This window comes from Tubulanus polymorphus, chromosome 9, assembly GCF_964204645.1.
Source record: "Tubulanus polymorphus chromosome 9, tnTubPoly1.2, whole genome shotgun sequence".
In the NCBI taxonomy this organism is placed as follows: Eukaryota; Metazoa; Nemertea; class Palaeonemertea; order Tubulaniformes; family Tubulanidae; genus Tubulanus; species Tubulanus polymorphus.
In genome coordinates, this window is record NC_134033.1 from 3,678,561 (window position 1) to 3,750,649 (window position 72,089).

At 41.4% G+C, this 72,089-nt stretch overlaps 4 protein-coding genes and 1 long non-coding RNA gene across 5 annotated transcripts in view; 1 reads left to right on the forward strand and 4 right to left on the reverse strand.

Moving 5' to 3' along the window:
* Positions 1-6,928: 6,928 nt before the first annotated feature.
* Positions 6,929-13,806, reverse strand: LOC141910924 (S-formylglutathione hydrolase-like). The gene is made up of 9 exons (XM_074801821.1): positions 13,502-13,806; positions 13,203-13,305; positions 12,230-12,318; positions 11,456-11,679; positions 10,470-10,534; positions 10,133-10,286; positions 8,957-9,022; positions 8,774-8,875; positions 6,929-7,687 (listed from the first exon to the last, which is right to left on the reverse strand). The coding sequence occupies exons 1-9, from the start codon at positions 13,554-13,556 to the stop codon at positions 7,607-7,609; spliced, it is 939 nt and encodes a 312-aa protein (XP_074657922.1). The 5' UTR covers positions 13,557-13,806; the 3' UTR covers positions 6,929-7,606.
* Positions 13,807-15,340: 1,534 nt separating this feature from the next.
* On the reverse strand, positions 15,341-27,225 carry LOC141910916 (uncharacterized). Its single transcript, XM_074801808.1, has 19 exons — positions 27,112-27,225; positions 26,221-26,295; positions 26,007-26,120; positions 25,837-25,921; positions 25,627-25,672; positions 25,309-25,442; positions 25,128-25,223; positions 24,105-24,335; positions 23,338-23,503; positions 22,542-22,760; positions 22,293-22,435; positions 21,641-21,723; positions 20,828-21,184; positions 20,231-20,442; positions 19,160-19,370; positions 18,588-18,796; positions 17,740-17,877; positions 16,957-17,104; positions 15,341-16,399 (listed from the first exon to the last, which is right to left on the reverse strand). The coding sequence occupies exons 2-19, from the start codon at positions 26,280-26,282 to the stop codon at positions 16,333-16,335; spliced, it is 2,721 nt and encodes a 906-aa protein (XP_074657909.1). The 5' UTR covers positions 26,283-26,295; positions 27,112-27,225; the 3' UTR covers positions 15,341-16,332.
* Positions 27,226-30,653: 3,428 nt separating this feature from the next.
* LOC141910915 (uncharacterized) lies at positions 30,654-34,703 on the reverse strand. Its single transcript, XM_074801806.1, has 2 exons — positions 34,567-34,703; positions 30,654-34,259 (listed from the first exon to the last, which is right to left on the reverse strand). Exons 1-2 carry the CDS (start codon positions 34,637-34,639, stop codon positions 31,288-31,290), a joined length of 3,045 nt encoding a protein of 1,014 aa, XP_074657907.1. The 5' UTR covers positions 34,640-34,703; the 3' UTR covers positions 30,654-31,287.
* Positions 34,704-55,800: 21,097 nt separating this feature from the next.
* LOC141910934 (uncharacterized) lies at positions 55,801-56,937 on the forward strand. The gene is made up of 3 exons (XR_012619943.1): positions 55,801-55,851; positions 56,222-56,324; positions 56,861-56,937. It is a non-coding gene; the product is annotated as an uncharacterized LOC141910934 (long non-coding RNA).
* Positions 56,938-64,209: 7,272 nt separating this feature from the next.
* The window catches only part of LOC141910917 (uncharacterized), a 9,823-nt gene continuing 1,943 nt past the window's right edge, over positions 64,210-72,089 (reverse strand). The window contains exons 4-11 of the mRNA XM_074801809.1: positions 71,805-71,913; positions 70,911-71,006; positions 69,388-69,426; positions 68,913-69,040; positions 68,303-68,409; positions 67,342-67,504; positions 66,387-66,496; positions 64,210-65,802 (exon numbers count right to left, since the gene is read on the reverse strand). Of these exons, the coding sequence (XP_074657910.1) occupies positions 64,298-65,802; positions 66,387-66,496; positions 67,342-67,504; positions 68,303-68,409; positions 68,913-69,040; positions 69,388-69,426; positions 70,911-71,006; positions 71,805-71,913 (2,257 nt within the window). The 3' untranslated portion in view covers positions 64,210-64,297. The remainder of the gene's footprint in view (positions 65,803-66,386; positions 66,497-67,341; positions 67,505-68,302; positions 68,410-68,912; positions 69,041-69,387; positions 69,427-70,910; positions 71,007-71,804; positions 71,914-72,089) is intronic.

Genomic DNA, 72,089 nt, shown 5'->3' on the forward strand with positions numbered 1-72,089 from the left:
ATAGTTTCTCACAGATTCTGTATATACATAATCCACTGATTTGAGTTACCCCTCAAATGTGATCTATATAAATAGCGATACATCATAGACGACATATTATTTTCATCATTCACTAGTTTTGCCCAAAAGTTAAGCATACGTATCTTAATAGTAACCTCCAGGGGAAAACGACCCAGTTCCCCATATACAAATATACTGGGGGTCGACCTTCTCAACTTTAAAAGATATTTACAAAAAGAGAGATGCACCTTTTCCAATATCCCTAGATTTTCGTGCCCCCATACTTCAGAACAAAATGATAAAACAGATATGACCATTGGGTCAAATAATTTTAGGGCAACGTCTATATCTAATGAATGCTCCTGTACTTTCTTAAGAACAAAGAAAGAGGCTTTCGTAGCTTGCTCAGACAAACTCTTGCGACATTTGGCAAATGTCCCGTTATAGGCAAACAGGATGCCCAGGTACTTAAATCTATCGACAATTTCGATGATTTTATCACCAATGTGGAACTCCGGCGTCCTTCTGGTTTTCCTTTTTTGGAAAATGACCGCTTTAGTTTTTCACAATTAATTACTTATTTCCATTGTTTACAATATACAATTAGCTGGTCTATCATACATTGAAGCCCTTCCGGACTGTCAGCCACCATAACCATATCGTCTGCGTACATAAAAAAAAATAATCTAAACCATAGCTCAACTTGGCCATCATCGGCAAAAAAAACTTAGTGAAGGGCAATTATTATCCTGTAAATGCTGTTGCAGGTCGTTTACATATATGGAAAAGAGTACCGGGGACAAATTTTCGCCTTTTGTGAAATACAGTAGGTTCAGTGCGGTTACAAAATTATCGGGCGGCAATTGTCCGCCGGTTTAAAAGTAATCCTCTTTACCATGAAATACGGATGGTAAGATCATCGAAGCGCGAAATTGGTGACAAAAGCCACGATTCCGAGGGACGCAGTTTCTTCTCATGAGCAATTTTCTCGTTCCCGATGCGTTCGTTGGATGGCTCGCTATATAGCTTAAAAACTGATAAAGATGATTGAAAATTGTAGAAAGCATACAAAACTACATATAATGATCCTGCAAATTTCAAAAATCCGATCGAATCATGAGCTATTGAATGAGATGAACAATGATTGAAGTATATCTATCGAGAATATGCTATCAATGCTTATTATATCGTCATTAGCGTGCATCGTTGCAGTAAGCCGATAACTTATAATATATATATATATATATATATATATATATATATATATATATATATATATATATATATATATATATATATATATATATATATATATATATATATATATATATATATATATATATATATATATATATATATATATATATATATATATATATATATATATATATATATATATATATATATATATATATATATATATATATATATTATAAGTTTCTCGTTTTGGCTGAATTTATTGTGGGATTTCTCTCGTTGCAGTAAATATTCAAATAAGTGACGTCATATATAAAAGGTAATTATCAGCTGGTTCGATCGATATTTTCAGTTCGTGTCTTTCTGCATTTTATACTGTAGAGATATGAACGAAATAGAATAATAGATCCGAAAAAATCCAACGATGCGTACCCCAGCGGGTACCCCAGAAACACGACGCCTGGTAATTGTAAAAAAGGCTGGCTCAAGTCCATTGACACTGATGGCTGGCTCAATTAAGTCCTGTGAAACTGAAAGTTCAAAAATGCAAAACTCATTCATTTCAATTCATATCATCGTCATTTATTGCGTGAAATTTACATTAAATCAATATTGTTCCAAACCGGTCTCATTTTGTAACCCAAATAAAGAATATTCTGAAACTGTGGACCTAACTTTTTTTATTTTAGATGACGAATTTTCACAAATAACATCATTATCATTTATTGAGCGGAATGTCCATATTGTTGAATGCTGCTAAAACTGTCAAAATCCATCAAATCAGGGACAGATGAAATATGATACAACACGCATCACAAATAGTTTTTAAAAAGGAGAAAAATGACCCAACCATACAGGACAAAAGTACACTAACAAAATGGCGGCTAGCAACTGTAAAATGGTTTAGCATGGAAAGGGTTAATTCGGGTAAATCGGTCACATTTTGTAACTAATATTTGAAGCCACGCGGCTCCTTATCAAATCATATGTTGATGTTTTTTTTTGTTTTTCTTCGCTGTCGGGTTCAATAATACCAGACTTCTGCTGCAAGATTATCCAGCACAGCACCCTGACTTGAACGAACACGGAACATTGTATGGTCTGCCATCCCCTCGGCGATATCCTTACGCTGACTGTATGATACGCGCGCGTCGTTAACGTACAAATCCCCGTTAACGCATCTCAACGAAACCCATTTCTTTTTTACCCATGAATACTTATCGATTTTATATATCAGTAATTGTTTAGCTGGGAATTTGACACACTGGATAAAAGCAAATTGGCGTTGGAATATTAAGTACTTCTTCAAATAAATCATTATCGCGCCGCTGTCAAGGCATGAAAGTGAAATCGAGTAGTTTTTCAAATAAATTTCATCCGTTACGTCACCGAAATGAAAAGAAAGATCGCGATTCGACGCTACAGTTTGGCTGCCATCGACCCCTTCGACCAGTTCGAGTTTCATGTTGTTTCGTCTGGCATCACGCGCTGTTATATTGGCTCCCTCTCCGAACACGATTCCGCGTTCAGCGTCAACTTTCTCGAAATCGAAGAAACAACGAAGTTTGCACAATTTTGGTTTCACGGTTGCAACAGCTGAAATAAAGGAAAACGTAGATAGTATCGTTCTGAAGACATGCTATGTAAATGTGGTTGGGCGGGCGAGACGTTTGCTTCCCAGGCTTGTGGGTTCGAATCCTGCTGCATAGTTCGGTAGATTGTTATTTGTCATGTGTGTAATTCTTTTTGTTCAATAGCAGGGGCGGATCTATCCTGCCGCTGCTACCGCTTGAGCGTTACTCGCGTTTGTAGAATTGCCCTTCTATTTTTTGAGTTCTGGTAGAAGTCATTAAAAAGGACTCATAAAAAGTCCGAGCTCATAAAAATAAAAAATAAATTCTCGCACGCTCGAATTTATTTTTATTTTCTAATCACTCTCCCCTTCAACCTTTGATCTAGAACAACATATATACAATTACTCTAATAATTCCATATATTAAAAGTGTGAGTAAAATGTTAGCATAATAGTTTAGATAAATATAGATTTCGAATAATAAAAAATTTTAAACATAAAAAGTGTGAGTAAAGTGTGAGTGAAGTGTGAGTAGTGCAAACATAAAAAGTGTGAGAAAAAAGTAACGAGTAATTAACGAGTTGTTAGAATTAAAATCAATTTGACTAGAATTGGATAAGAATTATAATAAACCAACTAACTTAGTATCACTCTTAAATCACTCTAGTTAAATGTAAAGAATTAAAATATCATACATGTATATGAATAACTTAAGTTTTTTTAATTTGAATTATATAATTTTTCATATTATTCACTTGAGAACGAAAACGTGCAGTTTTAATCAAATCTTTATTAGGAATGAAATTTTTAATTGTATAATATTTTTCTAATTCATTTAAATCAATATCTTTGAATTGTAGTATCTGTTCATTCATTTATTAGTCATTTTTTATTAAAATTGATATTTTCATCAACTCGTTAATTAGTTAATTACTCGTTAGTCTTTATATTTAAAAATTTGATTAATTTACTCGTTATTTACTCGTTAGTTTTTTGTATTAATATATATAATTATTTCTCTATATTTGGGCTTATTAATTTATATTATTTCACTCACACTTTTATGTTAAAAATTGATTTTAATTCTAACAACTCGTTAATTACTCGTTACTTTTTTCTCACACTTTTTATGTTTGCACTTTACTCACACTTTTTATGTTTAAAACTGATTTTTTATTCGAAATCTTTATTTATCTAAACTATTATGCTAACATTTTACTCACACTTTTAATATATGGAATTATTAGAGTAATTGTATATATGTTGTTCTAGATCAAAGGTTGAAGGGGAGAGTGAGTAGAAAATAAAAATAAATTCGAGCGTGCGAGAATTAATCTTTTATTTTTTATGAGCCCGACCGTTTGACCTTTGATCTAGAATGACATATATACAATTACTAATTTGAATAATCGAAACTGGTTAACTTATTAATTTATTATCATTATCTTATTTAACAGGTCGAAATGCAATATATGTTTTGCTGTTGCATAGAAGTATAGATTTGATGCCCCAAATGCTTAGATTTCATGTCAGATTCCTAGATATTCAAAATTATCTACGATAACGATAAGGTGCCCTTCGCCACAGCTGAGCAGTACTCATAAACCTAGGTGCGTCCCTGCAGTCTATATTGCTATATTGCTATATATTCTATATTGCTATATTGCTAGTCTATATTGCTAGTCTATATTGCTAGTCTATATTGCTAGTCTATATTGCTATATTGCTATATTTTCTAGTGGAAATGGGTTTGCATTATGGGCAAAGGACTTACCTGTTGTCATAGCCGTGGAACTACTGCTGCTGCTGCTGGTGCTGCTGCTGGTGCTGCTTCTGCTGCTGGTGGTGGCGGTGGTTGGTCCATCATTACTCTTCTGAAACGAACACGAATAATGAGGAATGATCAAGGAAATCATTGCGCGCATTCGCCTCAGAAACATGAGCGCAATACTGTGGTTCTCAAGGAACCAAATTGAAATTTGCAATGATACAATTAAAACCCGCAATTCTAAAAATTAAACACACAATTTTTTTAATCGAATCAAAAATGCATTTTTCTGTTTTTGATTTTTTGGAATTGATAAATACATTTTAATCGCTTTTAATCTTTTGATTCCTATATAACGGACTCCTATTATTCAGGTTTAATTCATTTCAAGTTTGCAAAATAGTAATTTAATGAACCTACCTTGTAGTACTTGGTTTTGCCGTTCGCGGTGCTGCACGCGTTGTCAGCGTTGACGTCATACAGGTAACAATGCCCTCCGTCGAACGACATCGCCGAACATTTCTGATCGTTCATACAATCAGCTCCGCACTCGACGACGCTGCGAACGTTTCTGTTTGCGATCACGCGGTTTATTTTCGCCCAGTTTTCTGGGTTTTTCTCGCCGCGTTTGTCGCCTCCCGAACATTCTGGCAGTCGAGTGAATTGTTGAAAGCGGAACTCGGCGAAAACCTCATCGGCGACGACGAGACAGAAAACACCGACCAGTAAAATGTTGATCGCGTTCATGATCGTGTAATGTTGAATGTGGCGGATGACACCAAATACTGATAGCAACAAAAAATCTAGGCCCACCCCTTGATTAATGTACCGATTTCGTCAGATACGCATTGAAATCTTATTGGCTCTTTTGATTAAAATCAGTTCCATATTTCAACACTACCCGAATGTATCTCTAGAGTAGATGAAACATGCTACATGTCTAAATCTGATTGGTCCAACAACGCCTCTTCATAGCTCGTGTTGTTCAAATTTCTAAAATCCGATTGCCTGAATTTATCCCCTGTGAACTAAATCGTTTAGTATTATCAAAACTTGAAATGAAAACATTTTTACTAAAATAGAAAACGTGACAAAGAAAATACCGGACCTAAACAATGAAAACTATAAAAATAAGCCTCTTTCTTAAATGATTAAACACGCGTTTCGTACTATCAACAACTTCAAACGAAAGCGGCACCCGCAAAGAATATTCATCGATTCTTTTCTAAACAGGATTTCCTTGCTGTTCAACTCGGTGAAACTTGCAAAACGGAACAGACGGATTCTGAATTGAAAGATAGAGCTTTCAGTATGAATCGAGTTGATCGGGTTCGACGTCTGTGAAGAAGGTGGTTTTTCTCGTCCTCACAATATTTCCCCCGCAGTCAAAACATTAGTCTGAATCGAACCATGGACTCTAAAACGTTTTAATACCCAGTCCATGAATGAGCAATGCGAATGTAGAGAACTGATTACGAATTAACTTTTGTTTCGTTACAATGATTCCAGTGTTTGAAGCTGGTAAGTATTGCCCTGTAGCCAAAACCAATCATCTAACGATGGGATACTCATTGAGATAATTGGTCGTAGCCAAAACATTACCAAATCAACAAACATTGTATGCATGTATTAATAGAGGATTCGATGGATTGATTTTTTTTCTGTATAGACAAGCATCGTGCGATGACCCCGTGCTAAACACCTCTCAGGCCCGTAGCTTGCTATGTCTTTGAGTTTGATTTTAAATCAAGTAGAACTTTTTTGTTGAAAGCGGAACTTTTTTAAAACGCTCACGCAAATTTCGGGTCGTGTAGGAAATTTTAGAAAATTAGATGCAATTTCACCGCGACTTTAAGCATATTTAGAGTGAAAATGTTGCTTCTTTTTCATAAAATCTAGCCACTTAATCAACCAAGTTTGGAAGCATGTGAATATTTCGAACAAACATTTATGAAAAAATGTTACCAATGAGCGAATCTTTTGATTTTGAAGCTCAATTATTTTAGGGTCGGCATCTGGTTGGAACTTCGTCAGTGGTTCGTTCTTTTCACGCGCTAAGTTTTTTTTGTCGTCTGCTAGTTTGTTTGTTTGTTTGTTTGGCTTTACGTCGCTTGGATCTTGGATTCCCAAGACTAGTCCTAATGGATTATTCATTTAACTTCACGACGGGACGGGCTTTGAAGTGTTTCCCGCACACAGCAGTACTCCGAGAACCCACTTGTCACTCGGTACTGGATAGTGCAGCACGCCTTATCCCACTGAGCTACTGAGGCCGTATTTCTACTAAGCCCGTGTGATTCCGACTGGTCGAGTCGGCGGGTCAATCCAAATCTGATGCGAAATTAAAATAGAATCAATAAAACCGTACATATTTCTTACAGAAAATCAGATTATTAATAATTTAATACGGTGATGTTTTCACTAGTAGCACATATCAATTTATGGAGACTTACAATAAAAAATTCATTTAACATGATTCGATTTTATTCGAGACGCAATTGAGACGGTAAGATTCGCGTTAACCCTTTCCGTGCGTCTGCACCGCAGTACGGTGCATACATCGGTGACTAAGCTACTACATCGCACTGCGGCATATTGGTTTACTAATTAGTGTTCCTTCTATTGAAAGATGGCAGCACCTGTCAAACACAGTTAAATACTAGTAACTAATAATACACCGCACAACGGTGTAGACGTACTGTAGCAGGATGCCTGTTAGACAACACACTGGGGCCGAATTCTTTTTGATTTTGAATTATCTCCACCCTTTTAGGGTATTGTTTAGTCTGACATTTTTGGTTGGGCCAAATTCGACCTGTCGACCAGGAACGCACCAATTTCGGCGCCAGTCTGAACCAACGTTTAGCCCGGGTCTGCAACAGGCCAAATTTGACCTGGCCAAAAACATTCGTTTGATCGCGACTTTCGTAACCGTCGTTATACCAAACTACCAGATGTTATTTTGCAACGCGTGAGTTCATTCGAAAAGTCTATTCAGTTGCGCTCAGCGGTGAATCCTCGAATCAAATATTTGACGGGGGTTCGGGTCGGCCTTCTTCGAGACGGTTTTAAGCGTTCAGCACTCTCGCGTGATGACTTACGTGTTCTTCCATAAACGTTGCGATAAAAAAGTAACTGTGATCGTAGCCCTGAAAATGGAATCATTTTTTAAGACTGGTGATCTCTTACTGCGGTGAACTTTACACTCTCTTTACATTCTACCTCGCGCTAGTGTCAAATACCGAGTAGGAGTTTGTGAAATACAGTAGACTCTGTCTCTTACTGCGGTAAAGTTGAGACTGGTAAAATTCTACCCCGAGTCGGTGTCAAATACTGAGTAAGAGTTTGTGAAATACAGTAGACTCTGTCTCTTACTGCGGTAAAGTTGAGACTGGTAAAATTCTACCCCGAGTTGGTGTCAAATTCTGAGTAAGAGTTTGTGAAATAGAGTAGACTCTGTCTCTTACTGCGGTAAAGTTGAGACCGGTCAAATTCTACCCAAGTTGGTGTCAAATTCTGAGTAAGAGTTTGTGAAATACAGTAGACTCTGTCTCTTACTGCGGTAAAGTTGAGACTGGTAAAATTCTACCCCGAGTTGTTGTCAAATTCTGAGTAAGAGTTTGTGAAATACAGTAGACTCTGTCTCTTACTGCGGTAAAGTTGAGACTGGTAAAATTCTACCCCGAGTTGGTGTTAAATACTGAGTAAGAGTTTCTGAAATACAGGGCTCGGTTTCACAAAAAAGTTTAACTTTTAACATTTTTAGTGCAATTGCCATTGGTTACTTCATGTTTTCAGTGAGGACAACAATTCGAACTTACCTGATTTCAGCTTTAAAACTTTTTCATGAAACCGACCCAGCAGAATATGTTCCTAACTCAGTTTTAACCCTTTCAGTGCTGACTAATAAATTAATACCCTATTAGTGCTGGAGATAATTTGAAAATTTTAAAAAATTCCACACTTGCGTGTTGAATAACGGGAATACCACTATAGTGCGTCTACACCGCGGCGCGGTGTATCATTAGTTACTGGTATTTCACTATGTTTGACAGGTGCTGCCATCTTTTAATAGAGATAAAATCTAATTACTAATTACATCAATACACCGCAGTGCGGTGGACTAGCAAAATACATCACCGATTCGTACACCGCACTGCGGAGTAGACGCACTGAAAGGGTTAAGTTGTATCAGGTTGAGTCGAGGGAATAAAACGCTTTTTTTATGAACTCACCTCTTCCATCTTAAGAATAACGGGGGCTTTCGCCTCTGCACAGGCGGCTACGAAATTATTGGGCAACAATTGTCCGCCGGTCAAAAAGTTGTCCTCTTTACCCTGAAATTACGGATGGTAAAAGATTATCGAAGCGCGACGTCGGCGACGAACGCCGCGATTGCGACGGGCGCCGTTTTTTACCTGTGACACGAGCACGTCAAACGGCAGTCCGCCGTATTTCTTCACGAGACACGAGGCGTCATACTCCTGAAAATAGAAAACATCACGACGAAATCTGAATCATTCGATCATCATAACTTCCAATTCCTGCAAAGTATATCATTATGAATGGTGTATAAACTTAAAGAGATTTTAAGCCCTAGTAAGAACCAAAATGAGTTTAGACGGGTCTCTAGTTGTTAGATTGGTTATAGAACCAAGATGAGCGTAGACTGGTCTTAAGTTGTTAGATTGTCTATAGAACCAAAATGAGCTTAGACTGGTCTTAAGTTGTTAGATTGTCTACAGAACCAAAATGAGTTTAGACGGGTCTCTAGTTGTTAGATTGGTTATAGAACCAAGATGAGCGTAGACTGGTCTTAAGTTGTTAGATTGTCTATAGAACCAAAATGAGCTTAGACTGGTCTTAAGTTGTTAGATTGTCTATAGAACCAAAATGAGCTTAGACTGGTCTTAAGTTGTTAGATTGTCTATAGAACCAAAATGAGCTTAGACTGGTCTTAAGTTGTTAGATTGGTTATAGAACCAAAATGAGCTTAGACTGGTCTTAAGTTGTTAGATTGTCTATAGAACCAAAATGAGCTTAGACTGGTCTTAAGTTGTTAGATTGTCTATAGAACCAAAATGAGCTTAGACTGGTCTTAAGTAGCTTAGATTGGTTATAGAACCAAAATGAGCTTAGACTGATCTTAAGTTGTTAGATTGTCTATAGAACCTAACTCAGCTGGGACCAGTCTTAAGTCGTAGTTAATTGGTTATAGAACCGAAGTGAGCTTGCTAAGACTGCTTTTAGGGCATATGCCATCAAAATTTCACATGACCAGATTCAGAAAAGCTTCCAATAGGATAAAAGACCCGATGAAATGTCTAGTGAAATGACTGCGAACTTTTGTCAGAGATCATGTCAGAAACGCGCACCAGCTTACATGCAGGTAATAACAGTGAACACATGCCGAAATTGCCGATTTAAAAGCGGTAATGACTGAACTATAATTCAAACCAGTTGCATATTCGATATTTGTGAATACATCAAATTTGAAAATACATTTTACACAGGATTCTATTTTTATGGCATATGCCCTTTAAAGGAATCAAGGAGTCGTAGGGACACTACGTATTATCTAGAACTTTCCTTACCTTCCACGCTTCCTTGTTATCTCCGAGGTAGCCGGCGAACGCCTTCAGGCCCCACGGGCACTCGGTCGGGTTACAGATCGGCGCGAATGCCGACACCGAATTGTATTTGCCCGGATTTTTCAGCGCGCAAATCAACGCGCCGTGACCGCCCATGCTAGAAAATAGAATTTCACTAGGATTTAGAAATTCGATTTTTCGGCGTAAACTAGGCCTATAACTTTAATCGACGGTCAACTTTTTTCTTCAAATGATAATATCGTAACTATTACCAGTATTTCATATACAAACTATAAAGATTTCAGTGATACAAATGAATTCATAGTCAGAAGTCTCTCACCTGTGGCCGAATATCGACTGTTTGCCGATTGCAACGGGAAAATTTTCATTGATCAAAGCCGGTAACTAGAAAATAAGAACAAGATGATGATGTTGAATAAAGGAATCCATCAATTTTATACATTCGAGTTTTCAAAATTTGACGCAGGGGTCAATCTGCAGCCGCAGAACCAGCCCCCTCCGACCGCGAAATGTGTGGGCGATCATTTTTTGAAAGTGTGCTGATAAAATGTCTGGGGCCAGTTGCTCAAAGGTTGGTTAGAGCTAACCAGTGGATAGTTGATATGGTGACAATTGAAATTTCATTGTTACTATGGTATTTAACGGCCGGTTATCTTTAACCAAACTTTGAGCAACTGTCCCCAGGTGTTTGTAGTTCATTTTCAATTAAAAATGTCTCGGGTGAAGTTTTGAACACATGTGAAGTGTGGACGATCAGTTTTTGAAAGTGTGCTGATAAAATGTCTGGTGTTTGAAGTTCATTTTCAATTAAAAATGTCTCGGGTGAAGTTTTGAACACATGTGAAGTGTGGACGATCAGTTTTTGAAAATGTGCTGATAAAATGTCTGATGTCCAGTGTATTTAGTTCATTTTCGTTTAAAAATGTCTAAAGTGCTGCGCTGAACACAAGCGAAGTGCGGATGATCAACTTTCTTAAGTCTGCTGATACCCGAGGAGGTACAAGGGCCCAGCAGGCGCGGTGATCCAGAATTTTTTCCAGGAGGGGGTTCGTAAAAATGTTAATGTTAAACTACCGACTAAAATCTCTAATGAAGGGCCTATATGGCATATTGTTTTCGACCAAACATGTGATACTCGATTAAGTGGTACTCTCTACCCGCTTTGTCTTGAGTAGGCCTACATTGCTTCAAGAAAACGATTAAAATTTTTTTTAGCTGAGCAGAGGGGGGTCACGATCCCTAAAACCCCCTCTGGATCCGCGCCTGTTGTAAGGCCCGCGCTGCCGGCTCGTCTCTGCGACTCACCTCTTCAGTAACGTACGAATACATGCGATAGTTCGTTTTCCACTTTTCCGCCGTCGCGTCGACGTAAAATCCGGCTCCGCTGCCGAAATCGTAGCTATCGTCCTCGCCCTCGATGTTACAGCCGCGCGGACTCGTATCGGGCGCCACTAAAATCAGGCCGTGTTCGGCCGCGTATTTTTGCGCGCCGGCCTTCGATACGAAGTTTTGTTCCGTACAAGTCAACCCTAAAATTTCAAAGATAGTAATTTTTCTACTTCTATGTCTGGAAATGCATCAGTTGGACTAATAAACACCTGAGTCATCTAAGGAGTCAATTCATACCCGCTTATCAGAGAAACTGTGGAGTCTTTGAGTCATTATGCCAAACATAATAACTCTGGAGTCTTTTTCAACCCATGAACGAACCCACTTCCACAAACAGAATTATTCACTTCGAGACTTTTTTCGGGATGTTGGACCCAAAACCAGAATCATTCCTATTGTTAAATCGTTTTTCTAGTTTAATTTACAAGGATTTAGGGGTGGACAGGGTGGACTGGTCAACCTCCTTCGTAATTCGACTTGGTCCTCCTCAGTCTTGAAAAGTATTACAAATAGACGAAATGTAAATCCAAATCAGCCATATCATAAATTTTCTGTCGGAGGTCGACCACAATGTTCAATTGCAAACTTTGCCCTTTTCAAATTAAGTGCCCAATCCAATTTTCAGGTCCACCCCCTTCAAAGAATCCGCCCTCGATTTGATTCACAAAGTCATATATTCAAGATAATTACCTGATAGCCAGTAAAGAACAGGGCATTTCTCCGAATCGGCTTTCGGAGGCAGATAAATACCGAAATTCATCTTACATTTCAACTCCTTACTGAAAATAAATAGTATTTAACAAGGCTTTAGATTCAGCAGGAATAATCTATCAAACCTGACTGGAATGGTAAGATTTGTTTTGATAAGCCTTTATTAGACAACATAATATAATATCAAGCTACTAAATTGGAGTAGACCCTTCCTCACTTGCCGGGGTTTGACTGCTGCCCGCTGAAGCTCACGCCACCTAATGTCTATTTATTAATGGATGAGACCTGTTTTTCTTGTTTTTCTCATCAATTAATAAATAGACATTAGTTACAAACCCTTTATTGGTCTATCACATTGCCTAAGGTGGACAGGTTCCCACTCAGTGGCCACCAGTCTATGTATTAAGCCAATCAGATGCATTTTATATTTTACGGGCAGGTTTGCTCTACCAATTCAATGCATCTGATTGGCTTAATACATAGACTTGTAGCCACTGAGCGGGAGCCTGTCCAACTAAAATAATTTGGGTAATGTAATGGACCATTGAAGGGTTTGTGACCAGGGCCCAATTTCACAAAAAAGTCTAATTCAACATTTTTGGTGTAATTGCCTATGACAATGTTCATGTTTTCAATGAGGACAACAATCTAATCTAAACCATTTTTAGGCTTACACTTTTTCGTGAAACTGGGCCCACCAGTTAAATTTCAGTTAATTCAGACCTTAATCCTTTCTGCGAAACTGGGCCCTGGGTTTATCTGTTTACGTTGGGAGGCAATCAAACCCCGGCAAGTGAGGGTTGAGTACACCGAGTAGGACAGTTTCAAACACTTTGTCACGAAAGGTTTGAAAAAATATCCGATAGTAAGATTAAATTCATCGAGGGGTGGTGTTGACCCTCGCGAGCCTCCTCACAGTCCTCGGAGGCGTCGTCCGAGTCTGTCATTTTACCTTTCATGGCTGAACACTTTCTGAAAGCCGCCGAACATTTTATTGCAGGAAACCTGAGTGACGACTGCCATGTTTATAAATCGTTTCTGACGAGTGGCGCAAACTAGAAACGAAAGAAAACAACGAACTATTTATTTGGGAGGAATAAAGACAGACTACTTGTCGCCGGTAGTTTCTCTGTCATAAGCTCGATAAACCGAATGTCAGTCGCTAAATCTTTTCTAGAATTTAAGATTCGATACTTATTGTTATTCGAATAATCTATTTATGAAGTTTTACTAATCGATTTCTGTTCTTACCTATTTTAAACGAAGTTTTCAACGAGAAAGTGGCTTTCTTCAACCCGGAAATCATACAGCCAGTAGATGGCAGCACCGTACGGAGTTGGGTTAGTAGAAGCGGGTTTGAACCCGTTTCGACATAAAAAATATACCGCCTAAAAGCTTATACCTTATTCTACCCCTAAAAAAACCACATACCCCTACCCTTGCAGCTTTTACTCTTCCCAAAGTTTGTATCGAGATATCATTAGCCCAAACCTCTACCACAGGGCCAGGACTCGGGACTCGCGGATCCAGCACGATCGCCGATCTAATCCAATGACATCCACTTTTGGGGGATCTATTAAGATCTTTATCGCTTTTTATTGCTACTAAAACAACAGAATTGCTGTAAGGTGACGGTTATCGGGAGATAAAGCTAGTCAGCCATAATATAAAGCCATAATACATCAAGTCATTTTAAATTGTTCGGGTGTGACAAGTTGGCCAAGTCAGCCAGCCAATCACTTATGATCGCTGTTCTATTCAAACCACAAATTTCTTTGACCACCACTGACCAATTCAAACTTGAATATGAGAACGATACCACTAGAAAGGATTCACCATTGTAAATTCATAAATCGACCGCAATGACCAATTCAGATGCGTTGTATTGGTAGGTAATTGGAGGAACCAGCTCGTAGAGCGCGGCGTAATCGCGAGGATGATCACCAGGATGATCGCCGGGATGAACGCCATATTCGAAATCCTGTCAGCACAGTGTGAAGATCAAGAGATGAATGACTGGCCTAGTGATTCTACTCACGGTCGGCCGGTGGCGTATTTCAATATTGACCAATAAATGCAGCCGCGCTGTTGTCTTTGTTGAAAGGGTTTACATTGATGTTTGTAGATCGTTCCGGGCGCTATTGAATATTGATCTATAGAAATATCATTGAACGAACATTTCGAATTGTCGAAGTTACCGCATGATAAAACACTGACGCGACGTCACCTTTATGCAACCGGCATATGGAATAAACTTGATCGAAAACTAATAGCAAACAATTTGAATCCCCACTGCTTCCATGCTGCGATGATGCTGCCATGGAAATAAACTGGCCGTTTTCAGACCCTTCGTTGCAACGAAGTTTACCATTTACCGACGGTTATACTTCGTAATCAAATGCAAAAAACATCAACCAACTTAATTATATTAAATGAACGTAAATTTCCTCAAATGGTGAACGCAGTTTTTCTAGGAAAGCTTTACCATTAATTGAATAATGTCTACAGTTTCGGTGTTTTTATGTTCTCATGTTTTGCAATGGCATTTTAATAATTTTAGGTCGATAACTGCAGAAGATTAAATTCGCCTCAGGGCGGTTGATATCTGCAGAAGCTAGGATTTTTCCAGGAGGGGGCCTTCATAAAGAATTAAACCGCCGACAAAAATCTCTTATCGGGGGCCTATACGGCATAATGTTTGGCCAAACATAAGATGATTTGGTCCCGAGTATGTGGTACTGTCCGCCCGCTTTGTCTTGAGTACAAGTCATCCAGATGAAAAATCAATTAAACAATTTTTTTGGTAGCTGAGCAGGAGGGGAAACGACCCCTGAAACCCCCTCTGGATCCGCGCCTCGACTTCCTTGTGAATAAAACCAATATCAATGACCAATCCCAGTATCCCTGTTTTATTTCTGTCATACAGGGTTACTGGGGTTGGTCATTGATACTGGCTTCATTCATCCACTATCAATTGTGACAAGTCCCTACAAAATGGCAGAGTAGAGTAAGACATCTATGAGCTCAAAAACAATCGCCAAAAAAAGAACAAGGGGTCTCGTGATGAAAACAATTTATTTTCCGACTAAATTAACTTGTAATATACTTCAAGAAAAGCACAAATCATACTATTGACTCTAAAATAGATATAATACATAATAATATTGAATATTAATTGTAGAAAATACAAAAATTATTGTTAAAATTTCTGGATGGATTTTTATCAAGGAAATGAAAAATCAGACGAGTTGTTGCCGAGGACGGATTTTGATTTTTTGTTTGTGTGGAACAAAAAACGTAAACAAAACATTGAAAACTGTTCAATTAGAGATCTTTGACACATCGAAAATACATCGAATAAATGTTTAAACCGAAACAAGAAAATCGATTTAAGATGTTTGAAATGCTGAAACTACGCAATAAAGATCTTTGAAAATCAGGCATGAAAACCATTTGAGTTACGCTTCAAACATACAGTAGACCAGGGAAGTGAGTAGACATTGCCTATAGCGGTAGCAGGGTTACCGGTAAAATGTTTAGGCTTTAAGACAAATATCGTGGATTATTTTAACATTAACCCTTTCAGTGCTGACTAATTAATTCTCGAAAGTGCCGCAGGTGATTAGAAAATTCGAAAAAATTCCACCCCAGTGCGTTGGATAGCAGCACACTGCTATATTGTCAACACTGCGGTGCGGTGTATTGTTAGTGCTAATAGTTGATCCACTAAGTTTCATCACAGATAAAAATTGATAACCAATTACATCAGTACACCACAGTGCAGTGTTCTAGTTAAGTGGATCACTGATTTATACACCGCACTGTGGTGTCAAAGCACTGAAACAGCCTTAACAAGCAATAGGGACAGAATATCTTTTTATCATTCTACCAGTTTGAACAGATTACCGATTAGACCGGCACTGCTCGAGTCTACTGTATATTTCACACAGTCCCGCGAGCTACTCCCCCTAATTACGGGTGATATCTACATTAATCAGCACATCTCGAGTGTAGTATCTACAGATAGCGAGGGGGGTCGGGTTGTTTGCAGTCGAATCTGCGGTGACACGATACGCGAAGGTTCAACGCAACGCTTCAACTTCCGCCTCGTCGTTTATCTGTTCATCGAGTTCTTCGTTCAATAAATCCCTAGAAAATAAAATAAATAAGCTAAAGTAGACATCTTTATTCAGGATCGGCAATTTCCTACCATTTAAAACTTCCCATAGTTTTCCCTGATTTCTCCACGTTAACACAAAATTCCCCTTGAGTGAATCAGAGAAATTTCTAGCTTTAAATGTTACAATTCATTTTTCATTGAATCGCGTATTGATAAAAATACGCATGGTCGATAACGTTATCCTAATTTCCTGGGCCCGGTTTTATAGACCGGTATTACCTTTAACCCAAGGGGCTAACTCAATTGAAAATGAATTGAGTTAGCCCCCGGGTTAAAGGTAATGCCAGTCTGTAAAACCAGCTCCTGAGTTTTCCAGGTTATTGGCAAAATTTGAATCCTCCCTGATTTTTTCTAGGTTTTTCTGATTTCCTTAGTTTTCAAGGTCAGTGGCGACGCTGTTATTGGAGAAGGGGTAACTGATAGGATCATCTGGGCGGACATCAAAGGACGGCGGTCAGCAGACTTGGTTTTGGCGTTAATGGGTTAATGGGTTTAAACTCCGTTTCTAGTTCAGGGAAATACTTACACCATGAACTCTTCATTTTGATCGGGCGAATCGAGACCTCGTCCCGGGCTGTAATCGTTAGTGATTCCCAATTCTTTATCTTCCTCGTCTAAACTGTCATCATCGGCGTCCTCTAGCCACAGTGACAACCGCGATATCTTACCATCATCTATAAAACACAGAAAACGAAAACGAAATTTTTTTAAAATTGAAAATGAACTGCAAACACCAGACATTAGACATTTTATCAGCACACTTTCAAAAACTGATCATCCACACTTCACATGTGTTCAGAACTTCACCTGAGACATTTCTAATTGTAAATGAACTACAAACACCAGACATTAGACATTTTATCAGCACACTTTCAAAAACTGATCGTCCACACTTCACATGTGTTCAGTGCTTCACCTGAGACATTTCTAATTGTAAATGAACTACAAACACCAGACATTAGACATTTTATCAGCACACTTTCAAAAACTGATCGTCCACACTTCACATGTGTTCAGTACTTCAACTGAGACATTTTTAATTGAAAATGAACTACAGACACCAGACATTAGACATTTTATCAGCACACTTTCGAAAATTGATCTTCCACACTTTATATGTGTTCAGTTCATCACCTGAGACATTTTAAATTGAAAATTAACTACAAACACCAGAAATTAGACATTATTTTTATGAACTCACATTTTAAAACTTAGCGTTAACTCACACAACAATAAGTCTGCAGGGGTGAAAGTTCCAGGCTGCGGATTAATACAAACATTAGAAATAGGTATCTAAATAGATATTTACCAGTAATATGACCGGTTTGCGAAGCTAGTTCCCATTCTAATTCGCCGAGCGTGCGGTCGTCTTGCGTCTGTTGATATCGACGAGCCGTCGACGGGCAGACGTCGTCGTCGTATTCGGTCATATCTTTACCGTCGACCACTGAAAGTGTGAAGATCATTAATTCATCTATGATCTCTTCATCCCTTTAGAGTAGTAGTAGCAGGGAGGCCACTTTCCACCGATTAAGAATTCCCTAAGTTTTCTACGTCACAACACAACACAAAATTCCCCGAGTGAATCCGAGAAAATTCCTTGGTTCGTAACAATTCATTCATTTTTCATTCAATCAGGGGTCATTTATTTATTACGTACGCATTAGGGGAGGGGGAGGGGTCAGTGCAATTGCATACTGTAATGCTTAATGTAGATGAAAAAATGGCCGATTTTGCGTAGAGGGGGAGGGGGGGTTGAAAAATCCAAATTTTATGCGTACGTAATAGATGAATGATCCCTCGAAACAACGAAACACGTGGCCGATAATGTATCCAAATTTCCATAGTTTTATAATAATAACAATAATAATAATAATTTATTAAGCCTGAATTCCATATAAAACAATACATAGACAGACATCAGCATATATGCTTAAATATGTCTTAAGACAATTTTCAAAAGGTTTCTGGTATGATTTTTTCTAGACTTTTCTGATTCCCTGAGTTTTCCAGGTTTTTCAGGTCAGTAGCGCCACCCTGTAATTGGCCCTGTGGACCAATTTAACTACCATTACAGTAAAAATGAATTAATTTCATATCCGCACCGTAAATTTAACTCATTATCGAACTAGATTCAACTGATATATTTTCACTTACTAATCATCGTCGATTCACGGCCGGACGTCGAAGATTTGTAGACGTCGTTTCTTTCGCCGGCGGCCGAGTAGCTCAACGACGACGCCGACCGGATGAAACTTTTACTCAGTCTCGGAGAATTGACGTCGCGGACGGATTTAGTCGGTGTGCGTCTGCCGACGAATGACGAGCGGCTCGCGTTCGGTTTCGGCGACGCCGGTTTGCGAGGTCTGAAAAAAATACATCCATGAGTTCGGTCAAGACTTGATGAAATCAACAAAATGGGTTTAGACTGGTCTTGGATAAAATGTACAGGTATCAATCTGAGCCTGGCTATAACCATTCAAACATTCACGATTGAAGCGTGAAAAGTGGACGATGAAAGTGTGCTGATAAAATGTCTAATGTCTGGTGTTTGTAGTTAATTTTCAATGTCTCAGGTGATGTTCTGAACACATGTGAAGTGTGGACGATCAGTTTTTAAAAGCGTACTGATAAGATGTCTGTCTGAGGGGGTGCAACAGGTTTTGACTGGTCTTCAATCTACGGCTCCCCCAACAAAATTAAAATGACTGCATATCTGATCAACTCACTGTTTGACTGTCGTTGTTTGTTCCGGTTGCCATTCTTTCGGCAGACGCGGCGTCAACGTCTCCAATTCTCGTAAATACGTCCGAGTTTCCGACGTCGATTCGACGTCTTCTTCTAAGGCGACCGAATAACTGTGACCTTGAACGTCATCAACACTCACGCAGTCACCGAGACTGCTGTCCGGGCGCCAAGCTTTCGGCGACATTTGATAAACTGAAAATAACAAAATGTCAGAATTCTTTTTCTTAAACAAGACAGTAAAACCAAGGGGGTAACACCCTCAGTAACATCTTTCATATTTTTGTTCAAATTAATCAGTTATCAACAGTAAGACCCTCAGTAACATCTTTCATATTTCTGCTCAAATTAATCAGTAATCAACAGTAAGACCCTCAGTAACATCTTTCATATTTCTGCTCAAATTAATCAGTAATCAACAGTAAGACCCTCAGTAACATCTTTCATATTTCTGCTCAAATTAATCAGTAACCAACAGTAAGACCCTCAAAAAACACCTTTCATATTTCTGCTCAAATTAATCAGTAATGAACAGTAAGAACCTCAAGAAACATCTTTCATATTTCTGCTCAAATTAATCAGTAACCAACAGTAAGACCCTCAAAAAACACCTTTCATATTTCTGCTCAAATTAATCAGTAATCAACAGTAAGAACCTCAAGAAACACCTTTCATATTATTGTTCAAATGAATAAGTAATCAACAGTAAGACCCTCAGTAACATCACTCATATTTCTGTTCAAATTAATCAGTATTCAACAGTAAGACTCTCAGTAACATCTTTCATATTTCTGCTCAAATGAATGAGTAATCAACAGTAAGACCCTGAAGACACACCCTTCATATTTCTGCTCAAATTAATCCATAATCAACAGTAAGACCCTCATTAACATCTTTCATATTTTCAAATGCATCACACAAATGAAATCAGTATTTATTGTTAGAAAATAGAATCAAATACTGAAAATCAGAAACAGTTGACAGCTATGTAAATGGTAGATAAGTCAATTGTAAATTGTTGGCAATTGTTGACTGGCATGACTGTGGATACATACGTTTAAAACTAACAGGTTGTTTCTTCGCCGCCGAATGATTGCGGCGTTCACCGCTCGGTGTTAAAGTGCGTTCAACCGGTTCGCGGATTTCTACTCCGGCCATCAGGAATTCTCCGATTCCGCTCCGATAGTTCGACGCCGCCGCGCTCGGAGCCGTCATTTTTGCGATCGCCGATAAACCGGCCGACGGCTTCTTAGTTAGAACTCCTTCGCTACAAAATAAATAAATCTCGTTAAAAAAAAACGATCAGATACATTTGTTACAAGATTCATATAAGACTGAGCCTTGTAACTGGCATGAAAAAAAGGGAATCTAAATATTCAGATGGACATTTTTCACAGATCTTGAAATTTCTATGCTCCTGCACCCCTCTTATGAGCACAACTCTTAACAGGGGTTGATTGAGGGGGTGGTCTCAGATGTCTGTAGCCCTGCCTTCCCATTGTGGTGGCAAATAGATCCGCCCCTGATTAAGAGGAGTCTCTGTTGAGGTTTACGACGGTAGGCTTCTATACTATGTCCTACATTTATAAGCTAATACAAAATTATGTCCTAGTCTTAACTCTAAATCGCAATAAACTGCTGTAAAATCTTACATTTTGATTCTAGAACTCGGCCTCGAGTTTCGCGATTGAGGTCGTGAGTTCGCCCGTGATTGAGGTCGCGAGTTTGCCCGCGATTGAGGTCGCGAGGTCCCCGTGCTGATCGATTTCGCGTGAGACCGCGGCGTCGCGCGCGGAGTCCTCGTCGTCTGCTGACCTTTACGCGATTGCGACCTCGGTGGCAGCGACGCGTTGTCGTTCGTCGACGCGATCGTTTTAGGCGCGGGGCGGTGCACGTCGCTAGCACCAGGTGGCGTCTGTGACTTAGATTCTGATTTGATTGTGGCGACGGGAACGTTCTTCGCCCGTGAAGAGACATCTGGTGTCAATCGTGAAATTTGACCATTTTCACTGGAAATAGAAATAAAGATGACCAACAATCAGTTCAATAGATGCCTATGGAACTGTAGAATACTTTTTCAAAAATTGTCATAGGATGATGTAATCGGCGGATTTATGGGGAAGCCATCTTTAATGGAAGGTTTCATACAATTAACTAGCAGTTGATGTCATAGGGGGATTTATAGGAGGCAGCCATATTTTTAGGATACATCTACTGGTATAGAATGAATGACCAGAGAATCTGATGATGTCATAGGGGGATCTAATGGGGAAATCATGTTCAGTGAAGGGTTTATAGTTCAAATCACTAGGTAGATAATTTGATGATGTCATAGGGGGATTAATAGGCCATCTTTCCTAGAAAGGTCTGTAGATCGAACCACTAGACAATTTTTAAGTTATACGGGAACAACATTCTGGTAGGATCTCTCCTCTTGCTCCTTATATATATATATATATATTTACCTCGTTTGATTCAGATCTGTATTTGATCCGTATAAATCTTCGATTTTGTATCGCGACGACGACTGATTCAATATTGAACTACCCTGAAAAACAAATAAAAAATATTCCCAATAAATGTAGCAGGAAAGTTGATACGATTCCAATTTATAGGAAGAAATCGAAGTGCGGAAAACTGAGTAACTACTAGCGACATCTGGCGACACCACTGCAATAGTTAATATCCTACTGCACACTAGCGACACCTGGTGGATCCTCCCTTATCACAAGTGGAATCCTCTATATTGCAGCAGTATCTGGTGCCCTACTGCACACTAGCGACACCTGGTGGATCCTCATTTGCCACAAGCAGAATCTTGTATTGCCGCAGAATCTTGTATTGTCTACTGTCTCGCAACAACTGGAATCCTCAATTGCCGCAGTAGTTGATGATCTACTGCACACTAGCGACACCTGGTGGATCCTCAGTTGCAACAAGTGAAATCCTCTATTGCCGCAGTAGTCGATGATCTACTGCACACTAGCGACACCTGGTGGATCCTCACTTGCAACAAGTGAAATCCTCTATTGCCGCAATATAGTTAATGTCCTACTGCACACTAGCGACACCTGGTTGAATCCACTATTGCCGCAGATATTTGTATTGTGAACTTACTAGTGTATTTTGTAGTTCTATGACTGATAATTGTGAATCAGTAGATTGTGATCTTTGCTGCTGTTGGTCCTGACAGCAGACGGCAGTTTCGTGGAGAGAACGGAAATCTACTCGTTCGTCATTCTGCGTGAGTAACACTAAATCTAGGAGAGGAAAGTATCAACTAATCTCAAACATATCGATTCGACGAATCTACGCGGTTCGATTCTATTCCCGTAAATTCAACGACGGAATCAATTTTTCGCTTACCCGTATTTTCCCGCGACGCGTACGATGATTTCGACTCGGACCAGTCGATACCGGCGCACTCCGGTGGCAGCGACGCCAACTCGGTGCGTCGGTTTTGTTTCAGTAATAGGCGGTCGGCGTACGATATGTTCGGATTGTGAAATACTATTTCGTCGTCGCGTCGACGTCTCGGCGAGGATGACGTCTGCTCGGTGTTACAACCTTCGTCTATACTCACTACTACAACGAATAGTTCCGCAAACGTTTAACCCTTTCGGTGCATCTACATCACAGTGCGATGTATAAATCGGTGGATTTGGCTAGTACACCGCTAGTACATTATGGTGTATTGGTTTAATAAGTAATCCTAAATAAGTTCCTACCAATAGCAACGGCTAATTCAATTTTTTGCAACCGAAATATATGGCCCGAGTAAAAGTGCTAATATGGTGCAGCACGCCATACAGAGGTATTTATTGTTTAGCAGAAGACTGTCTGCTTTCATTATAAGTAGCCACTGAAGTAGCCATGTCTATAGATCAAATCACAAACAGGCAATTTGATGTCATAGGGGGATTTAAAAGGAAGTAGCCATGTTTATAGATCAAATCACAAGCAGGCAATTCGATGATGTCATAGGGGTAATCAATAGAAGTGGCCATGTCTATAGATCAAATCACAAACAGGCAATTTGATGATGTCATAGGGAGATTTAAAAGGAAGTAGCCATGTCTATAGATCAAATCGAAAACAGGCAATTCGATGATGTCATAGGAGGATTTACAGGAAACAGCCATATTCAGTTTTAACAACTCACCGGGTGATTTAACAGGTGAAGCGACTCGGCGGTGAGGGGGGACAGTCCGTTGATCTTGTTTTCGACCCGCCCCGCGCCATTCGGCGATGGCGCGTTGAAAATCAGCGGCGCTTTCCTGTTCGTTATAACCGGGTCCGTCCCACAACGACCCACCGGTAAAACCATTCTATAGAAAAACACAAAAAATTTACACATTCGTAATAGACATTCTTCAACTTATCTATGAAAAGTATCTAAATCTTAGATCTCAGAATTCATTGGATCGCCTTTGAAACTGATGTATGCAATTGAGTTCTGGGGCCAGTATCACGAAAAAGTTCAACTCAAATTTTTGATTAAATTTCTATTTGGTTGAATCACATTGTCACCTACAAATTGAATTAAAACGATTTTAGGATAAGCTTAAACCATTTTATGAAATTGAAGCCCGCCGTGAATTAAGTACGGTAAGCATAATTATGCTGATTTTCAAGGCCGAATCTACAATGGGTTTAAGTAAAGACTGGCAACACAAAAGAGGCGTATGTAAATGGCTGAAGTCAATCGCTGGGGCTGGATTTACAAACTGGCTTAAAATCTAACCTGGGGTTCATTCAATTGACTCGAGCTAGTAGTTTATTCGATGGTCTTACTTCAACCTAATACCGGTAGTCATCAATAAATATTCAGTTATTTATTCATTCTTAGCGTGCAGGGATTTCCTATATTTTTGTTACAACATGGACTCAGAGTGTCTCAGTAATGGTTATTGTGAAGACAATATTTACCTGTTGAGTTTCAATTGAAGTTTGTTGTTTATTGTTAGACGTCTGCTGATGATTAGATTGCTTCTGCTGCTGCTGCGTCGATGGAGGGTAAACTCTCTGACTATTGTACTCGATGTGTAACTGAACGTCGGAACATTTCACAGCTGTCAAATCAGAATTGCCATCATCGCCACTGCGGTGGTTGCCATTTTCTGCTGAGGACCGAGGCGTTTTAACGCGAGGTCCATTTGCCTGTAAACAGATACAATAGACTGGTTACGATGCTATTAATTAAATCAACTACTGCAGCTATAAAGGATTCTGCTTGTGGCAAGTGAGGATCCACCAGGTGTCGCTAGTGTGCAATAGGGCATCAACTACTGTGGCAGTAGAGGATACCACTTGTGGCAAGTGAGGATCCACCAGGTGTCGCTAGTGTGCAGTGGGACATCAATTACTGTGACAGTAGAGGATTGCACTTATGGCAAGTGAGGATCCACCAGGTGTTGCTAGTGTGCAGTGGGACATCAATTACTGTGACAGTAGAAGATTCCACTTGTGGCAAGTGAGGATCCATCAGGTGTCGCTAGTGTGCAGTGGGACATCAATTACTGTGACAGTAGAGGATACCACTTGCGGCAAGTGAGGATCCACCAGGTGTCGCTAGTGTGCAGTGGGACATCAATTACTGTGACAGTAGAGGATACCACTTGCGGCAAGTGAGGATCCACCAGGTGTCGCTAGTGTGGAGTAGGACATCAACTACTGTGACAGTAGAGGATTCCACTTGTGGCAAGTGAGGATCCATCAGGTGTCGCTAGTGTGCAGTGGGACATCAATTACTGTGACAGTAGAGGATACCACTTGTGGCAAGTAAGGATCCACCAGGTGTCGCTAGTGTGCAGTAGGACATCAACTACTGCAGCAATAAATTTCATTTGTGGCAAGTGAGGATCGAAAAAAACCTATTTGCCCCGAGCAACTTTAAGTCATGGCATTTGGTGGTAGGTAAGCTAATTTACATGCAAGAATTGAGGCACTTACATGGAGCGGAATGGACCGATGCTTACGCAGCGCCCCCTTCAGGTGAAACGAAGCGAAACATGCGCTGCAATATTCTTCGGAACATTCTTGACAAACCTGAAAACAGAGGAAAAAATTTCGGGAATTTTCCGTAACGAAAACTTTTACGCCGAATAAAGGTAGAATCATTCCCTGAACTTACCACCGCTGCCCCCTTGCGCTCGCACTGCCCACATTTTGGGCCCTTGATTTTATTTTTCGGAGGCGAAGGGTCCATTTGGGCGATGTGGGCGAACGTGCCCGGCTGGGCCGGCGCTGTCTTCTTCAGCGGTTTCACTACAATGAAAATACGAATCAAGATCAGATAATTGTTTTATTCTCAAAAACTGAAGTGTAGGTAGATTTTCCTTCCTAGGTTCCTTTTCCTCATTTCAGTCACCGAAATATGAATTAAGGGCAAGTAATTTAGAATTTCTCCAAAAGATTTAAAGTAAATTTCTAAATCTAACACCCAACTCACCATTTTTTTCATCCTTCAAGATCTTTATTTTTACCGCTTTATTAGACTGAAATCAAATTAACAAAAAAAATAGAGAAAATAGAAATATTTATCCGAAAAAAAAATCCAAAAAAAACTGACAAAACATCATACAAACATTTAAAGAAAAAATGCACAAAATTTCGGCTTTTAACGAGGTGGTTTAGAATTCACAACAAGGAGAACACCGACCTTTTTCTCTTTGTTCAGGACATTTTTCGGATGGTTCGCCAGAGGACCCGGTTTTCCCGCCGACCAAAACATGCCGCCTTGTTTCCTGAATTCGAGAAAAGGAAAAAGATTTTAAATGTTTTCGATAATTTTCTTTTTGTGCGATCGAACTGATCCCGATTCCGACTTACTCCCGTTCCTCTTTTTCACGAGTCATGGCGATCTTCAATTCCATCAGCCGTTGCTCCAAGCGGTTCGTGTCGTCCTCCAGTTTCGCCGTTTCGCTTTTAGAATGGCGCACATTTCTAGAAAAAAAAAAAAGGAAAAACAATTCATACCGAATGCAAAAAATAAATCTCCAAATTTCGCAAATTCGAAAATAACGTTTTATTCGCAAACACTTACTGGACTTTAAGTTTCATGGAGAAATCTTCTTTACGCGTTGAAAAATTGTTGAACCCAGACATAATTTTGTTCTTCCTAAAAAAGGAATTTTTCAGAAAATAATAAAATTGATCAGAAAAACTATTCAGAACCTAGTTTCGGTTACCCTCCTAAAAATCCTCTACACCTACGATATACAAGTGAATTACGGTATACAATCCGCGATTCCGATGTACCCTATTACGCATGCTCGTACTTTGAATGCAAAATGGCGGCTTTTTCAATTGGATTCAGGGTCTAGAGGGTCCAGAGGTTAGGGTCCGGGGGGTTAGGGTCCAGAGGGTCCGAAGAGATAGGATTAGGGTAAGGTGAGGTACTATATCTTGTTAAAACATTCGGTTGGTTTTCAGCGAGCTCGGTGATCTAGTGGGACGACGCTGCGCTAGTTATTTACTGGCCCGGGTTTCGAGTCTCGCTCTATCTGCTCTATTTTCTCTAACTCTGTTCTCCACACTTTCCTTGAATTTTCGCGCACCTCAGTGCGCATGCGCGGCGGAAATCAGCCAATCAGCGACGATGTACGGTAAAATAGGCGGAAATAAACATTCTGCCTCTGCTATATACCGTAAAATATTCATCAACATGCTTCTTAAAATCTCCGAAGAAATCTTTGAATCTGGTAATTTTTTCCCCCAAAAAAAATTTCACTTAGGCCTACCCTGGTTTATTTGTCTAAATTCGAAACAATGCGACTTATTTTTAGACAAATATGAAATAGTTTTCGTATATGGACGGGTTTTTGCCAGACTAACTGACAGATTTTTATGACATTTTTGATTAGGATGAATTTCAGACTTTTTCGCAGATTTATACAGAAATCAACCGATCCAAAATGGCAATCTAAAATCTTACTTAGTTTCTCTAATAACTGGATACAAGTCTACGGCGCGTATCCTAGAGATTTTTGGCGAAATTCGACATTTTGGGCGGTTGTCAACCCAAACAAATCAAAATATTTATTTCCGGGTTCCGAAGACCGGGAGGTGCTGCCGCCTACCGTGACAAATACAAATGCAAATAATCTTTATTGAACCGAGCAATACAAGATCGCCGGGCCTTCGGAATGATGACATTGTGATCATAGAGTAAGAAATTTCAAAAATTATCTAATTTATTGATAATAAGACACGCATTTAGCCACCACCTGTTCAATAAGCTTTCGGTGGTGAGTAGAGTTTCATGTCCGGGTTCAAGTATCAGCAAGCCACGCGGGAGCCAGTCTCGGAGACTCCCCAGAGCGGAACCGGGTACATGGACGATCAGATGCCTCACCATTCGCTATTGATCATATTGGTGGCCCTAAAATAGATTTTAAATGACAACATAAACCGTGTCTTTGGGCCTCAGGTGGTGGATGCTTTGACTTTCTCTTTTATTTTCTGCCAATCTTAAATTTCTTTTTTTCACGCGCATGTAACATCAAATCTTTATAGACAAACAGTTAAAGAATTGTGAAAAAAAATTAGAAAAAATGCTGTCAAAGCACACAGCTATTCCATTAAGAATCGTGTCCGTTGTGTTGTTGACCATGACTTACTGAAGCACAACGGTATTTATTTTCGCACACGACAATTTAGTTCAAATACGAGAAAAAAACCTTTCATGATACAGGTTAAAACATGATGCATACGTCTTTTTTTGAGATAGAAAAATCTGCTGATGAGTTTTTAACTTAGTTTAATGCTCTCATTGCAAAATTTGCTGCTTCTCCTCATCGCCATGATCAGTCGTGACCAAGCAGGCAATGTCCGATGTACGACGTCGGATTTTGGTAACGTCACGACATTATCAAAAAGTGCCGAATTGTCCCGTCGTAAGTGACGCAAGACCGACGTCACGACATTGAAAATTATTTTTCAACATCTTTCTGCATACCCGGTAACTTCTGCACCGTAATTTCAGTTAACGTTGAGTCTTGAGTTGTGTCGTAATCAATGAATCAACCAAAATCCGGAAAAGAAATAACTCTGACCCATTTCGGGGACCGCGCGGTAAAATCAGTCCGAGGTAAACGAACTCCGAGTGATTGCGGATCGAAAATTACGTCAGGAGACGAGAATACTTTTTCGAACAAAGATCGAGTAAGGCGAGGTTTCTCTTCAGAAAGGTATCATACGTTTAATGAACGTCCAAGGAAAACGTAAAGAATAAATTATTGTTCTGTTATTTTGGTCGAGTCATAAACCAGAGTTCCCGCTGTAAGCCTTTTTGACCAGGTTCCAGTTTCACGAAAAAGTTAAACTCAAATTCAAATTTTTGTTGTAATTGCCATTGGTTACTTCATGTTTTCAATGAGGACAATAATTCAAACTTAACCATTTTAAGCTTAAACTTGTTCATGAAACCGAATCCAGGCCCCGATATATATAGTTTGTCCGTAAAGTTAATGATTCTGGAAAGGACTAACTCGCTCCCGACTAAAGGCCATCGCTGATCCATACGTAGTCCGTTACATTCCAAGTCCAAAATTGGTCCGAGTTCAAAATCTTAAGACTGGTTTTAAGTTGTTACGGAACAAAGATGGCAAGAATAAGTCTTGAAAAGTCTTTAAATCGTCTTAAACTACTCGACTGCGTAGTTGGACCAAGGGGCCAGTAATTCAAAGGTTGGTTACGTCTTGGTGTAATCATTTGACAAGCGTTGACTTGAGGTGAAATAAAATGATTAGGTAATCACTTTGGCATTCATCCAATGTTTAACCTAAACGAACTCCCGAGCTCCTGGACAATTTCAGTATAGCCATGAATTTATCTACTATGTCATGAGGGCGGATCCAGGAATTTTGAATAACGGCCGAAAAAATCCGGGGCCTAGTCGTACACGTGTACTTGGTACATGAACGCGACACCTTTTTGGGCCCCAGAGGAAATTGTTTAAAAGTAGATTATTTTTAATAAGAGGGGTTGCGCACAGGAGGAATAGAAATTGACCATTTTCTAAGCATCTAGAGTGATTCTAGAACAAAATTACCGGCAAGAATTTGCCACTGTATGTAAGTGTTTACTTTCATAAGCCAGGTTGTGAATATGTTATCTAACTGATTCTATCGTTTGTATCGTTTTCTCTTCTCATTCTAGCGAGTGCGGCATCGATGATCGGTCACCAGGGGGCGCCACGTTATCCAGATGGTTTTAGTGATTAAGACATCCGATAACTGGTTATTTGTTCGTATTTCTACAGCGGATTTTCATACAGAAATATTCACGAATTTCTCGTCCTAATAAAAGATATACGTAAAAATTTACCAAATAATTACAAACTTGAAACTGAGCAAAAATGTCATACAAAAAATCTGTCTGTTCCGGTGAGATCGGTAAAAATATGGTAATAGTGGATGGAAGTGTAAATATTGCGAATGCGAGTGAAACTGTTACAAGCATTATTGTCGTACGTTTTGATTTTGTCGTTTTCTGATCGGACGAAACCAGTTTTGAACCTCTGAATAACTGAATTATTATAACAGAATTTGATGTCATGATAAAAGTCAATGGTACAAGATAAGAGTGAATGACAAATATGGTGAAATATCTTATTTGGTCAAATAATTCATAGTAACACCCGAAAGACTGGTCGGTAAAATGTATCGACAAAGCCGGTGATAGATATATCAGCAGTATATTTACTGCAGTAATTATCAATATAACAAATCTAGCGAATCTCGGTGTACATATCAAACGAGATGTGAACGGGAAGAGCACAACTGCCGCGCGTTCTAGAGATATCGCTACTATCAACCACGAACTATTGCTTATCGCAAGCCCCATTACAAATTCATAGATTTGACAACTGATCGATGAATTCATGATGAATGTAGGACCGACGTTTGGATGTAACAGAACAAACTGTAAAACAGGCATAAGTGTACAATTGGTACAGTACATGGAATCACTGAGAGACAAAACGATCAGATAGTTAGCGTAAGATAAACTGCGGAATCTGCGACTTATCATTATCAGGAAAGTAGCCGAATTGCCGAACGCTCCGAAAAAGAAGAAAATAGGCAGAGTGACCAATGACACTGTACGGTAGCTTCCATACCTGTTCACCACAGACATGAGGATGATGTAACTGTCATATGTTCGACCGATATGTATGCCAGTTGTATTCATGATTCATGAGGCTCAAAATCTAAGTCGGTCTGTCCGGGTGTACGGAGAGTATTAATGTGTTCACTAGAACATCTTTTCGCATATTGGAAGATTAATTCAACTTTATTATATAAAAGTAAATCGCTAGGGTCTTTATTACAGCTGCAACTCATTCGTTGAGATTTATTGTTAACAGCAAACGGAAAATCAATATCAGAAATTTAACACAATTTACTCAGTTTCAGTGAGAATTGATTATCATTTGAAATATAAACGAAACTGATTAATCAATTTTCACTGAATCTGAGTAAATTGTGTTATATGTAAATATCCATTGTACAAGAATTCAGCGTAAATCGCGAAATATCTCATCAAGATATATATTCTTTGTGAAGAGGTTAACCGATATTAATAACAGACCATGAGCTTTCAAAGAACTTGTTTCACTGTCCGGGGAGCGACGCTGTAACACCTACGTACCCGACGACAAGCTTGGCTTTAGACGATTCCCAACAACAGTGAGCAAACAACAATAGAAATATATTATTCATTAGATATGACATACACCGCAGGCTAGATCTAGGGCTCTTCAAACGTATCGGAAAACATAAACTTTACTTTCATACTCTATTAAACCATACAATCTAAAAAATTGGAAAAGATTACATGAATTGAAGAAAAAATTGAAAAAAGTTTTTGAAGCAATTTTTAGGGCACTTGAAGATTCTAGGGGGAATTTTCCTCAGATGTTTCCTCAAAGGAAAATCTTTACAACGAAAAAAGGAATAAGAAAATGATTATAGAAAATTCTGCGAACAAAGGCGTCAATAAACTTTCAAATTAGTTTTCCTGTTCTAACTGGCTCCTGTGGATAAAGTTCCTTAGTTGTGAGTTAGATTTTACAATAATCTGAATCAGTTCCTTTTCTCAAAACCCCGAACTATTTTGTGCTCCAGAAGTCGATGCCGTCGTGGCTGTCGTCAGCGTTCATTCCGTCGTCTAGTGCAACAGTTTCACGCCCGGTTATTTCCGGCTGTTTATGTAAACATATATTCGGGGAATAGCTGAAGAAGGTATCAAAACACAATTCGGGTAAAATCTCCTCATTTACCGCCGCTATTTTATCGGCTTTCTTTATGAGCACCGATCCGATGTAGTCCATCATGAGAGCGCGAATGCTGTTCCTACAACCGATATACAGGTCGGATAGGCGCGGGAGACTTTCGATTAATTCGACGATTAGTTCGACCGATATCGTGTCTTGCGTTTCGATGGCGTCATCGTCGAAAGAGACTCCGAGAAATCCGTCCAACTTCAACCGACGAAGCGACGAGGCGTTTTTAAGTTGTCGTAAGATGGCGTCGTGCTGTTCCGTTCTGTCGATACCTTTCATTCTATTCATACCGTGAATCAAGCTTATAACAACCACTTCTTGCAGCTCATTCGCCACATCTGACGATAGATACCGAACAAGCGCGTCGCCATCAGCTTCTGAGCGCAAGTATACCGATAATACAGTCAGCCGCGGTATTGGACCTAGAATGCGGCCTATTTGTAGATTATATCCTCTAGCGGCGAGATGCTTTAGTTTCGGCATCGAACCGACGCTGTCGCTGATTTCTGTCCACTGATTCGTCGTTAGTCGGTCCAGGTGAAGCTCGATCGTTTCGATCGGCGAAGTTTTTAAGGCGCCGTTGAAACTTTTCAATTCTTCGTCGGTCGAATGTCCATCGAACAACCGCACGCCGTTAGGCTCGTGTATGCAGTCGTCTCGAAGACGAAGGCTTTTTAATCGCGGAATCAAGTTTGTCAGCTCTCCGATTATATTTTTGTTCGCAGTTGCCGAGTAGAGAAATAGATGCTTTAAGAACGGATAGGATTTCTGAATATCGCCTGAAAGTTTCGCTCCTAAAGCCGGAGTTTTAATAAACAGACTTTCCCCTCTATTTTGCAAGGTAGTAACACAAGTCAACTGATCTTCATCTTCATGTGAAATCGCTTGACTCGTTCCAATCCATTCACAATCGACTTTCTCGTAACGTAAACCGAAGTTGATTTCGTCTCTCCAAACAAACCAGTTCATATTCTCGCTCTTCCGACACAAAGTCAAGTATTGGTCATATTTGTTTAAAGACGACGAATGCCACGGGTCCCTAACATGGAATATCACACCCTGGACGCTGGCGTTATTCGCTATGGCTGTTACTAATGGATCAAGGTATTCGTCAGGGCATAATTCGTCGGGTTCCAGTTCGTCACTTATAATAAGAAACCGATTCATTACGTAAACTACCTCGACTCGGCATCGTTCGTGTTCGAGTATTTTCGCGAGCGTGTTTACTTCGAATCTGTATTCGGGATCTACGATTAACATTTTCCAGATGTAGTGAACGATTTCGCCGATGGCGTCGTCCGGACAGTCGGCTTCATCTAGGTAGAGTAACAACTGATTAGGTAACCAATAATAACTTTCGGATCGGAGTTCGACGAAGCGTTTGTAATCGGGGATGAGCGCCGGCAGGAAGCTATCTCGACGGTCGAATATATTCGCGAAAACTGGCTCATCTTTTAGGACTGCTTTTAAGTCCTTATCTATCAAAGTCTTGAAAAGTTCACCGAGGCCGCGGTTATGCTTGTAACGATGCAGCAGCCCTGCCATGAATCTCGGGTATAATTCACCATACTTTTCAAGTTCGCCCGTTAGTTGTTCAAACGCGCAATTATTCCACGGTGTTTCGCCAATTTCGTTGAATTGCACCACCGAGTGTACCGCCGCCAGAAATTCTTGCACAGATTTGTTAATGAATCGTAGCTGGACGGAGCGGTCCGATTTCTGTCGCGGCGACATCTCTTTGCACGTCAAAGCCGTCATCTTCGATTCGTACGGTTCGAGACGATTTTCGCTGAAGCTGTTTTGACGCTCGATGAGCGTCTCGTACGCAACCTTACAAATTTGTGTAAGCGCTTCCGAATGTTCGATGTCACCGAAAAAATGATTCTTCGACACCTTGATGCCCTCGCGTTTACTGATCAGAAAACATGTCAAATCGATGTAGATATCGGTGAGTTTGGACGGGACCGTAATTTCTTCCTCGTCCATATAGAGAAAACTAAACATATGTAGTATCAGCGGGTTGTAGTAGATATGTTTGGATAAAGGTGATTCTTTGTTACTAAGCGTTTCAAATAGCTGTTCTGCATCGCGCTCGGGGAAATTTCTCTTCATGATATCGATGACTTCTTCTTTTTTGAAGCCGGATATCGATACAACGGTGAATTCGGGATTGTTGACGACCATGTTACCCCCGGACTCACGTGTTGTTATGACGATAGGCGCTTTTGATAATTCATTAGTCACGCGTACGATGTCTTCCTTCGCTTTATCGTTTTTTAACTCGTCGAAGCCGTCCAGAAAGAATATCGCTTTTTCTGCATTTTCACGTGCGAATCTCTTAAAACCACCGAACGACAGGTCCTTTTTGATTTCTTGACTTACAAGGTTTTCGAAAATGTACTTATAAATGCATGCGTTATCAGCAGGCAGATCGTTTAGCGGTATATAGAATAACATAGGAAACCCCTTCAGAAACTCCGTCGGTGAGCCCGTCCATCTTAAGACCAGATTGATTATCTGGGTTGTCTTACCCATACCGGGCTCGCCAACGAGGCACACGCGATTCGCATCCCGCTGGCCATAAGTAAAAAGCTTCTCGAAATCATCGGGTAAAATCACTGATTGTTCCTCGCTTTCTTCATATCTCAGCGGATTTCGGGGTCGAATTACCGCGTATTCTCTGGTGAAGAAGTCGTGGAAATTGATGAATTTATCGCTCCACCAAACCTCTTTGTAATATTCAACATCGATCATTTGTTCGTACGTTTCTTCCAGACATTTCCGAATTTGAGTGACATCTGTAAAATGAAATAAATTTACGACTTTTCAAGTTTACGATAACTATATACCGTATTCAGGATCAGAGAAATACTGATTTCATATTTTTTACTTTTTGAATTGAATCCATTATAGGCAACGTGGCCGTTCAATATCTCAAAGGATCTGGTGGGCGGGGTCCCTCTTTGACTTCATTTTGAGAGACAAGGTGTGTTTTCTTGCCTCAGAACATTAGACCATAGTCTCATGACTTAAGATCACATTTGGACTCAGTTCATATCTGCGCAACGAGATTCTTAGATTTAAATGGTTAAAATCTATAGTTACCAAGATCCTCGCGAGCTCTGTCGATGCCTTGCTCGTCTTCATGGTAGTGAACTTCATGTACATGTACATTCATTGTACATTTGTCACCGATTCGAACCAGTTCAGAATTTTCTACACTTATTTTTTGGACTTCTCTCCTCCATAGTACATGTGCTGAAAAACAAAATATAAAATGCAGACATTTCATCGCAAAAGAACAAACGTTCAGATATTTTTCCTGACCTAATTTTCTTGTCCAGTTATTCCACAATTAGCCTCTAATCACACAACTACGAAACAGGTTTTCCAAACATGTCGATTCATTAAATACCGAATCAATCGTTCCTATTATTCACCTTTAAGGCTGTTTTCGATTGAACGTATTCCGCTATAGCAATATTAACTCGTTGATTACAAACTCACTAACGGCTCTTTCTCTCAGGTTTACGAGTGATGCTATTTCGGAAAAGGCAGGGTGTATTCCGGAATCGGTGTAGGGACCACAAAACGAAACCTACCAAACTATCTATTTTGTCCTTTTGATAAATCCTCTCCTATATACTGATATCCCGCGTATCCATAAAAAATGCGTAGTGCTAGTTTCAAGGGTTTGTCACGTATCAGTCGAGTATTATGTATATACATAATTCAACAAAGGACAATATCGACGCAGCCCTAATTCCGAGTTTAACTTATCTGTAAGTTCCAAATTCCATTATGATATATATATATATATATATATATATATATATATATATATATATATATATATATATATATATATATACGGCGTCATTGCAAAGTAATGAAACTATTTTTACAAAATGTGAATAATGTTCAATCCTCAAGAGCTGAGCTGGTCGGTCTCGATTTAGGGTGAGAACCTGCCGATGACGCATCTAGGGTTGACCACTGTAGCGCTGATTGCAGGGAATGGCAGGGACCTTTAGGATTCGAAGTTTTCTTCAAGAGGACCCCAGACCCTTCCCCTGTTAGGGCTTTTTTAGCCGACCAAAACCCCCGCCAATATTTCTCTTGCAGCCCTCGTAGGCCTATTGCAAAATCTTCTGCCATTTTCAAATGAAGTTCCCGTTTCAACTTCCAGGTCCACCCCTTCAATCCTTTGAAGACCACGAAGCTCTTCGATGGAATTAGTTTATGGCTTTCTTTCACTTCTCTAACTCCCTTAAAGGAAGATTAAATGCCCAGATTTTGGGGACTACTATTGCCAGAAGACTAATTGGATGGGAACTGAATATCAGATGACAAAATGTCACAAGACTTAATGTACTGAATTCACGAAAGAATAAACCTTTGGTCATTTCATAACAGCTTATATTATTCATGTGCCAAAAACGAATTTTTGAAATTGAAAGAACAGATAATTATAATTGGATGGGAACCAGTTGTCAGACGACTAAATGTCAGACGACTAAATGTACTGAATTCATGTAAGAATAAACCTTAGGTTACTTCATAACAGCTTATATTCATGTGCCAAAAACTAATCCTTGAAATTGAAAGAACAGATAATTACAATATTTGGCCGGATATCAATGTAATATTTGATACAAATATTTTCAAAGAAAATCGATTCGTTATGTGTCCTTTTTTTGTGTCCGGAAAATCTTCGGGTGTATGGAATTAATAGAACTCGTTTTTTAATAAAGCGGGAATTGAGCACTGTTTCGCGACAGATCAAACCTGACAGTTGTCTGGCACTGACATACAGAAGGTCGATGGTAGGTGTCTTCCTTAATTGTTTTTCTAAGATTTATGTGACGGTTAAAAATTTGTTCATTCTTGTATCTTAATGATTAATCGGTTCGGGATCAGAAATGCACCCAGCATGACCGTAAGATTTATGTACGTATCTTTGGTGGTAGACACGCTTTGTAACGCTTCCACTCACGAAGGATGGATCAATGGTGAAACATTTAGTTTTGAATTTCATAAAAAAGCAGCAGTTATAGTTGATAAATCTACGGAAAAATATGTTCAAGACTCGCTCAGAATTATTTTTAACACTTCTTTTTGGCAAACTAATTTGCTGGGGGAGGACCCAGACCTCACGCTGTCGGCTTCGCCTCCATAAGGTATCAATTTTGCGGAAAAGAACACCCCACGCCAATATCACGTTACGGTCCTGAAAATGGTTACTTGACGCCTGTTGCCCAGAAGTTGAATCGAGTGGAATCGTACCACAGTTGCAACGAAGTTTAAAACTTTCCAATATATTTAAGAGTCGTTGTCAGGTGATGTCAGCTTTCAATACATATAAAAACTAATAGGCCTAACATCAGTACACCGTGGTGCGATGTACTGGCTAAGTTCATCGCCGATTTATACACCGCGCTGCGGTGTAGATGCACTGAATGGGCAAATCCGTTTCCCACTGGTTAATTAAACAAACTTTAAGCAAACTGAGCCCCATATTACATATTATGCATAACTAACTTAAGTTTCATTTCACTACACTACATTACAATATAAATTCAAGGTATCTTCTACGGATAATACGATAAAAACCCCCACTATAAAAAACCACCTACAGATTAAAAGAATTTTAAAATCAAGAATTTATTTATTCGAATAATTTAAAATATATAAAATACACGACGTTTCGATCTCACCCCAGAGATCATCGTCAGGTGTGAGATATAGACTAGAAACAGGGGTATATATTTTTCTATTCACTTTTGAATGGGAACAAAATGACCAAATTCCGTTTTTAGATGTTCTAATTCACAATAAATTTTCTCATTTGATTTTCTCAGTCTACCGCAAACCTATCAACGCCGAGGCATACCTTCACTTCTTTTCGTTTACTGCTAAATCAATCAAAATTGGTCTCGCTCAAGGCCTCTTTCTCCGTGCACTGCGGATCTGCGATGAAACCTTCCTTTCGGCTGAATTTGAACATATATCCAACTCTCTTAAAAAATTGGCTTACCCTGATCACATTTTGAAAATCGCTATTTCTAGGGCTAAACGAACTTACTTTAATTCTAAACCTCCTGAAAATAAAAAAACACATTTCAGAATTCATTGTAGTTCCGTATGTACCTGTTTTGGAAAAGTTTCGCCACTCTCTCCCTTTATTGGAAAAACAAATTATTTTCAAGTATGAAAATAAAATTAGTAAGACTTTAGTAAAAACAATCAATCTAAACCTTTGGACTGCGGAGTTTACAGAATTCCTTGTTTTGGCTGTGATAAAATTTACTTTGGAGAAACTGGTCGTGAATTAAAAACTCGAATTTCGGAACACAAAAAGGATATAATAAATCAAAAACCGGCTAGTGGCGGAGCCAATCACGTTTGGAACACTGGTCATCGTTTTAATTTTGATAAAGCCGAAATTATTTATACTTCCAGCAATTACACTAAACGCCACATAGTTGAGTCTGCCCTAATTACTCGTCACTCAGATATTAGTACCAATTTAAATAATGGCTTTTCTCCGCGCAATTCCCTTCTTTCTAAGTATATTACTTCATGCCTTGCCAAACACTAATTATTTACTCACTCACCAATTTACTCAATTAACCTGTCCTCCTCTGTATATATACCCCTGTTTTTAGTGAATATCTCACACCTGACGATGATCTCTAGGGTGAGATCGAAACGTCGTGTATTCTATATATTTTAAATTGTTCGAATAGATAAATTCTTGATTTTAAAATTCTTTGTATCTGTAGATAGCGGGTTTTTATCTTATAAACAATTACTTAATTACCTCGACAGACACCCCAGAGAAAATTTGATATCATGTGTGGTCAGCACCACTACACAATAGGTGTAATATAATAATAGCTTAGACGACGCATAGATAATACGGACAAGTCCAGCCTTAAAAAATGCATTATGGACCATCCGTACAAAGCGTGTTCATTTACTATAGAAGTGAATAGGAGATCGTAAGATATTACATCGAATTACGCCGGGAATCCCGTATTAACGAGAACGCGACTAAGCAAACATTTTCACAGGAAAATGCTTCAAGAAAAGTCGGGAATTATTAGATTCATCGTAAGTAACCAGACGAGTAGTACTGCATAGGTTAACTATTTATTTGACGCACGAGCTTTCGCTTCTAACGAATAGAAGCTTCATCAGCTGAGTGATCATTCACCTGATGAAGCTTTTATTCATTTAGAAGCGAAAGCTCGTGCGTCAAATAAATAGTTAACCTATACTCAGTACTACTCGTCTCGTTACTTATTTTTAACCTGGTTAACACGGCTACTCCACGGATCGATTCATCGTATTGCTGAGGTCTTCGTTGTAAGCCGAAACGTACTAACGAGACTCGACTGTGAATGAGGGATCCTGCGCCGGTCTTTGACGGCTGAACTTACAAATTTCGAGGTCCCGGAAAAGTGCACTTTCATTTTGAATTCTACAAAAGTTAACCGACGTGTTATGTGACTAGTCACCCTCGGCTCAGAACTATCGATGCTTTTTCCCAAATAATCAGTGCGAGGAGGAGAGAATCCCACAAAGATAATAAAAAGTCCGAAAATGAAACTTCGAGATAGTAGTTTATTTCAACGTTTCGACTATATCCTAATAGTCATCTTCAGGAATAATGAGATACTACAGAAATTATGAGATATATATATATACAATCCAGGGACAAATTCAGAGACTAATTCAAGTAATCAGAGATGATACAAACTAAAGGAAAATTAACGTAGAAACAGTTACACGCTGAAAAAGATTAAAGGGAAGCAAACTAAGGGGTGATTATAAACAACAATAGTGAGTATAAATATAAATGAAACTTAAAGTCAGTAGTAAAAAGAAAGACAAACTAGGGGGCACTTAATTAAATTAAACCAAATGTGAATACAAGTTAAGTCAGAGACGAAATTGATGAGAGAACAATTAACAAATAATCAAAGGGGAAATCAAGTGTTGAGTTTAACCAGTTTACAGAGGAATTTTGATATAAGTTTATTATGGGGTGAAAAACCATTGTTAAGGTTTACAACGTTGTTCGAATTTTCAATAATTAATGCAGATTCCAAAATATGTTCCTCTTGGACATATGTTCCTCTATCTCTCATAATTTCTGTAGTATCTCTTTATTCCTGAAGATGACTATCAGGATATAGTCGAAACGTTGAAATAAACTACTATCTCGAAGTTTCATTTTCGGACTTTTTATTATCATTGTGGGATTCTCTCCTCATCGCGTCAACACGGATATTGTGTTCTACCTATCGTAATCAGTGCGAAAATTGCATTTAACCGGAAAGATAACTAGTGCGTCAATATTAGGGTTTATTGCAAATATCGACATTTAAATGTTAAGAGGTCGATCCCATTAATGCGATGTATTTTTTATTGGTGTTGTTTGTTGAACTGCGTCAGTTTTATAGCTATTGTCAATAAAGGAAATGTAAGTTGTATAATTGCAGTCTTCAGTTTGAATACATGTAATCCTTTGAATGACGGAAACCCGTTTTTTCAGTGTCGATGAAACCTAGGCCGTTATAGGTATTGATAATTGAAGCCACGTTCAAAATGTTGAGCGGAAAAATGGGCAGCCTTTTCAGAATTTTTTGGCATACCCTTTGTAGGATTTTTGGCAATTTGAGCCTGCCCTTGTTATGATATTTGACAATAAAGAAGTTTCCAGTTTCTAGGCGCCATTTTTAAGGGCATTATTAACAATTCTTTACAATTCTTGTGATTATTTCTGGCCATTCAGGTTTTTTTAAAACTACTTTTGGCAAAGAATGTGCGCCTTTTCTAAGAATACAAGACCCTCTATTTATAGTTTTTTTCAATACCATAGGCTACTTACTTACTGAAAGTACTTTTTAGCCATTCTTTATAGATTTTTTGTTTGTTATAATTTCTGGCCTCGCAGGATTTTAGAACAATTTTTGGCGATGAATGTGCCCTTTTCTAACGAACCCTATTGAAATGCTCAATTATAAAAAAATATTAAAAATTTCTTTTTAAATCCTAGGCCACTTCTTTAGAATTTTCTTGTAATTATTTTTGCCCTCTCAGCACTTTTTTGATTCAAGGACTAAGGACTTCCATCAGTCAGTCAGTCAGTCAGTCAGTCAGTCAGTCAGTCAGTCAGTCAGTCAGTCAGTCAGTCAGTCAGTCAGTCAGTCAGTCAGTCAGTCAGTCAGTCAGTCAGTCAGTCAGTCAGTCAGTCAGTCAGTCAGTCAGTCAGTCAGTCAGTCAGTCAGTCAGTCAGTCAGTCAGTCAGTCAGTCAGTCAGTCAGTCAGTCAGTCAGTCAGTCAGTCAGTCAGTCAGTCAGTCAGTCAGTCAGTCAGTCAGTCAGTCAGTCAGTCAGTCAGTCAGTCAGTCAGTCAGTCAGTTAACTACGAGTTAAAATTCGAATGTTTTTTCTCATCATTTTCTTTTCTAGATGCTATTGAAACCGTTGTGTGAAATCGGCGGGACTCAGTGAATGAGAATCTAAAAATCGACGGAAACTCTCCGAAAATGACTACGATTAGAATATCGCTGCTGGTGGCGTTGTTGATGGTTACCGCGGCGTCGCTCGTTTCTGCGCTAACTGAATTACGTCTGCCCGGCGCGATCACTGGCACTCACGTGGTGACGAAAGCGGGTGGGCCGTATTTGATAAAAACGCATCAAACGGTGAACGTGACGGGTTCGCTGAAAATCGAACCGGGCGCGATCATCCATTTCTGGCGCGGAGCCGGGCTCGTTTTGAACGCGAGCGGCGGCGCGCTGGAAATAGTCGGCACGGCCGCCGAGAAAATCTCGTTCATCTCGAACGAGACGTCGCCGATTCGAGAAGGTAATCGCACGAGGCGATGGGTCGGGATTACGATTACGGCGACGGCCGATAATCGAGCGCTGACGATCGGACACGTGATTGTGCAGAACGCCGGGCAGACGGACGCGACGCAGACGGATCGAATCGCCGCCCTCAATATCTACGGTCACGGGGCGGATTTACGCGTTCATGACGTCAAAATCGAAAACTCATCTGCCGCCGGACTGTACGTCGATAGCGTTTGGATGAAAATCGCGTTGACGAACGTCGCGGTCGAAAACTGCAACGGCACCGGCGTGACGGTGTCTTCCTGGCGACGAAACGCGGTTTTGAAATCGGTGAAAGTGGTCGGGTGTAAAAACGGCGCGAAAATCCAAACGCCGACGAAGTTCCCGAACTCGGCGATCTCGTTTTGTAATTCGCAACCGAAATATCGACGTTTATCCGGAAGGGGAGTTTTAGCAGTTTCTTTCGATGCAAAGTACAATCCGAACCGAAACAGTTGTCAAATGGTACGTATATCCTTGAATAAACTACTGATGAACCCAGTTGCACAGTTACTGAACCCTGTTCCCAGTCCCGCTCTTCAGAACCGAATGGCGCATTGAACCCTATTCCACAATTATTCTGATCCCGATTCAACAGTTCAAGGGCACTTTGGTGTCCACACAGACGATGCTATTGGGAAACTGCGGCAGTGAAGTGCAACAATTATCTTTGTTGACAAAATAGAAATGTGCTGTCGAAAAAATTTCTGACGGACTCGTACAAGTCTTACTAGTCCCCCTGTATCATCCGCCCCTTGGTGGTTATTTACAAAGCTCAGGTCGAATTCTGACCGGTCGAATTCTGACTGGTCGAATTCTGACCGGTCGAATTCTGACCGGTTGAATTCCGACCGGTGGAATGCTGACCGGTCGAATTCTGACCGGTCGAATTCTGACCGGTCGAATTCTGACCGGTCGAATTCTGACCGGTTGAATTCCGACCGGTGGAATGCTGACCGGTCGAATTCTGGCAATAAATAAAGACATAGTTTGGTCAAAAATTAAACAACTGGGCCCAAGTTCACAAAACTGTTAAACTCTAATGTTTGGTGTGATTCCGATTGGTTACTTCATGTTTTCAATGAGGACAACAATTCAAACTGAGCTGTTTTAGGCTTAAACTTTTTCGTGAAACTGGGCCCTGGGAACTGTTGAATTATGATACACCGAATAGATTTCGTATAATGATCCGGATTAATCGGTATTCGTTTATTCGTTGTTTTGCAGACGTTTGAAAGTGAAGCGGGAGACGTGGTGGAACTGTTACGAATCGATAAGAAGTGGTCTTCAAGTAAGATAGAAGTTCGAGACACCGCTTCCAGCGGCGCCTTGTTATATTCGGGAAGCATGACACAGTTTGAAACCGTCAAGAGTCCCTCGTCGAAAATGTGGGTCAACATGACGGGGGGTTATTACTATAACCATCAATTTTGGGTTATTTCGCAGAAAAAAGGTAGAATATTTCGATGTTTTTTTTTTTTAGCTCTATCAGATTTAGACGACAGTGGCCACTATTTCAACACGTTGACCGCGCGAGCCACGTGTATAGCCGCGATCATACCGAGCCGATTTGGCCCGTGTCCAATAAGAGAGCGCGTTCATACGTAAACTACTCACTCGATACTAATGCTCAAAAAATCGAAGTGAGCCATTTCCGGAAGCAGTTGCAATTCAAACGCAATCATCTGCCCCGTGCTAACATTTGGCTCGGGTCTGGTCCGACATTATTGTTCGGGTTAAATTTCGCCCGATTTTGCCAAAATTTGCCTAATTTAGCCAAAAAGGCACGGGCAAGTTTTGGCACCCGTGTGAACATCGCGGCTTATATGTATACGTGCCTGAGGTTTTCTGTACATTTGCCATACATATTCAGTGCGCACGTGTACACGTGTTGGCGTGGTGCCTACCCTACTGAAAGAATTTAATGGTTTTTTGTCTAATCCATACATGCGTACATTGAGAAAACCTGCCGTTAGGTGGGGTGGAGTAAGCAGGGGCATTATATCGGATTTTTCTTCAGATTTCAAGTCAAATGTTTGGTAGATTGAGAAAACCAGGCGTAAGGCGGGGTTGGCAGTATGGAAGGGCGGTATATCGGGGGTTGATCTTATGTTTTCAAATCGGTAATTACGAAAGTCGACTAAACTGGTAATTAGAAAAATGTTAAGTTTTTCATCGATTTGTTTTTAGGTCATCAAATTTCGACGATCGAAGATTTCATCGCGCGAAACAACACTGAAAACGGACTGACGTTCGCCGGTAAACTCGGCGCCGTCTGCGTGAAGCGATCCAGTATCGACCGGTCGCGAATCGGAATCAAGTCGTCCGCGAATTCGCTCCTCGCGCTCAAACTCACGCGAACGAAGGTAACGCGCAGCGGCGAGTACGGAATATTCTTCGCGACGAATTACAGAAACTTTTCCGAAATCGTTTTTCGCAATTGTGAATTCGTCGAAAATCGCGATTCGGCCATTCGATTCAACATCGATTTGTACAACAAGGTCAGCGTCGTAGTCGCCGATTCGAAGTTCGAATCGAACGGAAACGAGACGTCGAGAAACTCGATCGTCGAAGCGCGTATTTGCGGGAATTTAAATCGATCCAGGTTCGATTTGACGAATAATTCGTTTGTCAGAAATTCCGCCGCGATGGCAATCGTTAAGATATACTACGAATGTCCGAGTTGGTGGCCGCGAACCGAAGCGCGGTTGATCGCGAACGAGTTCGTCGAGAATAACGCGCGTGATGCCGTCGTGACGCTGTACGGCGGCGACGAGACGGTCGTCAGACGTAACGTATTCCGCAATCCTGCGTCGAAATACGAGTGCACGTTGTTACCGGAAAACACGGGCGAAATGTTCGATTTGTCGTATAATTATTGGGGCGTTGATACCGATATTGAGAATCGGATACTCGGTCAGAATACGAAGATTTCGCGACCCGCGTTTAAACTCGTACCGTATTTCACCGATTCAACGCTGACCCGAACGAGTTGGGTGTTGGTGCACGATTCGAGCTCGTTCAAAAACGGAAGTCGCCTCGGTGGAAGTTTATACGAAGCGTTGACCTTGACGTCGAGCGGAAGTCCGTTTACGGTCGAAAGCGACGTGATGGTTAGACGCGGCGGTTCGCTGCGCATCGAACCGGGCGTCGTTTTGAACGTGGCGCCCTACGTCGGATTTCTCGTTGGCGGCGGCGGTCGTCTGCTCGCAGACGGTGGCGCCACCTCCGCCGCGCGTATACGCCTCCGACTCGGCGAGCGGACGCTCGATTCGCGACTCACGATCTTTAACGCGACGAAAATTACCGAATACGAATTCCAAAGACATCATGGTCATCGACAATATCGTAGACGGAAGCGGCAGACGGCTCCTCGCAGACGGAAGCGGCAGGCGTCTAACATGCTTGGTTCTGCGGATGTTGTACAGTTCTATATCGAGAGTGAAAACAGAACCGTCTGCGCTCCTAGATTTCGAAGTGATGTTGAAACCATAGGCTTGACACTTTGTCGATTGATGGGCAAAGGTCAGTACTTATCGAGCTACCATTACAAGGGACCACCGTACAAGGGACGTATAGCGTATAGAAGTATACACTGCATAGAGGGCGCTAAAACACTCGACGATTGTCAATTTGAAAAATGCCCCGACAACAGACGGTGTTGCAGCGACCCATTACGGTTGAAGTGTTTACCGCCGGCCTGGGCCGGAATTCATCTAGCGGCTGACGCCAAACAAAGCGTTTTACGTTACGTCGATATCTCTGGCGCCGGGTTGAACAACGGCGGTAACCTGGCCGCGAGTTTATCGATCGATTTTCATCGGCACCGAATCGAAAACGTCCAGATCGAGCAGGACATGCCGGGTGTCGGCGTGATCGCGAGCGCCTTCGTCATCAAACGCACGAGCCGAGCGATCGATGAATCTTTACGCGATGTCGGCGTCAACGTTTCGCAATTCATAAGCGGTTTGAAATTGCCGGTGTCGTCTGCGAGCAAACTCACGAATGTCACGGCAACGAAAACGAATAGCAGTTGGTCACCGTCGCGATATCCGTCGCCGTACGCGAATACTTACGGAATCGGTTTCGAAGACTCGGCGGTGAAGTTAATTCCGACGATTCAATCGTGTAATGATCAGAATCCGGTACGAGTCGACGCCGACGGCGCGTTCTATTCGTTGACTAATCACGTGCCGGCGACTAACTCTACACTAGCTGAATGTACAGTCCGTCTGATACCCGATAAGCAGACGGATTCGATCGTTATCGATTTGCTCGAAATCGACGTTTTAATGAGGTTCGTTTTAAAAGAATGCTTGCTTGAGGCCCGAACACCCTATACGATATCAACATCAAACTACTTGTACATACAGCCCGTTGGGAAAAAGAAGGTGGCCGCCTCCATAAAATCCCCCTATGGCATCAACAAATAGCCCGGTGATTGATCTACGTGTGAATAAGTGTTTTCGGAAAGGATGTCTGTCCCCACTGATCCCGTAAAGACATGCTTGGATTTCTTAGTAATATCGTGCGCGCAAAGACCTTTCCAGAAAAAATATATCTGGCTCAGACACCCTTAAGAGTAAATGACATCATTGCTATATCTAAATTTTGATAATTATTTACGGTCATCTTTATCAGTATCATATTATCGGAGAGAAACTCGTTCAATTCTCTCGGAAGCTCCGAGTTGAAAGAGTCCCGAATTGGGCATTGTCTTATGTACAGAAAACTATAGGGATTCAGAAAATGAATTGCTTTTTGTCCGAGTTGGTCGTGTCCGAGTAGGGCGAGGTTTACTGTAAGATGTTAATGATTGACGTTTTGTAGGAATCATAGTTCAGTTGACCCCGGTAAAGGAGACGGCAAATCCAAAGTCAAACGGAGTACGACAACATCTAAATGTAAGAAGAATTCGTCGGTGCAGTTGTATGCCGGAAGTCAACTGATCACTGGAGAACTGACCGCTAGAGACGGGTTTAGGTATGAACCGACAAGCGGAAATCAGGAACTCGCTTTGAAGATCGTAACGGGCGCCGATAACTGCGGATCTGTTGATATCATCATTCACGCAATTGCCGTCAAACAGGCGACATTGTCACCGAAACAAAATACCGGTATGCATCCACCGTATCTCGAGTCTCCCTGCATTGAGCTGTCCAGTGATTTAAAGTATAGACCATTCGAGAAGAGATTTCTTCTTCCATAAATCCCCATATGACATCATCAAATTGCCTACTAGTGATTTGGTCTACGAGATTTGGTTTCTGAAGAGACGTCAGCCGCCATGAGTCCCCCTATGACATAATCATCGAACTATCCACCGATTTAATCTATGGTCCGTTCTAAAATCCCATTATGACGTCATCAGATTACTTACAAGTGAGATCTATTGATCTATATGAGTGTTTCCAGATAAAGTGTCTGCCTTCTTAAAATCTATCTATGACGTCATCAAATAGCCTGGTGATTTTGTCTACCTATCATCCTCGCTTGCCAGGGTTTGATTGCCGCCCGCTCGAGCTCACGAGCTCTAACAGCTAATTCATCGCCCCAATACCAAACCATGGCTGCAAAACCCAACAGTCTATATATCTAGCCAATCAGACGCGTGATGTTTACAGAGCAAACGTCGTGCCGGTAAAAACGCATCTGATTGGCTAGATACGTATAGACTGGTGGACACAGAGCGGGAACCTGTCCGAAGAAATCGTGGACGGTGTAATAGACCATGAAGGGCTTGAGCTACAGCGGGCGGCAATCAAACCCTGGCAAGCGAGGATGTCTACCTGTATGAATTTTTCCTGCACCTGTATTATGTGTACGGAACCAGAAAAAAAGATGCCCGCCTCCATAAACCCACGCGTAAAAAGCTTCCATAGAGTTTTATGCCTTAAACTGAAAGTCTTTTTTTCCAGATAAACCCGAGATAGAACTCGATCTAGTGAAAATCCACGGTGAATTCAATACAGGAATATTTTTCAATTATACGTATTGTAAGTACACGTTATTTCTGTGTTGCTGAGGGCCAAGGTTGTTGTTGAGAGTCAAGGTTGTTGCTGAGAGTCAAGGTTGTTTGTCTGTTCTGAGTTCCAATTTCTGGCAGAAATTTCGCACGATAAAATTTAGATAATTTTGAATATTTATCCGCCCACCCTGAATCACTGCCTGCCCTGTGGTGCGATGTATCCACGTAATTATATGTATTAGTTAAATCAGGGAGGTGGTAGGATGAAAACTCTTTGATCATGAATAGAAAATTGCCGACTAGCTGATAACATATCTAACTCGTTCATACTCCATTCACTCCCATTTCAATGGTTAAATTCTCTACCGAAAGATGGCAGCACCAAATATAAGAGTAATTGTATAAATAGGTCAAAGGTTGAAAGGTTGAGTGAGTAAAAAATTAAAAAATAAATTCGAGCGTGCGAGAATTTATTCTAATTCTTTACGAGCTCGACCTTTGGCCTGAACGCCTATTTATACAGTTACTGGTATGCCCGTTATACACGACGCTGCTTGGAGAGATGACTATTACATGGAATAGAGTTATAAGCTAGGGGGAATAATACCAAATTTGGAGCGCATTGAACTGGTTAGGATACCTGCGCTATATAAATCGACTTTATCATCATTATCAGTATCATTATTATTAATATTATTATTACTATTATTATTATTATATTTTCAGCCAATGAAACTGGCATGAATCTAACAATGCGGAACGTCACCATTTCGAATGTGATCCGTCGCGCCGTCTACGGGAGATTCACGGCATTCGACGTTCGCGACTCGACGTTCAACGGCAGCCGCGTCGAGGTCGAGCCGACGGGAAATTCGAACGCGACGGTGCGCGTCGAAAACTGCACGTTCACGAACGGCAGCTTCGTATTAATTCGTCTGACGCCGACGAATGAAACGAGAAAACCCGATCATCGGCAGCAGACGGTCGCAGCGCGCGTCGAAATATTGCGCAATATATTCGAATCCGATTTAGCGATTTATTCGTCGAATGCCGAATGCGGCCCGATCGATTGGACGATCGCGAATAACAGGTTCTCGAATTTGACCGCCAACGAATTTGCCTCGATCGTCGACGTCTGCGGAGTCGGAAAAATCGCCGACAATAAATTCCGCGGAATCCGCGCGCGAACGCGAGGATCGACCGCGGCGATCGTGAGCGTCGCGCAGAACGGGCGGGCGTCGTCCGCCTCCTCGACCGAGCGGAGCGTAGCCTGGGAAATCATCGGCAACGAGTTTCTCGATAATCGAGATATGATGAGTTTGGTGCGAGTTCGACGCGCATCGAACAACGTCACGTTCACGCGGAATAAACTCGTCAATAATCGCCGACTATTCGACGATTGTCGACTGCCGCTAGGTGGCAGCACGGCTTTAGAAATCGGGAGCATCGGAAACGTCGCTGTTCGTTTGAACACGTTCGACAACCCGGGACTCGATTCGGAAGTCGTTTCGCAATTTCGACGTTCGCTCGTCGATTTCGAAACGAATTTCTGGAATTCGACAGACGCGGAAGCGATCTTTAGTCGTCTGCCGGGGACGATCCTCTCACCGCGTCAAAAAACCTTCAAAATCTGCACCGATCCCGATTGTAAAATCGTCCGCGATTTTATAACGCAAAATCAACCGTCTGTGTACGTGAGTCGCGATGAGCCGTACGTCATTAAACAGGATATCGTCGTCACCGCAGACGATCTGTTAACGATAGAAGCCGGCGTAACGCTGCGTTTTCGACCGGGGCGATCGCTGATCGTTTACGGCCGGTTGTCCGCGGCGGGTACGCGCGATCAACCGATCTTGATGAACGTCGAGCGGCGTTCGCAAGCGGAAAAGCCCGTCTGCCCGTCGGGTTACCCGCGCGCGGTGCTCGTAGGCGGAAACTCGTCGACGGAAGGCTATGTTCTGATCGAGCGGCATGCCGGAGGTCGTGTTTACCGACCGTGCGGTGGCGATTTCTGGACCGCGGCGGAATCGGAAATGATTTGCCGGTCGCTCGGATTCGGACCGCCGGTTCTCTGGGAGAATCTGGCGTCGTTCGCGAAGAACAAGAGTTTACTGCCGGTGACTATGAGGTGTTCGGGTGGAATTGAATTGAGCGATTGCTTTCAGACGAATCGTGGTTGCAGAAGGTATTACGAAGACCCCGATGTATTTGTCCGCTGTCAGCCGAGAGGTTGGGGCGGCGTGAAGCTGCGCGGTGAAAAATCACGCGCAGATTTGGAACACGTCAAAATCTCGAATACAGTAAATGGTGCCATAACTCTCAGTGGTGGTACCAGGGGTACAAGTGGTACCGCTGGCAATCCTCCATTGATAATCAGAAACACCGACATCATCAACGCGGCGAACGGAATTCAGATTTTCCGCTCTGTAACCGGTCTCGAAATCGACGGAATCAATTTCGAAAACGTTTCCGATAAAGCGATCGTGGCGAGCGTCGTCGTGCCGATGAGCGTCAAACGCGCGCGTCTGAAAAACGTCGGCGACACCGGCGTCTATATTTCCCCGCCCGACAACGACCTCGAGCGATACCTCGGTGAATTATCGATACAGATGCCGGTCGGGTACGACCCGGGGATCGGCGGCGGCGATTTCGTTCTTTGTCGATCGAACGATGTCAAGGTCAAACCGCGGCAGACGTTACTGTTGAAATCGCCGAAAATGGCGAGTTGGAAATGGCGAGAGACGACGGCATTTTCGAAAGAGGGGATATTTTGCGGACCGACCGTTCTCGTTACCGACCCCGGTTACGTGCTACGCGTTTTTGTACGGTACTCCTTGACGGCTCGGGAGCAGCCGTTTTTGTTCGACTTTTTCAACGTCGACGGAAACGGTGCGCGCGTCGAGAAAATCGATTACAAACGGAATTTCCGGCATACAAGGAAACGAACGTACGAGGTGTGGTCGAATTCGTCGCGGTTGGAATTATCGTCATTTTACAACAGAGCTGGAATGATTAGATTCATCGAATACATGGAAGTTTCAGCGCACAATGCGTCGTGTAAGTATTGCGCGAATCATCGGGCTTATTTAGATTTAGTTTCAAAACGTAGTGACCAGCAGCCGATTCCTTAATAGTGTCTTAGACCGGTCGTTTTGGCTCTGTAACCAATCTAACAACTCAAGACCAGCCTAAGCTCTTCTTGATTTAACCAGTCAATCTAACAATTTAAGACTATATTATACGCTCATTTCGGTTCTATAACCAATCATGTTGATTCTATTACCAATCTCACAATTTAAGACCACAGTCTAAACTCAATTTGGTTCTATAACCAATCTAACAACTTAAGACCAGTCCACGCTCATTTTTGTTCCACAACCAATCTATCAGCTAAAGACCAGTCTAATCTCATTTTGGTTCTATTTGGAACTAATATTTTCGGAGATAATTTTGTATCAGTTTTTGTATATTATTTGTTTGTAGTTGCTAAGTGTACGTTTGACTGGAGCAGTCCGTTCTGTCCTTGGAAATCTGATCCGAACCCCGACATCGAGTGGAAAAGAGGAAATGGCAGTCACTTGTTTTCCTATGAAGATAATACTGTAGGACGGTCCGGTTTGTATTATTTGGTTTACTGTCCCCTGATTGTCAGGAACAGTGTCTGAAGATGGTTTACTGTTCCCTGGTTATCATGAACAGTCTCAAAAAATGGTTTACTATCCCCTGATTGTCAGGAAAAGTCTCTGAGTATGGTTTACTGTTCCCTGGTTATTGGGAACAGTCTCTAAAACTGGTTTTCTGTCCCCTGATTCTCAGGCACAGTCTCTGAAAACGGTTTCAAAAAATGGTTTACTATCCCCTGATTGTCAGGAAAGGTCTCTGAGTATGGTTTACTGTTCCCTGGTTATTGGGAACAGTCTCTAAAACTGGTTGTCTGTCCCCTGATTCTCAGGCACAGTCTCTGAAAACGGTTTACTATCCCCTGATTGTCAAGAGCAGTCTCTGAAAATGGTTTAATGTCCCTTGAGTGTCGAGAACAGTCTCCGAAAATGGTTTACTGTTCCCTGATTGTCAAAGGGCTCTTCTGATGTCTGCTTCATCATGACTTCGAGCATATCGTGTGGCCTAGCCAGCCGGCCCGGCCCGCGGGCCCGGTTTGGCTGTCACTCGATATCCTATCTTGAGTCGGGGTTGAAGTAGACATTGTTTTTTAAAATAAATTGTTTATGTTATTCTGTATGAATTACCCGTGTGTATTGTATGTTGTATTATTAAAATTTGTAACTTTATTGAATTTGGGAATTTTATCCCGGAATTTCTATATAATAAGTATCAATAAAGAATTGAATTGAATTGCCAACTAATACACATGCCATCAGAGGACGCGGAGCCGTATATGGCAGCTATGCTATTATACATGCATATATGCTAATCTCATAGAACCTGCATACCCATAATATCGAACATATTTTCTAAAACATTTTAATATTGAAATTATTTATTTACACATTTTTATATGGACTGCTTGTAGCCGCTGATGAAATTCACGCCGGCCCTAAACAGATTGTAGATATAGCTTCGTCATTTCACCAGCATCCCCATGTCAGGGTATGACTTTTATATCAGACTTCCGTATCGTGTATACATCCGCCATTTAACCGAATTATCCGATTTACTTATCATTTCTATTTATGCCTGCCGCTTCTGATATAATCATACATCCTTTACTATTACAATACGTCTTCTAATGATATTCAATGCAATATAACATTTCGACGTTCAAAAAGAGCTCATTATATAATCACAGGAATCCATTCTACATCTTTATCAATAATATTTTGCCAAATAGCTTGTATGCGTACACATAGACCTGTGACGTTTTGCACATCGATTTACGGCTGTCGTTTGTTAAATGACGCTGAATGGTTAACATTGTTTAGGTTTTATAATGGTAACGTTTTATAAGGCATCAAAACAACTGATCCTTACTTAATCATTTTCAGGTAAATCGATTTCGGTGGTACCTAAAAGATCAGCTAGACTAACTTCGACGTTGCGCAGTGGCTTGATCCCGGTCGGAGCGTGCGGTATTGATTTTGCTTACTCGGTGAAAGGCCGACGAAGTCAATCGCACTTAGAGGTATGGGAGAGAAAATAACAAATGATTACTGCAACTCGCTTTAGATTGGCCGGGCGAACTTCGGTTTTCGTATAGTTAGCCTCGACTTATGGTCGGAGCTCATAGTCATATGCGTCAAGTTCGGTCTTCATGCATTTCACATTGTCGGCTATCTTAGAACTAGTCCGAACTACTAGTACTAGCGAAGACGCTCAATCCAATGGTTTGATATTTCCGGACTATAGTTCAAACTAAACAGCATCGTTCGATTTCTCGTAGTTCGCAAATAGTCGACTAACTCCGATGAGCGAGGTTCATCTGCTGGCATATTGAAAAAAATGAAATTAAAGAAAAAATTAGAAAAATGAATAAATAAATAAAGAAATTAAAAAAGAAATTAAAAAAAAAATAGATCTGCTGGCTGGCTGGTAAAAAATCGAGACTGTGCCGGGATGGAGGGGGGGGGGGGGTTAAAGATCTCCATGTTACAACTAAGAAGAGGGGCTTTTTGTTTTGATTTTCGTAGGTTTTCGTTGGAGACGGCACGTCTGATCAACTGATATGGACGTACCGCGGTCCGTACGTAAGGACCGAGCCTGCAAAATTCCTGAACGGCAAGGCGTGGTTCAACCCGGTCAGTCCTGATAGCGGCGCCGAACTGAAATTCGTAGCTAGATTCGAAAACGTTACGAATACCGGAATCGCGCTGGACGATATCGCATTTTTAGAATGCGACTCTAAACCAGGTAAAAACCGATATTAACTGAAATTGCCCTGATGTTTACTGATCTCGTAACATTACTGGCGCCAGTTTAAAACTAAGTCATTTTCCTAACAAAACGGTGCAGTTAGCAACAGTTAAATGGTTTATTATTGCGTTAGCCTCTGGGTTAAAGTTGATACCGGTCTGTTAAGCCTAGCGCACATCGACAAAGCGACTGGAGACAACTAGTTGCTAGTGAGCGAGTACCCCGCGCACATCGAAAATTTAGTAAACCCCAGCAACTGCGTGGCTCATGCCGGTCGCTAGGTCCATAGCGCACACATCGACAGCGACTGAGATGTGGTTTAGCAAATATTCTTGAGAGCATCACAAGTCACGTGACAAATAGCTTTGTTTTAGTCAGTTACAACCATGTGTTGTTGATTAGGGAGCGCTCACATCGACGGATATGAGAGCAACTGAGTACAACTAGTTGTTCAAAAGTAGAACATGAGCAACTGGGTGGAACTGGAAATAGATGGACGCTAACCAGTCGTAAGCTCTCTCACATCGACAAATTCGAGCAACTGATTGTATCCAGCCAGTTGCTCTCATGCGCCGAAAACTGCCTGGCAACTAGTTGTCTCCAATCGCAGTGTCGATGTGCGCTAGGCTTAAAACTGGGCCTTGGGGACAAATCAGAAAAAAATACCTTAAATGGTTGGAGATATCGGAGGTCCTGAGATGACACAAAGTTTCTAAAAGTTGTATGAAAACAATATGACAAGAAGCATTGGTTATTCCCTGTGAAGCGCAAAAAGGCCATATGAATTTGTAGGGCTCGACCCATAGATACCATGTACGGTACCGACTCTCAGGAAATGTAGGGCTCCGAAGCAATTTAAAGCTAGATTTGACAAACTGGGCATAATTTGAAATTTTCACGCAAGTGCGGTGTATAACGGGCATAACGAAACATTGCAATATTCTACACTGCAGTGCGGTGTATCGTTGGTTACTAATATTCCGCGATTTTGGACAGGTGGTGCCATCTTTCGAAAGAGATTTTCATTTACCAACCAATAATTACTGTCATGGTGTATAGGCTACTGGTGAAGTCCATCACTGATTTATACATCGCATTGCCGTGTCGATGCGCCGAAAGGGTTACGATGACAGAGTGTGAGAGAATCTAATAATCTAATCTAATATTGCAGCAGAATTATTGTATCGTTGCGTTTCGGGTGGTTTAAAAGATTTGATTTCCTTCTTGTGTTTCAGCGAGTTTAACCCCGAAGATTGTGTTCGAAGACGTAGAAATGGTCGACGTCCGCAACCGAGCTATCAACATGACGTCACCGGACCCGGCGCTGCGCCCGCAGATCCTGCTCGATCGCGTGCACTTGCATCGGTTCGGGGTTTGGCGCAAGTTTTATATGCCGAACATATTCGACGCGTACGCGATACAAATCGGCGTCAAAAATGCCAACGTAACTTTACGTAACGTCGCGATGTACGACCTGAACGTAGCGGGTATTCGCGTCGACGCGTACGCGCTCGATTATTCGAAATTCGAACTGATCGGCTCGACGATCAACGGAACTCTCGGACCCGCTCTGTTCGTCGCGTACGGTTACCGTTACCCGCACGAAGGCCGGTATCCGTTCGTCGCGCGTATTCGCAATTCTTCGATTACGCGCACGCTGCGGTTTACAATGTCTGACAGGGCGATTTATTTAAACGGCATCGCTGTGAATATCACGAATAGCCGCATCAACGAGAACCGCGGATACGGGGTGATGTATGCGTACCACGCGGACACGATCATCCGCGAAAGTCAGCTGTTGATGAACGCGCCGCGGGTCATTCAACTCTTATCCGCGAATATCTTAATGGCGAATAGCTCGTTTTACAATCCGGGATCGTCGATACCGATTCGATGGCAGGATATGAACGGGCGGGAAGTGAGCGTCACGTGGAACTGGTGGGGACAGGCGTCTTAATCGGTGATCGGCGACGCTTTCAACGCTGCGGCTAAGTACGGTGCGAGACCGAATATTGAATATCTACCGCTCATACCGTTCGACGACCCGGCGCATATATCAGGTGAGTAAACTAGCCACACCTGGTGGATCTTAACTAGCTTCACTTGGATTACATGATCGTGACAGTGGGTAGTTGATGTCCTACTGCAATTAGCAGAAACCTGGTGGATCCTCACTTGCCACAAGTGGAATCCTCTATTGCCGTAGTATTGATGTCCTACTGCACAATAACGACACCTGGTGGATCCTTAATCCTCTTCTGCTGCACTAGTTCATGTCCAACTGCACGCTAGCCACACCTGGTGGATCATCAATTGCCACAGTAACTTTGAGTATCTTTTTCTCTATACAGTTATAATTTGTCCGATTGGTTGGTATATCTCGGGATCGAGTTGTTTGTTCTATCACGGCGGCGCCATGTCATTTTCAAACGCCGCTAAAACATGCGCGGTAAGAATGTTTTTAGAAATACCGTTCTCGAGTTTTCAGTTGTTTTCTGCCCTCATTGCATGACAGGAAATGGATTCGTTGTTTTTGTAGAAATATGCCAGTAGTTCCGTATTGAAATCAACCAGCGTCGCGAAGGCGAAACATTTATGGCAGAAGACCGTCGACCAATCGGACAAAATTTGGATCGTAGCGGAACAGGTGAATGAATTGGCTAATTGAAAAATAAAATATTCATTATCTAAAATACTCAATTGCTACATGGAAAACTCCCCTTTCAGTGCGTCTGCACCGCAATGCGGTGAATAAATCGGCGATGTATTAGCTAGTACACCACACTGCGGGGTGAAAATGTAAATACTTATAAGTTTTTTATTTCGATTGAAAGATGGCAGCAACTGTGATGTTAAATACTAGTAACTATAAATACACCGCACCTCGGTGTAGACGCATTATCGCGGTATGATGCCTGTTTTTCAACACACGGGTAGAGATTTTGAAAATCTTCAAAGGGTTACGACGAAAACGTGGAGGAGACTGAAGATCTAAAGTCTCTATTCTATGTTTTTAGGATGTTGGTTCTTGTTACACTCGCTCCGTATTCGGTGACGATAAGAGTAACTCAGAAGATTGTAACAGTCTTTACCCGTTCATCTGTGATCACCAGGTGCCCGGTGAGTTCATATATTACCTATTGGCCTTGGAAGTCTACTGCGGGCTGGTTTTTGAAAATTCACTGGGGTTCAAAAGTTGATCTAATGATAATGCGCTGAATCCAGGGAAGTTGCTCTGAGCGCTTTACGTATTACCTCCAGCCTATAAACTCTAACCATATATCAGACCTGGACTCTACCGGGGAGATGCAACATCCCTGCAACCAATACGCACTCGGGAGTCGTCTTATCAGGCCAGGGTGGAGAGAGACAATGAGGATAAGTGTCTTGCCCGAGGAAACTACTCGGCCACACCGCCCCAAAAAAAGTTGCCACACGTCAATCTCTCCAAACACGCACATGCCAAATATTTATTCAAACACGAACGTGTCAATCTGCAGTATTTCCTAAACATGCACGTGTTCCATAATCTCCATACATGTAGATGTAAATCTCGAAACTTGCACATGTAAATCTGCGAACATAAACATGTTTCATAATTCCTAAACATGCACATGTCAATATCCTCTATATGGTCTATATTGTTGTTATTTCAGCAACATGCCTAGCAGTGAACAACTGTTCCAGTAACGGAGTTTGTAAAGCGATCGATACTTGTCTATGCAATAAAGGGTTTTCCGGTACGTTTTACACCGAGCTAATGGCACGCACCACCAGATGGCGCGACTGTACAGTTAACTCATTTCTAACCTTTGACCTGAAACTTTTGGCTCCCGAATCCAAATATCATAAAACTAATAATCAAAAAGATATGAACTTTCTACTCAAAGCGTTTGGTTTAGTTTTCATTGATATTTGATTTGATCAAAAGGGTAGAAAAGCGAATTCAATTTTGATTGAAACGTTAAGAGAAATTGAAGACCGAGTAATCACTGGCGACACCTGGTGGATCCTCACTTGCCGTAGTAGCGATGGAGGTTCCCTGTAGAAATACATGGAAGAAAAAGGGTAATTTTCTTGTTATCATTTAAGCTTTGTTTTTATAAGGTGCTGATTGTAGCGTAGCGGTCACTTGCGGAAATGTATCGTTATGTTCGGGTCACGGAGATTGCGTCGATTTCGACGTCTGCCGCTGTTTCACCGGATGGACGGGATCTAACTGCGCGACGCCGGCTACAACTACGAAACCCACTCAACCCGCTACAGTTACTCAATTCTCGGCTACGCGACCCACTACAACCAATCGACCCACTACAACCAATCGACCCACTACAACAACGGTCGCTCGATCAACAACAACACCACTTCTCGCTAAACCGGCGCCAACTCCAGCCGCAAACCAAGACGAGTTGTTCATTACGGTGCTCGCCTCGTTGGGAGGTGTGTTGGGATTGCTGATGCTCGTCGCGATCGGCTGCCAAGTGCACAGTAGCCGCCAAAAACCGAAACTGGCCGCGAAGGAAAGTCAGGCGGTGGTGGATTTCGAAGCGATGTAATCGGGTGGAAAATATTGATCACCGACACAATCATTCTTAATCTGGAATTGTTAACTGCACTTTTATCTAAATATTACATTATATTTAATTTAATTCAACGATATATTCTTATAATTATTCAACCTTGTTACGAAAGCGTCTGTGATGTCGGTTTTATTTTTGTGAAATTCATATTTTTCTATTCAATTTTTCGAAGGCACGAGTTTTTCATGGTTCTATGCAATAATGCGAAACAATACCGAGTAGACTGCGCTTGCGTCGCTAATCTCGCGAGACCAATAAATCTTTTTCTCCGAGGTACGCGATTCTGGGGTAGACGGAGCAGTAGAGGTGGTTTATCACGCGACGGATTGGTATATCAGGAAAATCTGCTATATTTTTTTCAGGCGCTTTACATAGCTCGGGGAATGGTATGACGAGATAATACGTCACAGGCTATGATGCCGGGCCGCGTAGACGTCTACGTCACGAGACAGTTGAAATAGTATAAAAAGGGTTTGGAGCTCTAAGAAAGAGGGTGGCCTCAGTTTAGTTTTGAGAAGAGATTGTAGTTAGTCGAGTAGGGAGAACTTATGGTGGCGGAGCTGGAGTGAGCCATGAGGCCGTGGGCTATGAAAGAATTTGAATGGACATTGTATGAAGAAGCTATATGGAAATAAATGATGGAACGATAGACCAAACGTTTGTATAGTCATTGTCAGTTGATAAGGTTTACATGAAGAACTCGTCTTGGCTGAATTTATTGTGGGATTTCTCTCGTGACCCCATGGACATATAAACTAGATTATAAGTCCACGAACACCCGCAACACGGTGGCCAACGCAACAACCGCAGCAAGGGACAGGACGACGACTCTGTTTCGCTTTTGCTGCTTCAATCAGGGAACTCTGCCCGATTCGCTTATCTGCATCTGCCGCCTGGTGACCCGCCTGGTTTAAGCCGGGCAGAAGCAGAAACGTTTCTGCTTCTGCCCGGCTTTGCTCATCCTCCCCCGGCAGGGATTCGAACCTGATGGCATCGAGATTGCCACGGCACGAAACCCTGCCATAATCGACCGTGTGCGCAGATACATGCGCAGTTCAGATGATGTGATTTTTAGCCAATCAGAAATCCCGTTTTATTTTAGCTCGGGTTTTCCCATTTAAAGTTCTTCCTTGAAATTTGCCTCAACGATTATACAACGAGCAATCTGATTGGTGCCGCCAGTTTTCGTTCGGAAAGCTGCGCATGTACCTGCGCACCCGGTCTACTGATGCAGGGGTTCGTGCCGTGGCTGAGTGTAGTGATGCCATCAGGTTCGAGTCCCTGCAGAGGGAGGATGGGCTTTGCTTTGCTTCTGTCCGAGAGTGAGCCCAAAATCCCGTGGTGTTGGATTGCGAACCCTCCCAACAGCTATTTTGACTTGTATTTTACCTGCAAAGAACTGATAGATATTTGTCAACGTACATTCATTTCGCTATATTTTACAATTTGTATTTTACAAAATAACAAATTTACACAAAATCTCAGTAAATTGGTATGAATTTATGAGTATTGATTTTCTACTCGCTGTTAACAGTAAATCTTACAAATGAATTGTAGCAGAAGACTTCAATAATTTCTTTATACTTAAAGTTAAAGTTAAATCAATTTTCCAATACGCGAGATGACGCAGTCAGTTCCAGTATATTCTCAGATAGTCTACACTCAGACAGCACACTCTCATACAGTCACACTCTCAGACAGTCAGTTCACTCTCAGCAGTCAGTAAATTCTCAGACAGTCAGTACACTCTTAAGGCAGTCAGTACACTCTTAAGGCAGTCAGGACACTCTTAAGGCAGTCAGGACACTCTCAGCAGTATGTAAACTCTCAGGCAGTCAGGACACTCAGACAGTCAGTACACTCTCAGACAGTCCTCAGACAGGCAGTGCACCCTCATTTGATCTGCATGAATCATGATGAATTCTACTCAGATGCGAATTGGCCGACCTTACGTCAGTTACATCGTTCTCATGTCTGTGGTAAACAAGTCCGGAATATACCGTACTGTGTCACTGGTCGTTCTGCCCGTCGTGTTCCTGTTCGGAGCGTTTGGCAATTCAGCAGCTTTCCTGATTATGACCAGTCGCAGATTCCGCTGTTTATCTTACGCTAACTATCTTGTCATTTTGTCGGTCAGTGATTTCACGTTTTGTATCAATCTTATTCTGATGCCTGTTTTACAGTTTGTCCTCTTGCATTTGAAAACAGGTCCAATATTCATGATGAATTCACTGATCAGTTGTCAAATCTATGAATTTGTAATGGTACTTTCAGCCTTCAATAGTTCGTGGTTGATAGTAGCGATATCTCTTGAACGCGCGGCAGTTGTGCTCTTCCCGTTCACATCTCGTTTGATATGTACACCGAGATTCGCTAGATATGTTGTATCGATGATTACTGCAGTGAATGTACTGATTCTCTATCTCACACCTATTTTGTCGATGTACGTTTCTGACCAGTTTAGTGGATGTTACTACGAACTTTCTGACCAAATGATCCTTTTCACTTTAAGCGGTATCTACGTTTTCCTTCTGCCGCTAGCTTTGATTATAACATCAAATACTGTTATAATAGTTCAGTTGTTCAGAGGTTCAAAAATGGTTTCGTCCGATAAGAAAACTGCAAAATCAAAAAGTACAACAATAATGCTCGTAACGGTTTCACTCGCATTTGCAATATTCACACTTCCATCAACTATAACTACATTGTTACCAGTCTCGCTAGAACAGGGCGAATTTCTATATGACATATTCGCACAGTTTCAAATGTGGAACTATGTTGTTAATTTCTACATATATCTTCTACTGGGACGAGAAATTCGCGAATATTTCTGTATGAAAATCCGCTGTAAAAAGTCCGTTAAATAACCACTGATTTCAAGTTTACCCGTCATAAACTCAAGGAAATGGTTACAACTTACAAATATCTATAAACGTATCCATATACAATTGATTATCAAAAATTGTCAAGATCTTTTTGGTGGACTGCGATGAGCGGATCTAGCTTCGTCTTAGATTTTTCCTAATCCTCGGAACTTATGGCGGTTCTTCAGATGCGACCATTTGAGAGTGTCCTGTGATCTCCTGTCGGGGCGCAGCATGGAGAAAAAAGCATTCCCATATTTCATCGAGGTTTATTTTATGATTGAAATTTAACCAAAATAGCCATGAAAACCTAACCCCAATATATATATATTGATATTCAATAATATGTCAGTCAAGAATGAAATACTGTAATTCGTGTCAACTGAAGATGGCAATGCCCAAAAGTCCCGCATTAGAATTTTAAGATTATACGCAATGTCCTTAAATTTGCAGGAGACGACATTTCCCGGGCTGGATATTGTGTCACCGCTATTGGACAGGAGATCACTCTCCCGGTCTGGACAGCGTCTCCTTAAATTTCACGTGTTTACGCCACAATTCACTTCCTATACTGATTACTGGTCTGAAAAATCTATTCGAAAAACCCACAATGTTTCGGCACTGTTGACTATAGTATCACGTGAACTAACCTGAAAAAGATAACCTGAAAAAGATTTGAATCCCCACACATTGAATCCCCCCAACTGAGAGTTACGTATCAATTGAACGCCCTTCTTGATGCAGAAAACACAAAAGCAACTGCATTCGCCTGTATTCTCCCTTTTTAGAACTGTTAACATATTACAACCTATCCAGATATATTTTCAATCGAAGCTATTTCACTATTTACAATGAATTCTCGCACAACGAATATTCTTTTTTCAATTTAGTTACATTTATATTCTATCCAATGATAGACATTCACAAAATTTCAGTAAATTGTGTTAAATTTCTGAGAATTGATTTTCTTCTCGCTATTAACAAAAAACCTATGAAGGCTTTAATGATGGCTTTATACCGAATAATTTCCAATACAAGAGACACCAGTTCCATCACTCCTAGACAGTTCCCTCAGGCAGTCAGTGCATTCTAAAACAGTCCGTGCACTCTCAGACAGTCAGTACACTCTAAAACAGTCCGTGCACTCTCAGACAGTCAGTACACTCTAAAACAGTCCGTGCACTCTCAGACAGTCGGTACACTCGCAGACAGTCAGTACACTCTCAGACAGTCAGTACACTCTCAAACAGTCAGCACACTCTCAGACAGTCAGTACACTCTCAGACAGTCAGTACACTCTCAAACAGTCAGCACACTCTCAGACAGTCAGTGCACTCTCAGACAGTCAGTACACTCTCAGACAGTCGGTACACTCTCAGACAGTCGGTACACTCTCAGACAGTCGGTACACTCTCAGACAGTCAGGACACACTCAGACAGTCAGTACGCTCTCAGACAGTCAGTACACTCTCAGACAGTCAGGACACTCTCAGACAGTCAGTACACTCTCAGACAGTCAGGACACTCTCAGACAGTCCGTGCACTCTCAGACAGTCCGTACACTCGCAGACAGTCAGTACACTCTCAGACAGTCAGTGCACACTCAGACAGTCAGTACATACTCAGACAGTCAGCACACTCTCAGGCAGTCAGTACACTCTCAGGCAGTCGGTGCACTCTCAGACAGTCAGTACACTCTCAGACAGTCAGCACACTCTCAGACAGTCAGTACACTCTCAGGCAGTCAGTACACTCTCCGACAGTCAGTACACTCTCAGACATAGTCGGGATATTTTCACTTGATCTACATGATATCATGAATTCTACTCATACGCAAATCGGCCGAACTTATAACAGTCACATCGTTCTAATGTCCATCGCGAACAGATCTGGAAGCTTCCGAACCGTTTCACTGGTCGTTCTGCCGAATGTGTGCCAATTCGGAGCGTTCGGAAATTCGGCTACTAACCTGATAATGATACCCCAATGAGGACCCCACACCCTTCCCCTGTTAGGGCTTTTTTCAGTCGACCAGAACCCCCACCGATATTTCTCTCGCAGCCCTTGTAGGTCTATTGCAAAATCGTCTGCCCTTTTCAAATGAATGGTTCGAATCGGTGACAAATGTACAAATGAATCTACCCGTTTCAATCTCCAGGTCCACCCGGCCCCTGGTGTGATGAAACACAAACCAACTGGTTTCATTTAGAGTAGGTCTACTAAATACTGTCAGCTAATCGCTTATTATACCACAACAGTAAACTATGTATTAAGATATAAAGATATGAATGCAAACCCTAAATTCGGATATGATATCTGGTAACTTTGAGTGGCAATAGTAATACATGTAGGCCTATAATGCACGTGTATGTCTCAAATTGTTTGTTTGAACATATTGTATCTAAATCATGTAACGAATTATTTTGTATCGAACGAATGTTGCACATTATCATAATTCTCAATCAATTTATATATAATTAGTGTGTAAACATCACCGTATTATATAGATCATTAATGATCCGGTTTTCTGTGAGAAAAATTTCTTTCGTTTTGGTTTCACTCTATTTTGCATCAAAGGAATTCTCTCGCACCTGGGACGACCGTTATGTCGATGGCTGATATATTTGGACTAATACAGTGATAACTCGAGTAATGCGATGACTTCCTTACCATGATCCAAACGAAATTGAAAAATCTTTAATTTTAAACTGCATTTTATAAAAGTAAAGTTCTAAAATTTTTTTTCTAAAAGAAATTACGAAATCATCTAAGCTCAGCTTAGATGACGTCATTATTAGCCAATCAGATATCCCGGTTTATTTTAGCCCGGGTTTTTCCCATTTATAGTTTATCCGTGAAATATGCCACTTTGCGATTTTACAACGGGCAATCTGATTGGCGCGGAAAGTTTTCGTGCAGCAAACCTGCGCACCGTGGCGTGGTTCGTGCCGTGGCTGAGGAGCTTCCGTAACTTTAATCTCGAATCATTTATTGAGCAATTAAGAACGGCTATTGACGTTGCTTCATAAGGCACCACTACCTCTCTAGTCAACTCAAAAGCCCGATACGCTTTGTTAATAGTAACACAAATAGGGATTGACCCTGTTTTCTATTTGATTGGTAGATTTTGTTTGATGTCTTGATTTGGTGTCCCTTACAAACCACACACCTGGGCCACCTTCGGTTTTCTGAGTTAGTCGACTATAGTCAAACTAAACGAAACCGAATGTCCGATAGTCGGAACTATATTCCGGAAATAGTTCGAAAATCAAGCGCATTCGGTTATTAGTTCCGACCGCTAGTCGACTAGATGCGAAAACCGAATTTGGCCCCTGCTGCGAGCGAGAGGAGGTTTGATTTCGAAATCTTACTTCACTATTAACCAATCAGCCGCGCTGATCCGGTCTAGTCTAGTGCAGGGTTTCGTACGGTGGCGAGTCTCAAAGCCATCAGGTTCGAATCCCTGATAAACAGGAGGATGTACTCGCGGACGCTTGCTGAAATACCTAGATATACCATATTTCACACGGGAAATCCACACACGCAACAAATATTCAACCATAACTTTTTAATTCGAATCTGAATGAAAACGTTTACAAAAATATTTCAAACTCTTTCACGAGTTACCTCACACGTGTCTTCACACGTGTCACTCACACGAAGATCTCTTCGATTTTTTATGATGTTTATGAGAGGATTTTTTCTTTTTATGTTTTTTATGCTTCGAACGCGATTTTCGTCGCTCTTCACTCTCCTCCGGCTCCTGTGGCTGCTCTTCCTCCTCCTCGGAGCAAGGCGACCGAGGCCGTTTCGATGTCTCCTCCGCGGGCGGCTCCGACCGGACGATATCTCGGTCCGACGCGCGTTCCGGAGACGGAGTATCCGACCGAACGATGATCGGAGGAGTTTTACAAACGCTGAGTTCGAATCCGTTTTCATCGGGATCGGGAATTTCTAATCCAGCGCTCTGATCTGGAGCGGTTATCGACCCACTCTGATGATCTGGAGGGGTAGTCGATCCACTCCGATCTGAAGCGGTTATCGACCCAGTCTGATGATCTGGAGGGGTAGTCGATCCACTCCGATCTGAAGCGGTTATCGACCCAGTCTGATGATCTGGAGGGGTAGTCGATCCACTTCGATCTGGAGCGGTTATCGACCCACTCTGATGATCTGGAGGGGTAGTCGACCCACTCCGATCTGGAGCGGTTATAGACCCACTCTGATGATCTGGAGGGGAAGTCGATCCACTCCGATCTGGAGCGGTTATCGACGCACCCTGATGATCTGGAGGGGTAGCCGACCCACTCCAATCAGGAGGGGTAATTGATCCAATCTGAATGTCAAACTCCGACGATTTCGCACGTTGCGGAGCGGTGTTTAATCCATTCTCTTCGGCGGACGATTTCAATCCATTTTCCTTTCGATCCCAATTAGTTTTCGATCCAGTTTCAACCGAACGAGTTTCTGAACTGCGCGAGGTTTGTACGCGAGAGTTTTTCGACGACGCAGACGGACTCTCGTCGCATTTTTTCGACCGACGATCTGGCGAGCATTCTCTCGTCGTCGTCGTCGTCGATCGTTTCGTCGACGGACTTCTCGACCGCGATCTACGCCTCGATCGCCTCGAGGGTGATCGCGAACGACGTCTGCTAGATGAGCAAGATGGTGATCGTCTGCTCGGTGACCGAGACCGTCTGCTCCGAGACGGAGAGCGTCTGCTCGGTGATGGAGACCGTCTGCTCCGATACGGAGACCGTCTGCTCGGTGATGGAGACCGTCTGCTCCGAGACGGAGAGCGTCTGCTCGGTGATGGAGACCGTCTGCTCCGAGACGGAGACCGTCTGCTCGGTGATGGAGATCGTCTGCTCCGAGACGGAGAGCGTCTGTTCGGTGATGGAGATCGTCTGCTCCTAATAGGACTCCGTTTCCTGCGCGACGGTGACCGACTCCTCGACCGCCGCGACGACCGATAACTCGACCGTTCTCGCGACCTCGACCGCGAACGGCGGCTGCTGCGATAATATGATCGGTCGCTGTTGTAACCCGACGGTCGAGTTCTGTCCGTTAGTCTGAATTCGTCGGTGGGATCGCGAAACACGTGCAGGAAATTGCAGTTCTTTCCTTTCGGACACTTTTTTCGGAAGTACAACCCTAAAACAAATGCATCAACCAATTGATATGGGGTCTATTTAAACTTTTGAGGACTACTTAAAGTTTCAGAATTTTCTCAATTACAGTTAAACTCAAGACCAAGTAGAGCAGTTGTGGCTTATGGCCGAAAGTAGTCTTCAATCTTTAGACTGGTCTTAAGTTGTTAGATAAGCTATAGAACCAAAATGAGCTTAGACTGGTCTTAAGTTGTTAGATTGGTTATAGAACCATAATGAGCTTAAACTATTCTTTGGCTAAAGAATTAAGATGGTCTTTTAGACTGGTATTAAGTTTTAAGCCATGACTGTGTAACTAGCCTCGAGTACCAGTCAAAGCTTGATAAATCCAAGACCAGTCTAGTTCTACAGCCATTCTAAAAACTCATGACCACTCTCGACATTCAAGAGACCATTTTTGGACTGAAGTTACGAAAGCGTGTCCAGATTTTAATTCCAATTCGATGGTATTGGCATTTTTTAAAGATCTTTTTCTCATTTTAATCGTGATGGCTTGGAAACTGGTTGAATAGATCATAATTTTAAAAACTTTTGAAAAACTTCTTTTTTTTCGTCTCGAACACGTACCACAAATAGCAGATCTCCAGTTACTGACAGGTGACAGTTGACAGCTAATCTGACGTCCTCCGTACCAACGTCCGTTGAACATCGCGAACACTTTCATCGTTTCCAGTTGACTGAAAAAAAAATGAAATTCGCAACGTTCGGATTTGATCATTCGACAGCGGAAAATCAATTCCTCGTAACTTTTAACAGAGCCGTGTTAACCAGGTTTCAAATCAATAAAACATAAATACTGATACATGTATTACTTAAGAGTTACTTAGATTAACCCTTTCATTGCTGACTAGTTATTACCTAAAATGCTGGAAAAACTTTGAAATTTTTTTAGAAATTCCACCTCAGTGTATTGTACGACGGACATTTCCAATTGCTAGTGGTCAGACATTAGACATTTTATCAGCACACTTTCAAAAACTGATCGTCCACACTTCACATGTGTTCAGTGCTTCGCCTGAGACATTTTCAATTGAAAATGAACTGCAAACACCAGACTTAAACATTTTGTCAGCGCACTTTCAAAAACTGATCGTCCACACTTCACATGTTCAGTGCTTCACCTGAGACATTTATAATTGAAAACGAACTACAAACATCAGGCATTAGACATTTTATCAGCACACTTTCAAAAACTGATCGTCCACACTTCACATGTGTTCAGTGCTTCGCCTGAGACATTTTCAATTGAAAATGAACTACAAACACCAGACATTAGACATTTTATCAGCACACTTTCAAAAACTGATCGTCCACACTTCACATGTGTTCAGTGCTTCACCTGAGACATTTTCAATTGAAAATGAACTACTAACATTAGACATTTTATCAGCACACTTTCAAAAGCTGATCGTCCACACTTCACACAGCTACAGTGGAAGGGGTTCCGGACTGCAAGATTTGTCAAAAACCTGTGATATTTGGCTCGGTTTTTCCGAAAAAGTTTTTAATTACATGTACTTACTTGGACATCTGTATGTAAACGTTTCCTCGTAGATGTGACTCGTAATTACGACACACTTTAAACTGTAATATTCGACCGTGTTTACGAATTTCGGGCAAAACGTCGTTATAGAAATCGACGAAGTGTTTATAGGTGTCGCTGTCTTCATATTCTAAGTCAATATCTGAAAATTTTATGATAGAATTTTACGTTAAAATTACTTTAAGAGTTTACAATTTACATCTAAGCAACTGGAGAAATAAATCCCAAAATTAAACCCACATGACTGTAGGAATGGGTTCAGTCAAATTAAACCTACACAACTGTGGAACTGGATCCAGAGTCAAATTACACCCACACAACTGTGTAACTGGATCCAGAGTCAAATCAAAACCACACAACTGTGCAACAGGGTTTAAGACTACTGTGGAACTGGGTCCTGAGTCAAATTAAACCACACAATGTGGAACTGGATCCAGAGTCAAATTAAACCAACACAACTGTGGAACTGGTTCCAGAGTCAAATTAAACCAACACAACTGTGGAACTGGATCCAGAGTCAAATCAAACCAACACAACTGTGGAACTGGATCCAGAGTCAAATTAAACCCACACAACTGTGTAACTGGATCCAGAGTCAAATTAAAACCATACAACTGTGGAACAGGGTTTAAGACTACTGTTCAACTGGGTCCCAAGTCAAATTAAAACCACACGACTGTAGAACTGGATCCAGAGTCAAATTAAACCAACACAACTGTGCAACTGGATTCGCAGTCAAATTAAACCCACACAACTGCAGAGTCCGATTGCCCGGGTTAAGGTTATCATTATCACTTGTCCACCGGGCTGGTATATTTTCATGTCTCAAAGCTTTTTTACCGGTACCAATCGATACAATGGATGAACTGCCTGTGTAGGGCAAGTTGACATTATTCCTTAGATCGGACCCTGCAACTGTTGAACTGGATTTAGCACGTACCTGTATCATATTCATCTCGTAATGCTTGATCGAGACTGAAGTGCGAATACATGTTCGGGAACAGAATCGTGCAGCTGTCTTCAGGCGTGATGTGGGCTCGAGAACAACTGTAAGAAATAATCAATTACAACATTCCATAATCCGAATATCAGCCGAGGTGTCGGTCAGGGGATAGTAGCTTAAAATTCGGTTAAAAGCTAAACAGTGGATTGTTGCCAGGTTCATAGTGTCAATGACCAATCTATTTTAATGACTTTCAAGGACTTTTTTTACTCCGATTACACAAGTTATATCTACATACTTAAGCCAGGAATCCTGAAATCCATTTTCCAAGCATTCTTATAATCAGTTGATTTTAAGCGCCGTTACAGTGAACTTGTACCTTCGTTCTGCAGATGATAACCAACGACCGATGCCATACAAGGACCATGACAGTGTTTTAAGCTTTTTAGAGCCAATTCCATGATAACCAAGGCTTCGAATAGACCCGTTCCCATTTCAAAACTTTTAAGAAACTCCGATGAATGCCATGAACCCTGTGTACTATTTAGAGTCCATCGTTTCTTTGTAACTCTAAATCTTTCTGGCTTTATTTTCCCTGTCAACTTACTGATTGCGAAACCGACACGCTCCCGTTTTCATGAAGAACGGACACTGAACGATGTCTTTGTCGTAGGTGACCGGCGCTAATGGGTTGTGCCAACTTCCCGTCGATGAACCGTCATCTTGAACATCCTCCTGACAAAACAGTATTTAGATTGTGGTTGAAAAAATGGAATTGGAATCGTCAAAAGTTCAGAGAGTGGAGTGGAGTCTACTGTACCATCCAACTCAGATATCACTCTCAGGTCAAAAGATCCGACTTGAGCGGAAGTCTACTGTATCATCCAACTCAGATATCACGCGCAAGTCAAAAGATCAGATTTGAGCGGAGATTTTTAGCTTTTTTACAAAATTCTCTAACTATTCCCTGACTTTCTTTAAAGAAAAGAGATTTCTTGGACTTTTCCCTGATGGTAGTGGCCACCCTCAGTCCATGTGACTGTAGAAATGAATAGGTATCAAATTGATCTAATTTTTCTTACCGGTTTTGCATTTTTAGTCGCTTCTCGCAGCAAAGCCTCCTGTATATAGTAAATACACAACACATCTGATCAAAAAACAATTCTAACCAAAGAGAAAATCATCAGTTAAGTCAAACAAAAACAACCATTTCAAAACGAAACCTGAAATGGGCGAGGGGAATTTTACAGAATGGAACTTGAGCTAGTCAATGGGATTCCGGCTATGCCACCAGATGGCGACAGTAACAGACAGTTGCCAAAATTGGCCCAATTTCAATCAACTTTGGATTATCAAATGCCAAAGAGAAAAGTTAATTCGATTTTAATCAAAATGTAGATATGAAGGTGCAGAAGACTAACTACTAGCGACACCTGGTGGATCCTCACTTGCCACAAGCAGAATCCTATATAGCTGCAGTAGTTAATGTCCTACTGCACACTAGCGACACCTGGTGGATCCTCACTTGCCGCAAGTGGAATCCTCTATTGCTGCAGTAGTTAATGTCCTACTGCACACTAGTGACATCTGGTGGATCCACATATAGAATCCTCGATTGCCGAAGTAGCATTGCCCGTACCGCATTCTAGCGTCAATTTCGACTTTTGACAAAAATCACTTAAATTAGCAATTAAATAGTTGAATCGAGCCAAAGTTAAAATTACTCAAAATAACACTACAAACAAATCACTGGTAAATTTTGATTTTTCTTCATTATTATAAAAGATACAGTTTCGACACCAGTCCCCTGTGTGCGTGTGTGCCAGTGTACTCGCACACCTGTGAGAGTGCTGGGTCGGGCCGAGTTCACCCGAATAATGTGAAAAAATGTTAAGGAATTCGAATTCATTTCATTCAACTGCGCTATCATCCGGGATCCAGCCCCAGTGTTGTGAGTAAGAGTTAACTCCCAGTTAAAATCAGTTCATTTTCAATGCGTCAAATCTTGCATCGAATCCGAAATGTGATCCAGGAACCAGTTCCAGTCACTCAAGATTAAAGAAGCATCGTGAAATGAACTTATTCTGGCTCTAATTCGAGTCAAACCGAACCCACAACTGCGGACCCGTTATCCCACTTGGATCATCCTCCCCGCGCCAGGGATTTGAACCTGAAATGGCATCGAGACTGGCCACGGTACGAAAGCCGGCCACACTAGACCTAGCGCGCAGCTACGCGCGCAGCTTAGATGACGTCATTATTAGCCAATCAGAAATGTTCAGTTTTGTTCTACTCTCACCCGGGTTTTCCATTTGTACTTTAGCAGTTAAATTCGCCTCAGCGATTATACGAGCAATCCGATCGGCGCCGCAAGTTTGCGCGCGACAAAGCTGCGCACGTACCTGCGCACTCGGTCTAGTGTGGCAGGGGTTCGTGCCGTGGCTGAGTGAAGCGATGCCATCAGGTTCGAGTCCCTGCCGAGGGAGGTCGACTTTGACCCAGCAGTTATTCTGATAAACCGGATCAAGCACGTGACATAACGTATTCTATTTTCATTATATAATGGATATCTTCTGCGTTCGACGGCGAGTCTCGTTGTCGTCACCTGTTTTTCTTTCAGCTCTTTCTCTTCGCGTTCTTCGCGTAGTTTCTCCTCTCGTTCGAGTTGCTGCTGTTTTTCCCATTCCTCTTTGATTCGTCGCTTTGAAAAGAGAGCGAGAGAGAGAAAATGATAACTATTTGACAACAAGCTTTAAACCCTTTCAGTGCGTCTACACCACAGTGCGGTGTATAAATCGGTGATAGATTTTGCTAGTACACCGCACTGCGGTGTATTGAGATGTAATTAGTAATTATCTCTATTGAAAAATGGCAGCAACTGTCAAACATGGTGAAATACTAGTAACTAACGATACACTGCGCCGTGGTGTAGACGCACTGCAGTGGTATTCCCGTTATCCAACACACTAGGGTGGAATTTTTTAAAATTTTCAAATTACATCCAGCACTATAGGTTTTAATTAGTCAGCACTGAAAGGGTTAAATACGCGTGCGATCGTGGCTTCAATACCGAGCTTTTCAGAGCTTGCGGCGCGGAAAAAGTAGAATTGTTTTCTTTTTAGCGAATCGCGCTCGAGATAGACATCGTAAAGCCTACTGCTCATGACACAGGAAAACACAGAAATAGGAGACAGAAACTTCTTTCCGAGCATTTACGAAACAAGCGATATGGTTTCGATGTAAACGTTTCCGCGATCAAATCAGAATTTAGAAAAGCAGCGCCGAGAAGACTCGCTACAAAGCAGGGCCGAGTTTCACAAAAAGGTTAAACTCTTAACCCGATTCAATTTCTTTGTTTTAAAAATTCAGTTTATCTTAAATTGATTTAGGCGTAAATCCTTTTCGTGAAACTGGCCCCAGGGGTCCAACTAGTGAATTTTGCTTGCTGCAAACTGGGGGCCTAAGTAACTAACCGCGCGCCCTGCGTGGCGGAACTTACTTCTTGTTCTTCGCGGTTTTTCCGTTCGATTTCGTCGCGTTCTTTCTTGCGTTTCCACTCGATATGCGCCAGTTTCTCGCGTAGCATCCACTGTTCGTTCTCGAATTTACTGTAAAAAAACGCAACGAATCTCGGGAATTAAGAACAATCGAAATCTAATCATTCCGGCATAGGCAATTTTCCGATTCATCTATTTTCCATTTCGTCAATGGCAGTAAGAGGCTTTTTCTCATTTATTGATCTTTTTTTTCTCTTTTTGGCAGAAAATTGAAAAATAATAATAAT

Excerpts from the sequence above, each read along its gene's own strand:
- LOC141910916 (XM_074801808.1), bottom strand. The coding sequence starts at position 26,282 with ATGTCTGGGTTCAACAATTTTTCAACGCGTAAAGAAGATTTCTCCATG. Across the intron at positions 25,922-26,006 it reads CGTGAAAAAGAGGAACGGGA|GAAACAAGGCGGCATGTTTT; the intron begins GTAAGTCGGAAT and ends TCTCGAATTCAG. Across the intron at positions 19,371-20,230 it reads ACAACCTGTTAGTTTTAAAC|TTTATCAAATGTCGCCGAAA; the intron begins GTATGTATCCAC and ends TGTTATTTTCAG.
- LOC141910924 (XM_074801821.1), bottom strand. The coding sequence starts at position 13,556 with ATGATTTCCGGGTTGAAGAAAGCCACTTTCTCGTTGAAAACTTCGTTT. Across the intron at positions 11,680-12,229 it reads TGTTCTTTACTGGCTATCAG|GGTTGACTTGTACGGAACAA; the intron begins GTAATTATCTTG and ends TTGAAATTTTAG. Across the intron at positions 8,876-8,956 it reads TTGACGTGCTCGTGTCACAG|GGTAAAGAGGACAACTTTTT; the intron begins GTAAAAAACGGC and ends CCGTAATTTCAG.
- LOC141910915 (XM_074801806.1), bottom strand. The coding sequence starts at position 34,639 with ATGAATGTACATGTACATGAAGTTCACTACCATGAAGACGAGCAAGGC. Across the intron at positions 34,260-34,566 it reads CAGAGCTCGCGAGGATCTTG|ATGTCACTCAAATTCGGAAA; the intron begins GTAACTATAGAT and ends TTCATTTTACAG.